Source organism: Diadema antillarum, unplaced genomic scaffold (genome assembly GCF_040938485.1).
Source record: "Diadema antillarum isolate AM-2024a unplaced genomic scaffold, OU_Dant_1.0 scf00000103, whole genome shotgun sequence".
Taxonomy (NCBI): domain Eukaryota; kingdom Metazoa; phylum Echinodermata; class Echinoidea; order Diadematoida; family Diadematidae; genus Diadema; species Diadema antillarum.
In genome coordinates, this window is record NW_027270992.1 from 1,476,964 (window position 1) to 1,549,052 (window position 72,089).

General features: G+C 40.6%; 2 protein-coding genes across 2 annotated transcripts in view; one reads left to right on the plus strand and one right to left on the minus strand.

The window, feature by feature from the left end:
- Positions 1 to 1,159: 1,159 nt before the first annotated feature.
- LOC139719002 (methyltransferase-like protein 27) lies at positions 1,160 to 16,587 on the minus strand. Its single transcript, XM_071630442.1, has 5 exons — positions 16,471 to 16,587; positions 15,501 to 15,623; positions 4,157 to 4,295; positions 2,428 to 2,520; positions 1,160 to 1,338 (listed from the first exon to the last, which is right to left on the minus strand). The coding sequence occupies exons 1-5, from the start codon at positions 16,585 to 16,587 to the stop codon at positions 1,160 to 1,162; spliced, it is 651 nt and encodes a 216-aa protein (XP_071486543.1).
- A 49,214-nt stretch (positions 16,588 to 65,801) lies between these two features.
- LOC139718936 (RAB7A-interacting MON1-CCZ1 complex subunit 1-like) overlaps positions 65,802 to 72,089 on the plus strand; it is a 17,313-nt gene continuing 11,025 nt past the window's right edge. The window contains exons 1-2 of the mRNA XM_071630383.1: positions 65,802 to 65,990; positions 69,677 to 69,728. Coding sequence (XP_071486484.1) covers positions 65,845 to 65,990; positions 69,677 to 69,728 — 198 coding nt within the window. The 5' untranslated portion in view covers positions 65,802 to 65,844. The remainder of the gene's footprint in view (positions 65,991 to 69,676; positions 69,729 to 72,089) is intronic.

Here is a 72,089-nt window from a genome sequence, read left to right on the forward strand (position 1 = left end):
GTGAATTTGGAGTGAAAATGTTCATTTTCACTCATTTTGGAGTGACCTCAAGGATCACACGAAGATTTTGGAGTGATCCCTGAGGTCACTCTAAAACGAGTGAAAATGAACATTTTTACTCCAAATTCACTCCAATTTCACTCTAAATTCACTCTTTTTTATATTCACTCCTTTAAGAGGGAATGTTTTCACTCGATTTTTTTTAGAGAGTACGATGAATGAATGAAGCGGGATCTTTTACGTGCATGAGTTGTTACTCTCTCATACACGGGACCTCCATTTTATGTCCTGTCCGAGGGACGGAGTATTTTGCCTCTTGCCAGAGGGGACGGTATGCTTACACACAACATTGCTCAGTCCAGACTCGGGTTCGAACCCGGGCCGCGTGATCGTAAGACAGACGCGCTACCGACTGAGCCAACTCACCGCCCACTTGCGACATAGCAGAGGTATATAATAAGTATACAGAAGAAGAGACAGTGAAAAATACACTTCTTATCTTGGAGTTTGTTCGGACATAATATTGTGTCTTCATTCTCTCTGTATCGGAAAAAAATCCTTACATCCGTATTCATAACATGAAATGAATAGGCCCAATAATAAGGTATTATCTATCTAGGGTAACATCTTCAGTGTTGCCCCCGCTTTACCAGAGGGTCCTGCCATTATTAATACCCGAGCGTTGCCAGGTACCCATTTACAGGATTCATACACCTTATTCGACAGTGACATAGTGGGTAAAACATCTTGTCCAAGGACATAAGCACTGGGCGGAAATCGAACTCGGGTCCTCCGATTGGGAGTCGGGAGTCTTAACTTGAATTCTGAGAGCTCTGAGTACATTGTAAAGAACATGCGAGGAACATACAGAACGACCAATCCGAATGGAATGTAAAGCTACTTAGGGGGGGGGGGGGGTTATTGACAAAAGTCGAGGGAATTTGACGTTGCACTTCAAAGTCTTCTGAGGTTATATGAATATTCCCCCATACAAAAGCAGTCATTATCTGTTATATGAGTATGTACTGCCCAAGTTCTTGCATTGAAAGAACAACAGAGAGTGCGCCATAACGATCCATTCAGAAGTTATAGAGATTTAAAACCTAACACTGTAATTAAAGACCTTGTGCGTCAACTTTAAATGGCTACATAATCTTATTTACAATACTGTTAATATCAATATGGCCCCATCGTGTCCCTGTGCATACCCGGAAACGTAGTCCACGTCCTGTGAGCATGTTTTGCTCGTCACAAGACTTTCGACAGCTTCCTTGAAATAGAACCCTTCCACCACTTCGTCCAAGAGAACCCGTCTCATTGCAATCAGGATCAAACCACCTGCAAAGTAGAATTTAGTTGAAGAATCAGTCAGACGATCATTGCATTGAGAATACACCATAATTTGCAACACATTATCATCAGCATACAAGGAATAGATAAGGAAATTTAGAAACGGACCTGACATTTTGATGTAATGAATCTATCGTCAAAAATGAATGATTCAATATTACTGAATCAGGCGTTTCACTTTTTTTTTCGGAAAATTGGAGGATGAGAATCATTGTGATATTCTCATACCAATGCAAAGGATGAAGAAATTTTATCGAAGTAATAGCAGTTAATATAGATAGTTGGATTGTAGTTCTGCATTATTACTATGAAATCAATTTGATTTGATATCAAATCAGATCAAATCAGATGAATTCATGACAGCAAACTGGGTTTTTTATTTTTCCTTTCCTTTCCTTTTCCCCTGTAAGTGCTATCAGTATATTTTTCACGACTGCTTATACTCAGCACATCAAACAGTCGGGGGGGGGGGGGAGCCCCCCCCCCCCTCGACATTTTCCACGACTATTCTTTTCTTTTTTTTTGACCACGGTGTTCGCTGACTTTTTACTTTCAAGTCTCGCACATCTTTTGGCACCATTTTCGGGCATACCGTTACGATGCTGCACGACCTGTTATACATGCCTGTCAGACCGAAAATGGCTAAAAATGTGATTTTGGGTACAAAGTCTATGCAAGTGGACTTTTCTCACCTTATTCATAAAGATATGATGATTTTCACTTTCAAAGGCTGAAATCAATTAATTTTAGCATAATTAGAAAAAATAGATAAGGACAAACTAGCGACAGCTTACTGAGTTTTACCAAAAATATGTTCAAACCGAAACCACTGAATTGTGATTACCATAAAAGGTATTTCTAATGCGAGGTTTACCAAGAGAGAGAGAGAGAGGGGGAGAGAGAGAGAGAGAGACTTTTGATTCCCAAACCCAGATTTTGCCTACCCAAGAAAATTATCATGTGGGTGTAAACGTAAATCTAAGTGTAATTATGTGTATTCAAATTAAATATTGCAACTGCACAGGGAAATTGATTAAATGAAATGAAATCTGTAATTCTGAATCATGTTATACATGCCTGGCTTCACCAGTCTCACGACGTCTTTCAGACCATTCCCATCACAGTGACCCGGAAGGAATGTTCCGCAAGAGATGGCGGCATCAAAAGAATCTGCAAGATAATCGTTATAGAGCCATTAATTGAACAATTATTATCGTCACGATGACGAAATGACCTTTTAGTGAAGAAACCATTAGCACTGTATCACTATGCGATTGAAAATAAAGATGACAAGAAATGACAAGATATACATCAGACCTGATCGAAAAGGAAAGATATATGCACTCACACACTGACTTACACAAGATGATATTAATATCTGTGTGTTTGTGTGTAGATATGTTTGTGAACATACGTTGATGCCATTACAATACTTTTTGACTAACATCATACAGGGGTTAGGGCAATTACCACGATCAGTGAGAGCGTAAGAAGCCTTTACACATAATAATCGTTCAATACGCCACTTTATTATAGTTATAAGATATAATGCATACGCACTCATACATGCAAACATATATACATATTATAAGCAAACATAATCTGATTCAAATGCAAAGGGACATTATTGTTTAGCGAACCGAGTTGCCCGAGACCGAAGAACATTTTACTGATTGAACTGGATCTCACAAGGGTTCGGTCTTTTATCTCAAAATCTTTACCTGGCACAGAGGCCGAAGGTCGAGTTGAAATGGAATTGCACGATGGTGTCCCGTGCATTTGGAGTGATACTAGCTAGAATTATAGTGTATAACAGAGCACGTACCATTTGTTATAGTAGATATAGTATATTTACAAACATAGTATATTTACAACTCTGTTTCATATAACTTATTATATTTTGGATCAAAAATGTATCCTATCCTCTAGAAACTTGATAGATTGAAAGAGCTTCACGTGATAATAGTTATTTTCAGCTATACCAGAAAGTTGACACTCCATAAAGTACTATTTGCAAAATGATGTCACAAAGCAATCTGAAATTGGGCGCATTGCACCTTTGTACCCGTCACTCTGTGTTATGTAGCATTTTTTAACAATCATTGTGATATCACAGAGCAACTCTGACATCAAGAATGGAAAGTGATATATAACTGAATTATAGTATCATGTAACATTCACAGGTTTCGTTATATTATAACGAAACCTGTGAATGTTACATGATACTATAATTCGACCAATCACAAATCTTGTTATGAATACACGCCTTACTTTTATATAACACACGCACAAACACACACACACACACACACATATATATATATATATATATATATATATATATATACATACATATATATATACATATATATATATATATAGAGAGAGAGAGAGAGAGAGAGGCAGCATAGAATTCATGCACACTCTTAAACAGAGCGGGAATGGGGTTTTAATTTGGATACTTCATATATATATATATATATGTATATATAATTATTTACTATTTTCAATATGCATGCACGCAAGCCCTGCGGTGCTGCCCCATGCTGTAATAGCCAACCTGAAGAGGAGGCGTGAAAGCTTATTAAAAATGCATAGCATTGATGTACAGCGATGTCCATTGGTGTAAACTTCAATCCTTGTGTAACTGTGTATGTAAATAGAGCATACTAATTATATGCTATATTGACAGACACAGTGACACAAGGGTTATACACTTTATATGATACCTGTACTTACTATAAAATATCGACATATTTTTGATATGTATAAAAATAATGAAACCAAGAAATGTTTCGATACTCACTGTCCTCAAGAGGAAGGGGCTGTGGACCAACGAAAGACTCGAGGAGTTCCTTGTAGACGCCCTTGGACCGAGCCACATCAAGGCTAGGCCCCGACGCGTCTACTCCCGTAAGGTTCTTGAAGCCATATTTATTGACAAGCTGTCGAGTCAGAAATTATAATTGAATTAGTCAAGTTAAGTTGTAATGAGATTAAATTTTCATTCTATCTTTGCTCTCTTAATGTACCTAGTAGTTGCGTAATGAATTTCAGTTGATTTATAATGTAGAGAGAAATCGATACAATAAATATATCCAAATTTGAAGTAAATATAATTCTATTACTCATAAATTATGAATAATCCTTACTCGTTTCTCTTTTGCATAGCAAACAAACCTTAACTTAGATTAAGAAAAAAAGAAATCCTTGTGATTATGATAAAACATGTATTATACAAAAAAGTAACAAAAAATGAAGAAACGATAGTCTTTAACCCCTGCGGATGGGGTTCGAGTTATTTTATAAAATGATTTTTACTAATCGTCTCGTTATGTTTATTTTTACATCTTGTGTAGTTGGGGGAGGGCTTGCAATGATTTCTTGTTCCCATCCATATTCAATGAGCTGTCCAATATGACACAAATGCTGGCAATCAGACCATTGAGACAACGTTTACTGACTGTAAGGACGAAAATTATATCTTCTGTTATAGTAGTCATAAAGGTTCAAAATGATCTGCCAGGGTAATCACATTCTCATATCATTCGAGGGATATCTCTAACACCTTATCACCCCACCCCATCCCCCTAACTCATAATCAGGCAGGTCAAATGTGGTGATTATGACATTACAGACAATACATCCACTATTTTTATATGAATGACAAATGATTAACTATCCAGCTTATAAACAATGACTTAGGCAAAATGTCAATTCAAGCTCCTCTTGCTCATAGGAGTGATATAAGATGGGTTTGCAATTCATTCCTCGACAGATACACTCTTTGTCCCGTCCCTTTAATACCCGCGATCACGAATCTAATACCCTTATACCCTGTAGTTTATACTTTGTAGTTGAATTCGATTTCCCAAAAACAAATCTTACCATAGCCTTTTTAGACTTTAGGAAAAAAGATTAGGGAGTGAGGTTAATTTATGTAAGTACATCTATAATAATAACTGTTTGATGGCAAAAAGGGAATATGGTGTGTTACTTTGAAGTTTATACTTTGTAGTTGAATTCAATTTCCAAAAACCGAAAACCTACATAACCTTTGAGACTTTAGGAAAAAGAATTAGGGCGAGAGGTAATTCATGTAAGTAAATGATGACTGTTTGATGGCAAAAAGGGAATATGGTGTGTTGAAATGATCACCAGTACATGCTATTGACATGATGATAGTACCATATGATATATCATGACGTCCATGACCGTCATCACAGTCACAATCTATGCGCCCAGTCAATATTTGACAGAGCGCCATGGTAGCTCTCTAGAGAATGGAAAGAAAAGGTTATCGGACAATGAACAATCGAAAAATAATAATGTGCTTTATCATTTCGAGTACTCTTCATATATATCATAATTACGTCAAGTCCCATTTATTTCTCTTTAGTAGAAAGAAGTGTAGTGATAAGTCAGGGTTCAGTCGATAGGTAAGATAGAATCCTATATAGAAACCCTACTGGAAAGAACAGTGTCTCGCAGTGTGAAACACAGAGCGAACAAATTGTGAACACAGTGTTAAATTCGAGCATTTTCACATTGGATTGTGTACACGTTCTGATACAATTTGAGCGTTTTCACATATAAGTGAACATTTCGTGAAAACGCTGTGGGACACTATGTTCTCTCCAGCAGAGAAAACAGAGAGGGGGAGAAAGAGAGGGAGGGAGAGCGAATGGAAGTTATAGGGAGTAATCAAATAAGAAAGAATGAACACGTTGTAAGCCCCAACAAGATCAACGGTAAAATGGAAAATATAGAGCAAAGATTTTATAATACTCGACAATCATAAGCAAGCTTCTGTTCGTTTATCGATCAAATAGCTTTAAACCCGAAGAGAGCGTCGACATATACATTAAAGCCAGCCAGGTTTCACAGTATTGTGACTTGAATAAATAAGGTATAGACTCTATACTCAAAACAACTGAAAGATAGGGCCTACCTGCATTTAAGATAAAATGTATGTTGACCTCTATTGATGCCTTTTGGTCTGTATACATAACTGTATCACTAAATACTTCTGAAAAAAAAAAACCATTCAAAACATTCTTACTTTTTCTGCAAGCTGGTCAGCTCCACCTCTATACACACAAAATGAAAATCCTTCAAATAATCTTTATTCATATTCTAGCTGAGACATCATCTTGTAACACTTTAACTGAACGATAGAAAAAGCTACGTGCCATAAAAGGATAGTATAGCTTTAGTCGAGACCTAACATCAGGTTTATAATTTTTTTTTTGTGTGATATAATGAGAAACCTCTCATGAAATATGAAAGAGCATGTAATTCCAAGAAGGATTCAACGTTTATTTGATGAAAATTGGTCTTGAAATGGCTGAGATATAAAAAAAAACAACACACGATCCTAATAAAATTGACAGGCCACGACTTTTGTTAATATCTCTTTGTTTTATCTTGTGTTTGGATATCTCAGTCATTTCAAACCGATTTTCATCAAATACACTTTTGATTCCTCTTATAGAATATTGCTCTTTGACATTGGTAGACTGGTTCCTAAATATCTCGCAAAACGTATACAAGCTGACTCCTCACCTCAACTAGTACTGTGCTATTGCCAACGATTCCATAAGCTAATACTATAAGCAATGAATGGCATACCTTATGGGGCATAAGGCACGGCTTAGCACGGAGTTTCGTAAAAAATAAGAAAAATGTTTAAAGATATATGTATGAAGCATATCTTTATGACATATTTAGTGATTTGGTTGTGTATAGACCAAGAAGCATTTAAACATATTGATTGCAGGGAATCTTTAAGGAGAATGGTTAAAGGGATGGTGTAGTATTGGTGGGGATGAAAATTGAGCATTTAATAACTGTTTGCAAGATACTGAAAAACCACTTATGAAATGTTACAGAGCATATCATTTTAAGAGGACTTCAAAGTGTATTTGATGAAAATCGGTTTTGAAATGGCTGAATTATCAACAAAAAAAGTAAAACAAAGAGACCCTAATAAAAGGATTTCCTGTTTTGGAAATCTCAGCCATTAAAAAAAAATCATAAAAAAAAGTTGAATCCCATCATATTTCGTATGAGGTTTCTCATTATCTCACCAAAAAGGTTAGAAACCTGAAGCCAGGTCTCAACTAAAACCATTTAGTCCAGTGGATATAGAAAAAATCATGCACTTTATGGTAAAAGCACCATACTTGGTACACATGTACATGATGCCAATACAAGTCATTTCTGATATGGAAGCCACTCTGATTCTCCCTTTGGCGGCCGTGGCGGCCATTTTTCAATATGGCCGCCATGTGATATAGCAATGCTGTGTATTTTGGAAACTATAAGTCCGATTGTCGTGATTCTTGTACCAAACTATAAGTTTTGAGGGTCAAGGATTCCAATAAAATAATTTTTGAGAGGATAAAACCATGGCAACCTACTTATTGGCGGCCATTTTGAAAAAATATGGCCACCATGCTGGATATAACATATCCTTAAAACGTATGGACAAAGGGTCATGACTCTGGTACCAACTTATATGTTTTGGGGGTCAAGGATTCTGATAAATTCAACTGTAAGTGAATATGAATCGTTTCATCCTACGTTTTGGCGGCCATTTTAATAAATATGGCTGTCATACAACAGATAATGAATATTGCATATCTTCGAACTCAAAAGATATATAATCATGATTCAAGTGTAAAAGTATAGTTTTTGGGTGAAGGTTTTCAATATAATGATGTTTTAGCAAAGTGAATAGGTTCATCACATCCTTTGTTTTGACGGCCATTTAATAAATAGCGTACGAGTGTTATGAAAGCGGGATGCCCATTGTGGATTGATTCTGGTGTAAACGTTTGTTTTAGGGGTCAACAATTACTTGTTCACTCATTTTAAGTATTCTAATGTGGAACATCTGGGCATATTTAACTTTGTAAGCATTTTGGAAAATATGCTCAACTTCCTTTATAGGATTTCTGTGTGTACAGTGTATGTGAAAAACATGATCTTCACAATTTCATGTCTGAAGTACATTTTAATCAAGATTATACATTTTCTAGAGATAGACTCTCGCTTTCTCTGGTCCCTGGACTATGGAATGAAAATCATAGTTTCCAACCAATATGGTATATCTGTTTTCTTTGGAAACATGACACTAAGTGTGAGAAAACTTCTAAAACTTCTTGGGTCACTTACATCAAATGTAAACACACTACATGTATGTCTATAAAATCCATGATTGACCAGGCTGTTCTGATACTTATAACTACACTGAATCTCATACATCAAACGATAAAGTAAATAGTGGCAGTGGGCAGGTCCTTCTGGTCCTGTACGGGTAGAGAGACGTCCCCGCCCTCCACGAGTCTCCCGCTGCCTTGCGGGCAGTTTTTTGGTTAATCAAAGGCTAGGGAGTAAACCTTATCCAAATCCGGAGCGGAACTCCTAAGGCGGTTAGGTGTTGTAGTTCATCATCTCTCCGGCAAATATAATAGGTATTATACAATACATCTTTATAGGTTTACATCTAATTGTCATTTGCAGCTCCACATGAGTCTACTAGCAAAATATAAACTACACTTTACAAGAAAAATTATGCTAATTTATGAATTTAAGGAAAACCTCAAAGAAATACAATTTTTTAGGTTCATAATTATTGGAAGATAAAACTGCAGAATAAAATATTCAGTAAATCGATCTTACTTACCGGCACTAGTAGAAATACTGAAGAAGTTCTCTAAAGCGCACCTGCATCTATATTATGCATTCACGTTCATCACCGCTCATCAATGGATGATCAGGAACAATAATTGTTTTGGATTGTCAGAGCTAATTCGATTCCTTCATATGATTTCTTATAATGTTGTGTAACTGTTTTGACAAGGGTCATACTATGAAATAATGATCAAGAACTGAAAAAAAACCTTTAGAAATCAGTAGGTCTTATAAGACTGCAATTATCATGTCTTTGTGGCTGGAAACTATGACAGTACACTAATTGTACTCTCCTGTCTATGCATCCAAAATTGGGGGGAAAGTCTTCTTTTCCATTCTCACCATTTTATTCTACCTTTGATATTCAACATAATTATCTTTAGTATTCTAGGTATGCAACAATTGTACTTATGTGATGTTCAATACCTACTTGAATAGTTAATGTGATAGAGGTATGGTCAATCAACAACAATCAATGAACAATAAAGAACTAAACGCCGCAACAACATAGGAGGTTCATTTACCAATAATAGGTGAACGATTCTTGTCAATGGGACAATACATATGGCAAGTGAGGGTGTATATATAATATATACACTACAGGTTGGCCCCTCAGAAAATGGAAACGAATATTTTTTCAAAACCAAAACGAAATTGTCCAATTTGGTTGAGTACTTTTCTTTCTAGACATGTTTTTGTTAATCATTAATTTCTTACTTTATTTTATCAAAGCTCAGCAACGGAGACTACTCAACAATTGAAGGTCTATTTTCGACAATAATCCTATTCAAACATTCCACATTGTGATGTGCGGCCTCGATTCTTTGTTAAGGGCTTTTTACACTTGTAAATTTTTGCTTAGCCCCGGACCAACGGTGGGGCTAAGGGGGGGCCTTAGCCCCACCGTTGGTACGGGACTATCCTTAGCCCACTTTCTGTTTACACTCGTTTTTGCCAAAGTGGGCTAGCCCCACCGATAGTACGGTACTATCTGGCCCTGCAAAATAGCAGGGGTTAGCACCGCAATTGCGGTGCCAAGCAAGTGAGTGTAAACAGAACGAAAAAAATAATCCTGGGCTAAGCGACGGAGACGAAGTCCGACCCTCACTGACCAATCAGAAACGAGGTAATCAAGTGCTGCCGGTGCGTGCGTGTACGTGTACAGTACACAGCGTAATTATGAATATTCATGTGGTTTGGAAAGTCCGGGGCTAAGAAATACGAGTGTAAAAAGGTCAGTTTTCTCCTTAGCCCCGGACAAGAGATAGTACGGGACTAATTGGCGAGTGTAAAAAGCTGAAAAAATTGGTACGGGACTAACGATAGTCCTGGGTCAGAGAAAGTCCGGGGTTAAGAAACACAAGTGTAAAAAGCCCTTTTGTCTCCCAAGGCAGTGGCTTTTGTTCGATGCTGAAATTTGTTGAATTGAGCTAAGAAATTTACGCTCGACCCGTCTTTACAAAAACATCTGTAGAATGAAAACTACTCAACCAAATCGAGGGATTTTGGTATCATTCTTCTTCTAGATAAATTCTCTACAACTCTATGTCATTTATTTTGGCATCAAAGTAATGCAAATGTGCAGATATTTGCGAAAACTCGCGTTTCCGTTAATTCTAGGCCACACTGTATATAATGTGTGTGTGTGTGCGTGTGTGTGTGTGTGTGTGCATACTCTATGTAGTGCAGCAGTCATATTTATCAAAATGGACATGAAAACGAAATGTGTTAGTTCTATTCATCAACAAATGCTTGTTTAAAATCATTGACCCCAATTAGTTTCAAAGACGTACAGTAAAGTTTATATTGCGGTGGCCATGTTTTAAAATGGCAGCCAAAACATAGGATGCGATGGTTGTATACACGAAAAAATGTATCCATTTAAATAAATGAATCTCAAAAACATATTTTTGTTCCAGAATCATGAAGATGCATCCATTGGTTTTAAAGATATATGAATAGAATGTAGAGCGGCAGCCACGTTTAACTGGAGGGAGGCCATATTTATTAAATGGCCGCCAAAACAAAGGATGTGATGAACCTATTCACTTTGCTAAAACATCATTATATTGAAAACCTTCACCCAAAAACTATACTTTTACACTTGAATCGGGATTATATATCTTTTGAGTTCGAAGATATACAATATTCATTATCTGTTGTATGGCAGCCATATTTATTAAAATGGCCGCCAAAACGTAGGATGAAACGATTCATATTCACTTACAGTTGAATTTATCAGAATCCTTGACCCCCAAAACATATAAGTTGGTACCAGAGTCATGACCCTTTGTCCATACGTTTTAAGGATATGTTATATCTAGCATGGTGGCCATATTTTTTCAAAATGGCCGCCAATAAGTAGGTTGCCATGGTTTTATCCTTTCAAAAAATATTCTATTGGAATCCTTGACCCTCAAAACCTATACTTTGGTACAAGAATCACGACAATCGGACTTATAGTTTCCAAAATACACAGCATTGCTATATCACATGGCGGCCATTTTGAAAAATGGCCGCCACGGCCGCCACAGGCAGAATCAGAGTGGCTTCCATATCAGAAATGACTTGTATTGGCATCATGTACATGTGTACCAAGTATGGTGCTTTTACCATAATGTGCATGATTCACCCTATATGTGGTCTATATCCGCTAGACTAATAAGCTAATACTATAAGCAATGAATGGCATATCTTATGGGGCATAAGGCACGGCTTAGCACGGAGTTTCGTAAAAAATAAGAAAAATGTTTAAAGATATATGTATGAAGCATATCTTTACGACATATTTAGTGATTTGGTTGTGTATAGACCAAGAAGCATTTAAACATATTGATTGCAGGGAATCTTTAAGGAGAATGGTTAAAGGGATGGTGTAGTATTGGTGGGGATGAAAATTGAGCATTTAATAACTGTTTGCAAGATACTGAAAAACCACTTATGAAATGTTACAGAGCATATCATTTTAAGAGGACTTCAAAGTGTATTTGATGAAAATCGGTTTTGAAATGGCTGAATTATCAACAAAAAAAAGTAAAACAAAGAGACCCTAATAAAAGGATTTCCTGTTTTGGAAATCTCAGCCATTAAAAAAAAATCATAAAAAAAAGTTGAATCCCATCATATTTCGTATGAGGTTTCTCATTATCTCACCAAAAAGGTTAGAAACCTGAAGCCAGGTCTCAACTAAAACCATTCCTTTAAAGATTTATTTACAACGGACACATCATTATTAAGATGGTTACGGAATGTCAAATTCACGAAACAAGAATATCGCTCGGAACAACAAATGCGAAATACGGAACACTGGGGATGCCATCACGTTACAACACTACTGTGTATAGGTTTCTTCACAATCATCAATGATCATATCCATTGTGAAATAATATTTTTGGTGGAGAATTCAGTAACTATATTATCCCTTTATAGCCCTAACCCTATAGCCCTAACCCTAACCCTAACCCTAACCCTACCACCTTATAAAAATCACATGACACTGGAATGATACGATGCGAACCAAAGAGAGTTTTATTCCTGTTTCAACACAAGGAAGTCGCGTTTAGTTTTTAACACAGGTGAAAAGGGAGACACCATTACATTGTCTGATTTGAAAAGAAGTATGTTTTTGTCACCAATATTAGCAATTTTTTGAGAACACAATAACTATGAAAAAAATTTCTACTCTAAGAGTCGTATTGCATTCTGACCTTTGTGCTATTTCTATCTTTCTATCTGTCTATCTGTCGATATATATATATATCCACATCTATTTATCTTAATATTATCTATCTCCATAACATAAGGCGATACGGTAGTCTTGTATTCGATTATTCTTGTATGAATACCTTCAGTGAATAATAAAGTAAAATGAAATCAGTTTGGGAGGAACCGGTATAACACAATAGTTGTTTTTTTTTTCAAAATAAATGAATAAATAAATGCATAAACATTCTTAAACCCTTCAAATATATAAAAGCAGACTTCTGTATACAACACGACTCACAATCTCAATACAATCTCGACCTTCCAGCATGGTTGGCCGCTGGGCAAGACACAGAGTATTTCAGGCCCCGCGTGAAACGCTCTGCCGACGGGGCTTTGGGTGTACGTTTTCCCTTCTTGAGTGGCAAAGAACCAATGAAAAAAGTGACGAAAGACAAGAAAGGGGAAAAATGATCATGCATATAGCGGTTAGCAAATTGAATACTAGCTGCGGTGTATTATAGCAGAATTGAAATCATCTCATGTTGTTACTTGTGTTGTCAACTGGAGACAGCTTTTATTTGCGCTCGTTCTGTCTAGCATAACTTTTTGAATAATTTAATGCACCATGGTGTATCGGGCAAACACAATTGCAGAGCCTCATTAACCTTTGTGCCATGCATGTGTTTCCTATAAGATAAGATAGTTATTTGTACTCTTCTTCTGGTTCTTGCGTAACTTACAGCTGTATTGTTGTTTCCTTTGTAAACAACTTAAATGTTCATGAAGAGTTCATTTTTTTGTTAATTATTGTCTTGCAGGAGTGGGTGTCTGACGTTCTGTATGGTCCTTATTTCTTTTCCCGAATTGTATTATGATAGCTAATTATACAACTTATGCACATGTTATAACCTTGTCTGCAGCCTTATTCAGCGATTTTTTGGTGCATGTGCCGGGTGGGTGATCTTTTCTAAAGAAATATTGCCCGCTTTTATGTTCAAAGCGAACATAAACTGTTTCATGTGTATTTAATCAGATCTACGTTCGAAATAGGGCACCTCGACTCCCGGAAAAAGTTGAATTCAGGCAATTAAGCAGAAGATTTTACATGGAAGTTAATCGTGCAATGACTTTGTTACTATCTTCCAGACAAGACAGTGTGAAGTGAAGATATAAGGAGCTAAGTGTCACGTGTAGAAGCACAACGTTATGAGCGCATTCACAATCTCACACTCTAACCCCCCCCCCCCGCCTTTAGATGGTTAAAGGGACATTCCAGACGATTTTCATAATTTCACATCATGTAGTACATAAATCGACAACTCCATATACAGATTTGTAGAATTTATTGTGGTTCTTGAAAAGAGAAACAATAGTGTGAAAAACCTTAAACAAATTACACTGAAAAAGGATGATGACATAGGAGGTTCACATATTTCAGAAATGTCGCAGTGTAATTCCATTACAATACCGATTGCTTGCAAGTTCACCTGTGTATAATCTATGCATGCCTTCGTCTTTTGTTCTGCTTCCTTGAGCCCCAACTCATGCATTCTTATGGTGACTCTGCCATGTCATCATCCTTGTTCATTGCAATTTGTTTTAAATTTTGAAAATATTCTTATTCTTCATCCCAATTATCACAAATTCTGAAACTCTGTCCTCAGTGTAACTAATTTATAGTTGTTCAAATGTAAAAATCTGAAAATCATCCGGAGGTCTCCTTTAACTGTTCAAATATCAAATAACAATCCGAAGAAGGCTGATACGGTTGCTTTATATCATAGAACTCACATGATTTACAACTGAATTCAAAACAATATTACATAATACATATCTGCTTATATGCATGACTATTATAACATACAACGCAATCTTATAGAAATAAAACCCCACTTCTCCAAATGTTATTGACGTATATGTGTGCAAACTGGTCGTCAACGATAATCAAAGTGCTAATCTGGCTTTGAATCTTGCCCAGCTCTAACATTATTAAGTGGACGAGATGAGTAATAACTCACGACTGGTCCTCAATTGGCTCAGCTAGTAATGAAATAAAAAGAAAAAGAACAAAAATGGGTACATCGTATCGCTATATCCTTTAACAGAGTGACCAATATCAAATGACGCAAGTGAAACCGTGCCGACACTGCGGAAACGACCCTGCGTATATCACTCCATGTTATTACGTTACAAAAACTTTTGTGTTTTTTTTTTCAACCATAATTCCATCTCAGGTATACACGTCACGTCTTATAAAAACACACCAAAAACATAAACAAGTGAAAAAATAAAACAACAAAAAAAATTAATAAATAAATGAATATAGATAAAAACCAAAACGGATCCAGTGAGGTCACAGAATTACATTCATGTCGTGAAAAGCCTTTAACGTTCTATGTGGCAGTACGCAGATCGGCTACATGGACATAAAACTTTCCGCTTTCTTTCTTTCTTTTCGTTCTCTTTCTCGCATCTGAACCTCTTTACTCTTCGTACATCATCTCAAGCTATTTTGTTGTTATTCATCCATCACAAGAGAAAATTTCTATTAAGTTATATGAACCAAACCAATAGATAAATCACGTTAGAAGCTGGAAATTAGGAATGACTCTTAGATGATAACTCACATAATTATGTGAGCGATGATGTAAGAGAAACAAACCGTCGTGCATACAATGACAATGAAATCAAATCTCAAAACGCATTCTTGTCATTATTAGAGACGATGTATACATGAGGACGATTACCTCTTCTCCGACAAGTCCAGTACCCGCACCAACGTCTAGTATTTTGGCATCTTTGTTGCTCAGTACCTCGTTCATCTTCTTCGCCACGAGTCTCGGTCCGAAATATTCCTGCTCCACGACTTCCTATCCCAAACAAGAAGCACAGATACCAACCATCATAGCATCACCGCAATTATTCCATCTTTTTCTTGCCTCACTGTTTCCCTTTCACTGACTACTTTTTTTCTTTTTTGCACTGCCAATACGCAGTAGATCCTCTAGGCTGGTGAAAGTACTAGTATATTGTGTAGAAACGAATAAATAGAACAATTGGCTTACGACTCTCTCCATTCTAAATCTGTAATGCTCTCCTATTCATTAACCATTTTATTATTATTATTATTATTATTATTATCATTATCATTATCATTATTATTATTATCATCATCATCATTATTATTATTATCATTATCATTATCATCATTACTATTACTATTATTTTTACTGTTATTATTATCATCATTTTTATCATTATTATTTATTCACACGTGGAAATTGTCATTTTTGCGTACCTCAGAGCGTTAACGAGAAAATTTGCGAATCTCTTCTTCCCCCGAATAAAGGACAAACATGGAATATCTGTGCCAAGGCGTCAAAACGTATCTAGGGGCGTCAATGTTGCAGAGAGAGTCTATGTGGAATATCTAATAGCATACCAACAGACTCCATAGCCATTTTCTCCTTATCTTAAAACAATAAAAATTCAAAATGGCTAAATGACAATGCGTGAAATAAAATCAAAGAGTTGAGAGCTTGCAAATACGCCGCCCGTTTAGTCTGACCGCATGCCACCCGTATCGTGATCATGATTCAGGAGCCTCTTTGCTGTCTTCAGCGAGCGTGTATTAAGGTGTGTTTTCGGCAAGTCAACTAGTCCGAAATTCGGACTATAGGTGACTTGCCCCGAGAACATGAAGTTGAAGGATGGTACCTTGTCATAGTCGCCTTTCTGGACCCAGTCATCGTAGAAAGCTTGTCGTTTCTCCAGCTCTAAATTCATATACTGCTTGTAATTATCACGGTATATATCGGCAAATTTCTCCGCCATTTCTTCGACTCCTCGGCAGATCAAAGTAGATATACCCTGGAATTAATCTGAGACCGATCGTGCGACGATACTACCTCAATCGACGCAGGTCTACAACGTATTCGTGGCTTGATCAACAATGAAGTCTTTTCTACTTGTGGTCCGGAGATGGTGGACTTTATTCTCTCACTTGTGCTGGATCCCGGGGCTGGATCATTGATTTTATTGAGCGTTATCTGTGGCGGAGACCGGTCCATGACCCTGAAATTGGAGGGTTGGGGAGGTGTTCACTATGATTTACGCCAGAGAGGCGGGGGGGGGGGGGGGGGGGGAGCTCCAACCTCCTCCTGGTGACCCAGGCCTGACGATTATGGATACCATTCCTTTGGAAAGTTACTTAACGGATATATACATGTTGTAGTATTTTATACATGTATGTACGTATGTATTTATGTATATTATGTATATCATACATGTATGTAGGTCTATTTAATGTATCCCTCATTATAATGATATCCTTTCATGCCTGTTAATGATTTTTGATGTGTCCGAATAACGTAACATTGTTAATTGGATATTGGGGATGCTGAAAACAAAATGGCAGTGGATAAAGATGTGTTATACACCATGACGACATTCATGGTATAGTGCACTTATGTATCATGAATGTCGTCATTCGTATACGATTAATCCATGCGTGTGTTTTTTGTGTTTTTGTTTGTTTGTTTGTTTGTGTGTGTGTGTTTCGTTTTGTTTCTTCTATTGACCTCAGATCATGCGAGCGACGGCATGCAGAACATTTGAACTCACTCAATGGGAGGTACACGTGCACATGATGTTTGAAGGCCCTATACAGAAGTATGATTATCATACCATGAACTCTGACACGCAGATGAGTTGAATCACACATTGAAGGTTACGGTTACTGTATCTTACACGCTAGAGATGGGAGGGGGCGTGTCGTCTTTTTGGATTTCCTATAGGCCAATGTCAATTGACTTTCAAGATAAAGCTGCTTGCATGCTACTAACCTGTGCTTGCCTGGGGTAACTAGCGTTGAAAGGACAAAGGAAACTAATGTTCACAAGTCAAAGGACATAGATAACATTTTGGTGAGCATTTTGGATGATTGCATGCAATAGATATATGGAACCTTCTGCCACGCAACGCAGGGATGCCGGCAGTAGATAAAAGCAAGGACGTTTAAGAGTTGTAGTTACAACTCTGACTAATAAATTATTCAAACAGCTGTCAGTTTTGTAGAGATGGACGAAAGATTTTAACAGGTGCATTCATTATTTGTTCTTTTGATCGGAATTTGGTGCCGCCGTCTTTCTGAGCGATGTGAAGATTCATTTTGAACTTAAAGTTATATCCATTTATTTTGCTATTTTATCAAATGAAATGAAATTTTACCTAATGATAAAACATTTTATATACAATTCAACCCCGTACAGAAAAGGTATGTGCAAAAGTGTCAATCTGAGCTGTATGTTTAGAAAATGTGTGAAACTCTGCCCTCTTCGAGGCCAATTTTATCACTTTTCCAGTTACTTCCGACAAATAAAACTGATATGGAATAATTTTCGAGTATTATTTTTAGATTGGCTAATGTTCAGACATGCCTAGTCGAATAATTTTGATTTTTTTAAAAAAAAGAGATTGTATAGTTTTGTTTGGGATGGTTCTTCAGGTTTCCAACTTTTATGTGAGATCATGAGAAAACTTCTTATGAATAATATGAAAAAAAAGTATAATACTTCTATAAGAGGAAAGTTTATTTGATGAAAATTAGTTTTAAAAGGGCTGAGATATTCAACACAAATAAAAAATGGGATTCGCCATTTTTTAGGATCGCTTTGTTTTACTTTGTTTTTGGATATCTCAGCCATTTCAAAACCGATTTTCATCATATCAACGTTAAATTCCTCTACGAATTTATGCTCTTTGATATTTCATATGTGGTTTCTAGCTGAATTCCCATCTCAACCAATGTCAACGAAAACTATAAAATCCCTTTAAGAATTTGATCGATTTTTGCTCAATTTCTGTTCGCGCATGCCGATGTCTTTTCCACTACAAGTGTATATACCACTTATCTTAGATAAGGCGAAAAATTATTAATGCCATATTGTATTATTTTTTTTATTAATTCTAGATTAAGATTATAACATAGACAATCAGTTGAGGTATATTAGAACGGAATGCATCCTAAAGGAGTGAAATTAGCAAGTAGCTTATGTATTCATCCCAGTTCGAATGAGCAGTGTAGACCAGATGCAATTTGAAAGCAATCTTGATAAGGTTTTTCAGGAAAACAAAGAGGGGACACTCGACATAATTATCGTTAGTGGCGATTTTGATATTTGGATTTAAACATTGATTTAGATTATATGTTAACGATAAAGCACAGTTTCAATTTTCATTTGATAGACGTTCTCATCAACACACAGAGGATTTAAAATTGCTGGATATTTGGAAAGAAAAGAATGGTCTGCATGCGGTTACAATTAATTTTCGACAAGCCAGCAAAATTATGGTAAGTCGTCTACAGGGCGGTGAGTTGGCTCAGTCGGTAGCGCGTCTGCCTCACGATCACGCGGCCCGGGTTCGAACCCGAGTCTGGACTGAGCAATGTTGTGTGTAAGCATACCGTCCCCTCTAGCAAGAGGCAAAACACTCTGTCCCTCGGATAGGACATAAAATGGAGGTCCCGTGTAAGAGAGAGTAACAACTCATGCACGTAAAAGAACCCGCTTCATTCATTCATCGCAAAGAGCAGGGTGTTTAACCCGGTTAAGTGGTCCCACCTGACATCCAACTGGACCCCATGGAAGACCAGCTTATCATAGCTGAATATGGGCTATTCAGCCATCTTCACAGATGGAAAATGAACAAACAAACAGGAATTGGTTATCAGTGAAAAGAAGTGGAAATAGCTGTGGAATGAGATATCATTCAATCATTATAGCCCCAGACAATTTCGCCGTTCAACTGAAGTTATACAAAGTGTATAATGAGTCTGTTATTTCTGTTAAAAAAAAGAATAAAGAGTTTTACCGCATAGATATCAAATAATAGTTTATGTGGAGATACAGTCTGTAACAAGTACACTCATAAAACAAATGAAGGATATCAGTCTGAAAACGATAAAATAATTTAATTTAATGTTTTTGTTGTATATTTTTCTAATTGCGATCAAAATTTGAAAAAGAAAAAGTTTCGAATTGAAGGAAATTGAATAGAATGCAGTTTGTATAGTAAACAAAATTTAGCCTGTAAAAATGCATAGTTGAAAGCGCTTTTTGTGAAGGAATGTCTTCAATTAAAATCTATGTTTTTTTTTTCTTTTTTACTCAAATTGAGGAAATAATGAGAGATACTTTATGGAATGTAATAAAAGAAAGACAAATATTAGGAAATTAGTGATAGAGGATCAAAAAAAAATCGGAGAGACATTAGGAAGAGACATATATTACTTTGTATTACTTAATATGGAAATAAAATCATTTTGGATTTGAATTTGAAAAGGAAAGTCCGTTACATGCACAAGAAATTGGTAGATTTGATACTGATGCCTCCTTTTAGAGGATTCACCAAAATCATCTGCAGATTTCGTGAAGATGTGGGAGGGAAAGATAACGGTATTATAAGGGAATATGTCTGCAGCGTTAACTATATAACTTGGTTCACATAGCACATGCATGTTATATTGCATACGATGGTTATTTCATTTTGCTGTACTTGTATTATGGTATATTACGTCACGATATACGTATGTAATCATGAGGGAGATTTATGATATGTTTCAAAATCTTTCCTATAATCCGTTCACGGAAATTGTTATATGATATGATTTACTTATATTACTGCATAGTGTTATGTTATTTCATTTTCTCCTCAGAAAAGAGTACTTGTATTGTTCATTTGTTGGTTTGTGTCGTTTTCCATCTAAGAAGTTGGCTGTATATTAGTAGCCCATATTCGCTGCACTAGCCGTGCTAGCTGGTCTTCCATACACGGGGTCCAGTTGGATGTAAGGCGGGACCATTTCACCCGGTTAAACACCCTGCTCTTTGCGATGAATGAATGAAATGAGATCTCCACGTGCATGAGTTGTGACTCTCTCACACACGGGAGGGAAGGTGCCTGGCAATTTGTTTCATTTATCCAAGGAGGTATTTCCTCCTTACATGGTTTGTCCAGAGTTTACTCTATAATCGTGTCTCTGCATTTCCCATTATGCTGAACTTTTCTATCCAATTTTACAGGTCAGAAAAACACATTGATGATTTGAGATAAATACAATTATTTCTCCACCATTTACAGAAGACAATGGGGGCAATGACACACACGTGTTAGTTTTCGAAGATAAACGATTATGAACAGTAGAGGTCGAAAACCTCAGTGCTATCAGGGCGGTGGGAAGATTCCCACCTCCCCTCTATGAAGTGAACCCTATATCGTTTGACAGAAATATCAAGCATGCATGAATACGTGATGATTTACTAAAAATCATGTAGTCAGTTTTCCCAATGTTTAGAGAAAACTGAGATGTTTGCGTGCAAGATCCGAGATTTAACAAAATGATCGTTTCGTTTATTACATTTGAAATTGCATTGGGAATTCAATGTGGGAAGAACAAATTTGAATTATCTGCAAAGCAAACAAAGAATCTTGGATGAGTTATGAGTGTTACAAAATATGAGAGGACCGAGGGAGCCTTATTGGACACCGCAAGAAATCGGTTTAGAACGGTAGTCATTCATAGACACAGATACTTACAAATAGTTTCCTATATTTGTTTTAATAATCTGTCGACCATAAGGCCCACCCCAAAATCCATAATGATTTAACGTATAAAGTAAAACAAAACTCTATACCACCTACATGAGAAACACCATCTATACAGCTATACCTTTTGAATGCTGATGAGCAAGACTTGAGTTGTGTGCTATTTTTTCTTTCTTTCTAAATTCAAACTGGCAATCAGATTATGAAACAACTTTCATAATATTATCTTGCAACAAAACTTTTTTATGATTGATTACAAGTATCGATTTGTTTCACATTTCATTACAAGTTGATCAAACGGAATCTTAAAAGGCCTCATTCACTAATCCGTATCCGTCGGGCATTAACTTTGTGCACTTGCTCAGTGCAAGTACCACATACTATAGTAAGCCATTATTGTGCGTATCTATCATGAAAAGATAGTAATTAGCTCTTAATCTACTCTCTAAAAAAAATCGAGTGAAAATATTCACTCTTAAAAGAGTATATACAAAAAAGAGTGACTTAGAGTGAGATTGGAGAGAATTTTGAGTGAAAATGTTCATTTTCACTCATTTTGAAGTGACCTCAGGGATCACTCGAAGATTTTGGAGTGATCCTTGAGGTCACTCTAAAACGAGTGAAAATGAACGTTTTCACTCAAAATTCACTCCAATTTCACTCTAAATTCACTCTTTTTTTTATTCATTCTATTAAGAGTGAATATTTTCACTCGATTTTTCTTAGAGAGGTATACACCTATATACCTATATTTACCTGTATATAATTTCGTGTATCTTTCCCAACATAATTATGGAGACACACAAATTTCTATGGAACAGTTGAAATCTTTGTATAACTGGCAACTTAGCTGAGTTTTTTCATCTCACATAAAAAAAAAAGATGATGATAATGTCGTGGGTTTGAAATCTATATCAAGAAGGCAAAGTCGGCGTGAATCGTCACTCGAGTGGATTTTTTGTTGTTGCATTAAACCAAACTTTCATGTAAATTCTTAAAGTCAGTTAGCTTTCAGACATTTTACTCAATGTATAAACGGAATCTAACTTTTCCTTTAAATAGGCTCTATTTTGGGGCAGAAACATAGACTGAGCAAGAGTGAGCTATCTGTCTTGTGAGCTATCTGTCTCATACCAGTCCTTTGTAAAGTATTGACATGGTCATATATGTGTATACTCCTGCAGATCTGTTCCGCCTGTTATATTCTGAAAAGATTAAAATGCTTAACACATTTATTAATTTTCTGTTGGCACGCCTCTCTCGCAAGCAGTATACGAATATCTTCAACACATCTTCTTTCCTTTTATATCGGGGGTATAACCCACTACATTTATGATTAGAGTTGCGAAATATTTTATACACCATGCCAGTTCGGAGTTAGCTCATGTCCACATTGGTACGAATGACCTTTCTTTTTTGTCAGTTGGTTAGGGGCACTTCACTCGTTTTCAGAGCGACATAATGCATAAGCTTTACGTAACAATTTATGGGATTCATCAATCCCGTTCAAACAAAGAATAAACTTGCGTAGACCAGATGAGCAGAATGATCTGTCAATTCACACTTGAGAAAGCATCCATTTCATTATTTTGCATTGGATGTATTGACAATCTCTTTCTATTGATATTGCCAAATACCACTTTTGCTGTCAGGTGGATGTGCTGGCAAGCGGCATTTATAAGGATTACATGAATGATCATATACATGACAGATGCTTATCTCAGTAAATTTAAAAACCAACATGCCTGTTGGTCCGAATGACCTTGTTTCTGCTCATGCGCAAAGTGGAACTCCGAACTGGCTTATTGCAAATGCAGTATACTGATTTTGCTGGGTGTTTTTTTTTTTCTGTACATACATTGCATTTGTACTCAAATACCAAACTGCCACATCGCCAGTTAAGGCCGTGTCACACCATTCCGGGCAAGCTACGCGGGCTTGTGGCGAGGAGGTAGTTTCCAGCACGTAGAAGATTTTCAGCGGGCGAACAAGAATGTTTGCAATTTTCATTCATGCCTTGTCATATCGTACGGGGGAACTTCTGCGGCTTGACTTGCGGGGAAACAAATTTACTCCTCGGAGCTCTGCGCAGTTGGGCCGCACCTGACAGTATCTAGCGCGTAGTTGCCCGGAGCATGACCAAAATTTTTTCCGGGTGAGTCGCGGGAATGCCCGTAGAGGTCCACGCAGAACGCCAGTAGGAGACCCTCAGCGGCAGTACTTCCCAGGCAATTCCCACGCAGGTACTTCGCAGTCCCGTATGCAGCCAAGATGGCTTACTTCGTTTCATCGGGTGATCGCGTTCGGGTCGGGTGGTCGCGATACACGACCTTTCGTAGATTATATGCCCTGATATACGAAAGGTCGGGTGGAGCATTTGAGAATTAGACCCCTATTTTTTACGAAGTATCGGGTACAGCTTACCCGAATTTTCGAGAAAAAGCCAGTGCAAATTTACGAACGTTCGCGTGTTTTATCTCCGAATACGCGATTGTATTCCTATGTTTTTACACTGAAAAAATTATCACAAGCGTTTGTATACAAGGCTAGCAGCACATAATGCTCGCCGTGCATAACTATGGCAAAGCGATACGCTCGCGTGCGATAAAGTGATCATGCAGGTTTCAATGGACGACCATTCATATTGTACAGTATGTGCGGCGAAAGTTCTAGTCGTCTCGACTCGTGGATTACAACGATCTGGTCCTTCCTTTTATATCTGAACATCTTGACAACAATAGCCGGGTTCACACGTACAAATTAGCGGGATGACGATCGCGATGCTCATCCCGAGTTTTTTTGCGAGCGTCCACACGTACCAAATTAGCGGGATAGCGATCGCGATCGGTATCCCGCTAATTTGGCGAGCGTCCACACGTACCGAATTATCCCGCTAATTGCCGATAGAGATAACAGCAAAGCCTGCAAACTGGGTCACATCGCGCCCTTCTCTATCACTGCCTGCGCGCACTTACCTTTGTCCATTGTCTTTTACGCGTCGGTGGTGTGGTTCGCGCGCTGTTGTTGTTGTACTCCAAAGAGGTGAAGGACCTCTTCGGAGAGGCCTTGCTGTTGTGATGTGCGCATTGCATGATGGGATGTAAAAACTCGAGATTCTAATCCCGACCGTTCACACGTACCAGCGCGGGGCCAATTATCCCGCTAATTGACGAACCAGCGCAAGATTTCTTGGGATTAGCATCGCGATGCTTATCCCGCTAATTTTCGGGTTTTTTCTGTCCACACGTGCAAAAAACTCGGGATGACGATCGCGATGCAAATCTCGAGATTTGTATCCCGCTAATTGGTGTACGTGTGAACCCGGCTATTGTTATCGGCATTATCGTGGTTTCTGTCTCCACTCATTTCTTCACTGCTGGTGACAGCTAGCTCATACCACCTCCATGGACTTTATTGGGCTGAGTCGTCATATCGGTCCCCTCTAAGTGCGTGTGTCTTTACCATGTGCAAAGTCTATGGAGGTTGACAGCAGTCACCGGCTGCACTATGACGAAATACAAATTATGAACACTTGTACGTGTAACTGAATGGCGGTGAATGGAGTGGGGACCTATTTCAGGATAAATGTCCTTTATTGTACAAAACCACATAGTATCGATATGGAGACATTCTTTTACATCACTGCGAATTAAAACTTTAGTTGTTTGACTGAAAAGATGGAATTCTTTTCAGATATGATCAGAATCTGGTTACCGGTGCATGAAATAGGCCTAATCCCTTCAAAATTTGATAAGATTGTGAAACCTTTTTAATCCCTTTCTGAAATATTTTTCAAAACTGATCAGTTAGTTTGGTTGGTCAAAGTAGACTCACACAGAACTCTGATTAATTGGTTCAGTTCCAGAGCTACCAAGTCTCACGCATTCTGCGTGAGACTCAAGCATTTAGGGTCTGTCTCACGATCTCACGCATGGCACCCATTTTTCTCACGCATCAGATGAAGTCTGCAATTTGGGCCAAAAATAAGGAGCATAGCTCAAAGGATTAAAGTGATAGTTGCAATTGAAGGCATATTTCCTTTTTGTCTTTCAAAATTAGTAAGAAATAGTCACTGAAGTATGCACCAGATCGCTTCATTAAATGCTAATAATTTAAAAAAGCTCCCTACCATGGGAGGGGCGACACCCTCCTCGTTCGCGCGCGCATGCGCGCGAGCGCCGAAACGTCGAGTCATGAAAATCTCACTCATAAAAGTTTTTTGAACTTGGCATCTCTGCAGTTCATGTTCTCTGCTTTACCATGCAATTCTATGTTTTGTCGACCCTAAAGACTGTGCAAAATGCAAACTTTGGGATTGAATGAGCATAGATTCTGTGTACCGTCGTGATTTTGTTGCAAACATTTTAACATAATTAATAATTTAGCCATGTCCATGACGATCTGGTTGCCATAAGCGAGGGTATACACTGACAACCATGTCTGTAGGTTTTTTGCGTGTTTTACTGTTCCATCGGGCCTAATAGAGGATATTTTCGGAAGTTTAAATACAATGTATTCATATATCTCCATCCTGTAATGTTATTGTTTTTATTTAGCCATAAAATTATGTTTCTGAGGATATTTTATTCTCTTTTATTTGTTATTGCCATTTTTGTGCTATTTTGTGGCCTGTTTGATGTCTTTTGCTTTGATTTATTCACTGGTTTCGCCGTCCCTGATTCACCCGATACTTGAATGACACTTTTTTACGTATCGTCGCGTTAAACGATCAGCCTTATGTCAAGGATTATCTGTATTAAATTGTGATTATTTTACCCATCCTTACCCGACCCTTCGTAGATTAGGGCACCTAATCTACGAAATGTCGGGTAAGCGACCACCCGACGCGAACGCGAACACCCGAAGGAACGAAGTAAGCCAGTCAGGCTTATGAAATTCTGTGAGATTTCAGCCATTCCATTAGAGGAATTCCTTCACTGTGTTGTCAGCCCCCACGCGACTGGTACAAAGGTCACACAGTATACTCGCAAGTATAACGCGTCCAGCAAGTAAGACACATGCGCTGACTCGCACAAATCCTTTTCCGCCCTCAGGAATGTCCGGTATGCTAGAAAATCCCTACACGTAACAAGCCCGAGTAGCTTGCCCGGAAAGGTGTGACAGGGCCTAAACACGGTTGCGGGTAAAAAAATATGCGTGCGCACCTCCGGGCGACTATACTTTTGAGATACATGCTAGGTACTGTCATGTGCGGATCATCTACGGGGACCTCTGGGTAGTCAAAATTGTTCTTTGCAAGTCGCACGCAAGGCTGGTGTGACATGGCCTTTATAAAAGGACTTATTGACTCCCAGTGACTGCCAGCTGGAAATCACTCAAATTGTTATTACAGAGAGTGCGGCTTACATATACTACTACACTGTAAAAACATCGGTGTTAGATTTAACACCATAGGTGTTAAATCTAACATCGATCAAGCTTCAATAGAGGACCACACCCACAGGTGTAGAAAATGTATTGTGACGGTGTTAAAAAGTGTTCCCCTGGCACTTCGTGGTGTTAATTTGACACTGTGGCTGGTGATATTTTTGACACTGCGCTAGATTTTATTCAATAATGACACCGCATGGTGTTGATTTGACATTGGTGGTGTTAATTTCAATGGTATAACACCCGTCCAGCTTCAATAGGAGACCGCACCAACTGGTGTTACTGTGGTGTAAATGTGTTTACACATTTTTTTCAAAAATCAAGTACTTTATCGGAAAATTCTTTATCGTCTCGTTGAAGTTCAAAATTAACAAGAAGTGCAGTAACTAAGAAACTATTCAAAAAACAATTTTGTACAAATGTATTTTGAAATGACATCCGGAGGTGTTAATCTAACACCATGAATGAGCACCGGAAATTTAACACCAGCTCAGTGTTTCATATTTAACACCGGACTTTTCGCAGTGTATACATCACTGCCCTGTGGAATTCCATAGTTGGATTAGGAAAGCATTGAAAATGAGATTCGTTCCTTCATTTGTTGATCGTTGACACTATTAACTGTTGGACTGTTGTACCAGGGAGGTGGTCTCTTCCCACCTACCTGGTTGAATATCGGTGGCTGAGACAGGTTCTGTATAATTCTCGAGGGTGGGTGGCATGTATCACCGTATTTAGGCCTACTTAATCAGGGAGGGGCATGGGGTCTTCCATACTTTCTGGAGTAACGGATGTTATTCAAATTCAAATTTCAACTTCAAACTTTATTTTCACTTTCTATCGACAGAGTGTACAAAGAAATCTGACATGCATGTCTTTGAGAATATACATAGCCAGCCAGGGATAACAAAATGTTCATGTCTACATGATCAGTACAGAAAAGAGACATACAATCCTATTTATACACTCTGCTAAAAAGTGGAGATAGCCACTCAAAAGACTATGCATGTCTCATTTGGGTACCTCTGAGGGATTTGGGAAAGGGGGTGAAAAGCTTACAACGAGTGTATATACAAGAGTGCCTTCCTTTGGAAGGTAATAACATTTTGTTGGAGATGAAGATCTTGTCGGGTGGCTGTATGCTACTGTATAATAGATTGTGTAGGGCCTATAGAATTTATATTTGTGTGAATGAATGTATAATGTAGCCTATCAGTATTTTGTACATATATATATATATATATATATATATATATATATATTGTGGCGGCCCCCTCTTACTTCTACTCTGTCATCAACGTCGTTGTTCTCCTCGTTCATCATTATTGGAGGATCGGAAGTGTAGCTTATACCATCTTTGGCTAGTGTTGTATCATGTTCTATCTTGTGTTGTCGTTTGTCAGGATTCATCATGTGATCAGGCCGAGTGTAAGATTATTAAGTCCCGAGCGGAAAGACTTTAACTAATCTTTGAAGCTAATTCACGCAATATGACAGGGGGCACTATCCACCAAATGAATAAGTTCGTTTCGATCAAAGTATATGATCTTGATGCATAGAGGTACTTCGCTACTCAGTACTTATAAATAGAAAATTTAAATGAGAACTTACCTGTTTGAAATTTAAATTGTATTTTATGAGGAAGGCGAAGGAAGAGACTACGATGCATAAAGAGTAATTAATAATAGGAGAGCCCGCACGCGCGTCCAGCAATATTAGTAGCTCCGAAAAATGTGAATACCAATACCAGCAGTCATCCTACTGCTATTGAGAACTACCTGAGATTATGAAGAAGGGTGGGAGAGGAGGGACTGTAGTCTCTTCCTTCGCCTTCCTCATAAAATACAATTTAAATTTCAAACAGGTAAGTTCTCATTTAAATTTTCTATTTTATTTCGGAAGTCTCGAAAGAGACTACGATGCATAAAGAGTAATTAATAATAGGAGACTTTGAAGCTGGTAGTCACATTTTTTGGCCACACAGAAACTGTGCCAATGACCATAATTACCACAAGGGGTACAATGTATGGCTTTACCTTTTACGATAATACTGCATGGCTGAAACCCCTATTCTCATTCCTGAGGGGTTTCGCGTAATATGTTTGAAATGTCTTCTCGTTACTCCAGCCTGCCTGTGCCAAAATCTCATGTACAGGCAGATCTTTCCTCTGGGCAGCAGACGCTGAGGCTGCTCTCGTGGAGTGTGCCGAGAACATGCTGGTGTCAATCCCAGCTTCTGTCATAACTGTCTTAATCCATCGTGACAAAGTTTGGGTAGAAACCCTGTGATACGGTTTACAAAAACTTATTAACAGATACTTTTGGTCCTTCCTAATGATCTGAGTCCTTCTCAGATACTCTCGAAGGTATCGTACAATGCAAACTCGTCTGTCTGGAGGGTACGCTCTTAGGCTAACGACTTGGCCTGTATTACCAGGTCTGTGGTGCTTTAACAAGTCATCAATGACGAAATTGACAGAGTTGTCTTTGAATGTCATCTTGTCTATTCTCAAAGCATTCAATGTCTGCACCCGCTGTGCTGAGAGAAGCGCTAATAACATTGTCACTTTCAACGTTAGCTCTTTCAAACCCAATTCGCCTGCAGGTGATTTCCTCCTCAGATAGTTGAGGACAGTTCTAACGTCCCACACCTCCGTGTAGCGTGGTCTGGGGGGTCGTAAGTGAAAGACTCCCTTCACAAATCTAGTTATTAGAGGATGAGTGCTTATGGAAAACGAACTGTCTGTGAGTGTCAGAAAAGAAGCCAGTGCACTTCTAGCAGAGTTTATAGTACCGTAGCTGGCTCCCTTATGGAACAAGTCGGAAAGAAATTCTAGTGCCCATTCCGATGAGGTCTGGAGATAGTTAATGTTGTTGGCAGTGCAGAAAACTTTCCATTTGCTGATGAAGCTATGATATTGCTGTCGTGTAGATTTCCTCCAAGAAGCTACGATGACCTTGACGGTCCCTGCACTCAATCCCTGCGACCTGAAGGGTTGGCTGAAAGCCTGCAACAGAGCAAATCCAAATGTTTGTGTAAGGGGTGGGGCATAAAAGACACAGGTTGAACAAGAAGTTGTGCATGTCTACATAGGACAAGTGGTTTTTCAGTCAGCATGTCCTGAAGTGCTGGGAACCATGATTGTGTAGGCCAGTTTGGTACTATTAACAACCCTGTGGCTTTATCTGCCCTTATCTTTTGCAGACATTTAGGGATAAGGCAGAAGGGAGGGAAAGCATAGAACCATAATGGACCCCAATCCACTGTAAATGCATCTACATTCTCTGCCGAAGGATCAGGCTGCCAAGTGATATACCTGGGTAGCTGTGCATTAAGTCTGGAAGCGAAAAGATCGATTTCAGGGAGGCCGAAATGTTCTACCACTTCAGTAAATTGGGCTTTGTTAAGCATCCACTCTGTTCGATCATTAAACTTCCTTGACATGAAGTCTGCTGTAATATTGAGCCGTCCTGGCAAGTAGGCGGCTGTGATCCAAATCTGTCTTTCAATACACCATTCCCAAATATCATGTGCCAAATTGTTGCATTCCTGGGATCTGAAGCCCCCCATATTGTTGATATATGAGACTGCAGTTGTATTATCTATTCTAATGAGAACATGAACATTTCTCAGGTTAGAGCAAAAGGACTTCAATGCCAATCCTGCTGCAAGGGTTTCTAGATAATTTATCTCATTGTTAACAGCCTTCTCTCTTTCCACTTCATTCCATCGTCCCCCTATGTTTGTGCACATGTCTGTTGCTCCCCAACCAGACCCACTCGCATCAGTGCGCAATTCTATTGTATGCCTGGGTCTGTCGATAGGATTAGAGGTGTACTGTATGTGATCAATCCACCACTTAAGTTCCTGTTTGGCTCTACTAGACAAGCTCATTTTCCTATCAAAATGACCTTTATTGGCCTTCAATGCCAAAATCTTCTCTTTTTCCAAGATTTTGTAGTAGAGGGGCCCATATTGGGCTGCAGGAAAGGTAGCAATCAGTTTCCCTATTACTCTAGCCACTTCTCGGATAGAGGATTCTGTGGCATGCAACAGACTTGTGCACTCAGCAGTGATATCTTCCTTCTTAGATTCAGGAAGAGTAACTGTCATGTTCACAGAATTAAGGACAAATCCCAAAAAGGTGATTTCTTTAGTGGGTTTTAACACTGATTTAGTCTGATGGACAAGAAACCCCAAGTCTTCAAGGAGATCAGTCGTAGCATCGACTGCTCTTTGAGTGCTAGCCTCACTCTTCCCAATAATGATAGTATCATCAAGGTATCCCACTACCATGTGACCTGCTCTTCTCAGATGAGCAAAAACTGGTTTGAGAAGCTTTGTGAACAAACGCGGTGCTGTACTAAGCCCGTTTGGCAGTGCGCAATATTGCCAAAGTTTGCCCTGCCACACAAATCGCAGGTATTTCCTATCCTGCGGATCAACTGGTACTGAATAGTAAGCATCCTGAAGGTCGACTGAGGCTAGCAAGCAATCTGGTGTAATAAATTGCGTTGCTGTATGGATGGAATCCATTTTGAAATGCTGATAGACTAGGCTTTTGTTCAACTCTGAGAGGTCAAGAATGACCCGAAGGCTGCCATTCTTCTTAGGGCGGGTAAAAATGTTCGAGATGAACTCCCCCACTTCATGTGAACAAGGTTCAATAACATTCTTGGCTGCCAGTGAATCAATTTCAGCTTGGATATTGGCCAAATCTTCATTCTTTACTTTGAACTGAACCAAAGGATTAACCCTTTCAGGTGGAAAACATTCAGGCTTGAATTCAAGTTTATAGCCATTCACAGCTTGTAGTACTGTGGGATCTGAAGTTAACTTCTCCCAATTACATGCATGAAGCCTCAGTCGACCTCCAACTGGATGGTCATTTACACATGAAGTGGTAGGTCTAGATTCTATAGATCTAGTAAATTGAGGAGTAGATCTAGAATACCGTTCTTCTAGATAAGGTAGAAATGCATCATGGTCAGTTACTGACATGTCAAATGAGCAATATGTTGAATCTATATCTCCTACCTCTTCAGAGGCGGGCTGTTGGGTTACTTGTTGTGGGGAGTCTTGCTTCTGGCCTGTGGATGAGCTCTGCTCTGTGGCCGTTGCTGTGGGGGAGGTCGCGACTTCCCCTGGTAGCGCTGGTCTAAAAAAGGACGATTTGCCGTTCCATGCACGAAGCGTGAGGCTGCAGCGCTACGCGAGCCCGTCCAGCCCGCATCGCGAGCCTGCCGGCGAGCTCCGCTGTTGAAGGGCCGTCTGTACGGATGGAAAGAGCCGCTCGGACGAGAAGTATGTTTCTGCTGGGTCCTCATGACCCCAGCAGAGGCCTTATGTTGTTCTTTTAGATCTTTCATCTGTCTTGTGAGATCATCACCAAACAACAGCTGCGTGACTGGTGTAGAAGGCTTACAGAGATGCACGTATTCCGAGTTGATGTCCGGCTTAATCAGCTCCTTCCGCACGCAATTCAGTTCAAAGTGCGCATTACTCAATAGAGCAAGTGCGTCTTGCTGAGACTCGGAGATATCTCGCGCGTCGAGAGAGCGAAGAAGAGCCCCAATACCGCGAGTCAGACATTTCTGCACTCTCTGTAGTTTCAAATCACGATTACGCGTGACGGACTGCAAGTGTTCCCAAATGGGAGCGTTCACTTTAGGTGTATCGAGGTGGGGGCAGTTGCTCGGTGGGGGGTATTTTTCAACCGTTTCCTCAATGGCTTTATCTTCTAGTTTGTTGCCAATAAAGTAGTTCACCGATTTTGCGATTTCCTCGTCAACTGCCTCCCCAATCCCGAGAGGGATAGCATACTTGGCTGCCAACTGTGGTAGCTGTGCAGCAGGGGGAACCTCTTCCACCCCTTCGTCAAAATCGAACGGTCCATCACGCTCTGCGTCTTCAGACGTAGACGTATCGAAATCGTCCCCAACAAAATGGCGGACGTTAGTAGGCAAGCGGGAAAATTCCTCCGCTGTAGATTTCGATGTAGACGCGCCTGTATGTACCACAGCAGCACGGCTAGTGGTTTTATCATGCGATTGGGGAAGGTGTTTCACCACTTCGGCGAGGAGATTTTCAAGTTTGTCTAGACGAGAACTAACGTCCCCGGAGGTAGACGCCCGATCCTCGGAAGGGGCTTTTGATACCGTATGAGGAGCTTTTTTGGGAATTTTCTTCATCGTCTTCTTCCCTGAATCTTGAGCCTTTCCGATGCTCACATTCTTCTGTACGTGCGCCGTACCGGCATCGCCGGAGGGAGGCGCTGGTGGTGGTAACTCTGACTTCGTGGCACAGACCTCCTGTCCACGTGTAGCACGTAAAGCGAAGGATGGATCGTGCTGCTCTTTCGAGCTCATATTTATCGAACCACCGTAACGTTTAGGCTCGAAAGATGCGTCAAAACACTTCTCAGTAGGTTCCGGATGACCGGCGAAGCAAAATTTCTCGCGAGAAGGAAAATTCCGGCGATGAATTTATGGAAAAATTTCAAACCGCGGAGCTATGCAGGAGAACCTCCTGTCGGCTGGAACGAACGCGAACGTATTGCTGGACGCGCATGCGGGCTCTCCTATTATTAATTACTCTTTATGCATCGTAGTCTCTTTCGAGACTTCCGAAATAAAATTGGACTGTGTTATCTAAGTGTATACTTCAACGAAAGTGATTTATACTAGTTCGAATTGAATTAGTATAAATCCAATAACAAACTTGAGTATGGGACACAAAAATAATCATTCAAGGTTTGTGACTAAGATTTCAGTTTCAACACAAAAACAAAAATGTACACTTTATTCACAGAATATACAACATATGTAATGCGCCACTGTTACAAATCAAACTTATAGCTTTATATAAGCCCGGAAATTTATAATTGATATAATATTAGCCCAGAGGAATTATTGAGTAAACTTGATAGAGTTTCTAAGAGAAGCCGAACTTAGCCAAGAAAATGGATACACTAAATGGCGAAATCTTTATAAGTGTCTATTGGGGGAAAGTTCTGGCATCTAATATTTATGGAGTGGACTTCAGAGTTTTATCCGGCGTCTCGTGCAGTGGCGTATCTAGGGAAAACGGCGCCCGGGGCAAGCGCGAAAATTGCGCCCCTAATTTCTGAAAAAGAGTAGTGTTCAACCCCAACCCCATCCCAGTAGGGACTTTAAGCAAAGTCCACATGATATGCTTTTCAAGCCCTTAAAAGGGGTCTTTTGAGGGTGATTTAAATGTAATGAATTTTGATAAATTTTGGCGAGCGAGCGCAGCGAGCGAGCCAAAAACTTTTGTATTTCAGCTGACAAAACACGGAATTCTTGTCATTTTTTGCTTATCAAATCTTACAATTCTAATCAAGATAGTGACGGCCTTATAGATTACGATTTATCTATACCAACAAACTGAGTACTTTAAAATATATTCTAAATCAGGGGGGCATTTCATGAAGCATTTTGTCCGACAACTTGTCGGACAAAATTTGCTTTCAGCCAATCAGAAGCAAGGATTTCAGTAGCTTTTAACAGTTTGTCAGACGAAATATCTGACAAATTGCTTCATGAAATGCCCCCCATGTACTCGCGAGTGAGCCGAAATTTGTATATTTCCGCGTCATCATCACGTTTTGTTCTTATCTGCTTTTTGTTTTGATAAATTTTGGCGAGCGATTGGCGAGCGAGCGCAGCGAGCGAGCCGAAAAGTTTTGTATTTCAGCTTTTTGCTTATGAAATCTTACAATTCTAGTCAAGATATAGCGACGGCCTTATAGATAACGATTTTTACCAACAAACTGAAGCCTTGAAAAAATACTCTAAATTAGTACGAGCGAGTGAGCCGAAATTTGTATATTTCCGCGTCATAATCACGTTTTGTTCTTATCTCCTTTTTGTTTTGATAAATTTTGGCGAGCGAGCGCAGCGAGCGAGCCGAAAATTTTTGTATTTCAGCTTACAAAACATGGAACTCTTGTCATTTTTTGCTTATCAAATCTTACAATTCTAATCAAGATATAGTTGCGGCCTTATAGATAACGATTTTTACCAACAAACTGAGGACTTGAAGAAATACTCTAAATTAGTAGGAGCGAGTGAGCTGAAATTTGTATATTTCCACGTCATCATTACGTTTTGTTCTTATATTGTTTAATTTTTTTGGCGCCCCCCCCCCCGTATGTTCGAAACCGTTGGCGCCTTCTTTTGATCCAATTGGCGATCGCTTCAGAACGAAAGAAATTGCAGCCGCTGCTCCGAGAAACATTTTGCCTGCTAAATATAAAATAACATGTGTGAACACAATAGACATTGTCATTTTGTACGCGTCATCATCACATTTTGTTCTTACCTTCTTCTTCTATATAAAATTTAGAGAGCGAGCGCAGCGAGCGAGCCGAAATTGTTGCATTTCAGCTTACATAACATGGAATTCTTGTCCGAGTCATCATTATGTTTTGTTTTTATCTTTTTTTGATTTGGTTTTCTGCCCCACCCCCCACCCCCCAACCATTCTTCCTTCCCCCCCCCCCTTTCCGGTGAGTTTCTTCTTCTTCTTCTTCTTCTTCTTCTTCTTTTCTTTTTTCTTTCTTTTTTTCTTATTTTTTTCTCTTCTTTTTTCTTCTTCTTCGTTTTTTTTTTTGCGCCCCCAAGGAGTGGCGCCCGGGGCACGTGCCCCCCTTGCCCCCCCCCCCTAGATACGCCACTGGTCTCGTGTAGCATTCCGGCGTCTATTCATCGGAGCATTCCGGCGTCTAATATCTGTAAGTTCCTATAGTACCACGTCTTCTTGGATTTTTCCGACGTCTAAGTCCGAGGAGTTATAACATCTTCTATTAGGGACCATTCATCTGGCAAAGTATGGGGGGGGGGGTTAACTCTTAGCTATTTTCATAGTTTCCCATCTTAGTCATCTTAGTCATCTAAGAGCGTACATTGGTATTGGTCTTCCACGTCTCTAGAGAGTTCTTCTAGTTCCGGCGTCTCTCCCCCGCTCTGCTGAGCTGCCTAAAATTTTACGGTATTTATACACCTTATGCGGACGTTGGCGAGAGCACTCCTACGCGGACGCGGAGTCCGTACGTACTACGCGTAGAATTGGCAGTGCGAACTAAAATGTGTTTCTTTGACTACCAAAACTTCCTTAATATTAAAAACCGGAATAGCCTATAATGCTACACATACATCAAAGGGAAGAGAAAAACATTCTTTCTCAGATTATTACTATAATTATTCCAAAAATCTTCAAATTCAAACTTGTAAGGCCAAAAACGAGGAAATTTCCCCGAACCTCACTACCGTACAATGCACGTCAATACATGCCTCCAATACATAGCTATACACGGGCTTACAACCGATCCATCATAACATGTCTTAAAGGACAAGTTCACCTTCATAAACATAAGGATTGAGAGAATGTAGCAATATTAGTAGAACACATCATTGAAAGTTTGAGGAAAATCGGACAATCCGTTCAAAAGTTATGAATTTTTGAAGTTTTTGTGCAGTAACCGCTGGATGAGAAGACTACTGCAGTGTGTGAATAATTTAGATGTCACATGCGTACAACAATATAAGGAAAATATAAAGAGAATTTCACAAAATTTCATCTTATGAAAAAAGTTCACATTCCCCCGACTCGTTACCGACAAATGTTATGGGTAATATCATTCCCCCTGCCTTTAGAAAGAGCCAAGTCAAGTGTTCTTTTATTATGTGAAAAAAGTGAAAATATGTTGAATTTTCTTTATATTTTCTTTATACTGTTGTACGCATATGACTCACAAGCTGTAGTAGTCTCCTCATCCAGCGGTTCCAACACAAAAATTTTAAAAATTCATAACTTTTGCATCGATTGTCCAATTTTCCTCAAACTTTCACTGATGTGTTCTACTAACATTGTTGCATTCTCTCAATCCTTATGTTTATGAAGGTGAACTTGTCCTTTAATTCATAAAATTGAAATATCTGTACGTTAATCCAATCAAAAACTTCCGTGGAATTATCATTTATGTCGGTAACCAGATACTTCCCTCAGTGTATAAGATTAAATTTAAACAATAATATGAGTTTTAATATACTAGGTTTTGGATACGGAGTCAACCTCTGCTTTCATGCATAAAACTCCGCACTGTACAGTCTACGCGCACTGTCCGCTATAGGACGCGCGTAATGTGTAATGCGTAAACGACTACTACGTAAACTCTGTCATTTCAAGGTTACTTCCGAAGGAGAAACACGTACTTTTCTAGCGGCTCCGTTATTCTAAGGAAATGTCAAACCGTTAAACACATGGATCTATCATGAAGGGAATTTCCTGATAATACCTCACAACGAAGTTTCCAACTCTATAACAATAATTATCAAAGTTATCGACGTGAAATCTAATGGAGCCTATAAAAGTCTATTCATCAACAATGACAACAACTGGATACAGTGACTATAGTTGTCTATAGTGTCAACACTGGTAAGTGATACCTAACGATAATCGCTAAGTTTCAGAGAATATTTCAAGTAAGACACAATAATGATAAATCGATCAATGTCATCTATTGTTGTAATAATAGATGCCACTATACCTTGTCTGAAGTAGTGTTATGCTTCCTGGATCGCCAAGGCAAATTGAAGTTCTTTGACACTGACGTATACACTCTAGTAGCTAAACGTAGTAAGGTTGGAGATAAGTATTGTTGTGTTATGTGAGCGCACTACATTTATCACAAGTGTACGCATATTCCATGTATTCTATATTTGAGTGATACGGTCAGAGCAGCAGTCATTACATGACGCTAGTTTGTGATAGTGGATTAAAGTTGTTCATTTTATCGTTAAACAACTATGTCCTCTGTTCATCATTGAATCCGGTCCACTATTACAACATGGTGGCAGCGGTGGGGACACGGATTTATGCCAAATCAGCACGGAACTAGGGAAATTCATCATGAGTGGCTTGTGCTGAAACCGCCCGAGAGGACACTGCGCACAACACGTCTACGTCTACTGCAGATACGTGCATGGACTAGCTGAACGACTCGTCTTGTGAGTAACACTGTGCGTGAATAAACCGATTATTTTATCATCCATGCTGCTCATCAACGAATAACGATACGAATACATATCATCGGATTGATGAACGCTTTGCAGAGCATTCTATATTCGTTTCTACATCGTAAGATATAGCTGTGTAGCTCGTACAAAATGTTGTCAGAACATTTTCGTCGCACGAATCGCTGACATTCGCCACATTGGACAGTTGCAGTTCTGTAGTAAACAAGCATTATCGACGCGCACTGTATCCAAGTACGCGCAATACCCGAGCGTTTCAACTAGGAACTTCCATTGTTGACGTAACAATAGACCAAGTTCGCATTACCTGAGCGCACCGTATCCATTGACATCCATTGTTGACATAACAATAGAAGACGCAGATAGACGCGTATTATCCTGGACTGGCCAGAAATGTGTTTATCTTATCGGCATAGCAACGTGTATTGCGACATCATTGCTTCTACCGGGACCATCACTCAGCGGAAGGATATTTCTGACAGAGCATACGCAGTTTTCCGTTAATCGCAGTTCATCTACCCTGCAAGCTACAACGTAGCGAGGACGGACAATCAAGACACGGCACGACTGATATCAACATTGAATCCATGCAACCAGATAAAAGAAATGAGAATGAGTACAATTCATTAAACTATCTCAGACATTTGAACACTTGCGTGTGGGCAATTACATACATTCGTTATGTGTGCACATGAATGTTTAGACATACAATTGTATTCCATCTGTGTATTACTGTGGTAATCTTGACATCTAGACATGTTTCGATGTATTTTGGAGAGTGTATATCATTGATACATGTATATCAGTAGTGATTTTGTGTCACATATTTCTGTGTTTGCAAACTATTATTGATTTGTTTACTTTGTAAACTATATCTGTAACCATTCAGCCGTAAGTTTGCACAGTGTGACGTTGATATCAAGCATTGTATCATTTGTATCTCCAACTCAATCTAAATCAAAACGCACGATGGCAAAGTATCCAGAAATGAATTGGAATAGTGCTGATGTGCCGGAAGAATTCAAGTTATTCAAACAACGCATGGAGTTATGCTTCCAAGACAACGATGTCCAAGACCCAAAGAAGCAAGCAATCAAAATTGCAGTAGGAAATGAAGGTTTGCGTAGAATTAACGCATCCGGTTTATCCAGTGAGGATCAAGAAAAACCTGCAATGTTGTGGTCTACTCTTGAAGGTCAGCTGAAAGTCAAGCTAAATTTTCGCATCCACCCCTAACAAAAAAGTCCTGTGGTACTCCCTGTGGTACTTGTCGGTACCACACAATGTACCACACACTTGTAATGTTACCACAGGAACTGTGTGGTACTGTACCACAGGCTTGTAGGGTACTCCCTGTAGTACTTGTCAGTACCACACAATGTACCACATAAATAAATGTTACCACAGGAACTGTGTGGTACTGTTTTACAGGCTCATGTGGTACTCCCTGTGGTACTGGTTGGTACCACACAATGTACCACACAAATATATGTTAACACAGGAACTGTGTGGTACTGTGTCACAGGCTCGTGTGGTACTCTGGGATGTACCACAGGGCAGTACCACAGGACATTACCACAGGAAAGTACCACAGGACAGTACCACAAGACAGTATACACACAAATTGTCCTGTGGTATTTTGGGACGTATACCACACGACAGTACCACAGCAGTAGAACAGGAAAGTACCACAGGATAGTACCACAGGACAGTACCACACGACTTGTTCTGTGGTATTTTAGGACGAACCACAGGACAGTACCACAGGGCAGTTCCACAGGACAGTACCACAGGAAAGTACCACAGGATAGTACGACAGGACAGTACCACAGGAATTGTCCTGTGGTATTTTGGGACATACCACAGGACAGTACCACAGGACAGTACCACAGGATAGTACCACAGGACAGTACCTCACGACTTCTCCTGTGGTATTCTGGGACGTACCACAGGACAGTACCACAGGGCAGTACCACAGGACAGTACCACAGAGCAGTACGACAGGACAGTACCACAGGAAAGTACCACAGGATAGTACCACAGGACAGTACCACATGACTTGTCCTGTGGTATTTTGGGACGTACCACAGAGCAGTACCACAGGAAAGTACCACAGGATAGTACCACAGGACAGTACCACACGACTTGTCCTGTGGTATTTTGGGACGTACCACAGGACAGTACCGCAGGGCAGTACCACAGGATAGTACCACAGGACAGTACCACACGACCTGTCCTGTGGTATTTTGGGACATACCACAGGACAGTACCACAGGAAATGTCCTGTGGTATTTTGGGACGTACCACAGGACAGTACCACAGGACAGTACCACAGGATATTACCACAGGACAGTATCTCACGACTTGTCCTGTGGTATTTTGGGACGTACCACTGGACAGTACCACAGGGCAGTACCACAGGACAGTACCACAGGAAAGTACCACAGGATAGTACCACAGGACAGTACCACACGACTTGTCCTGTGGTATTTTGGGACGTACCACAGGGCAGTACCACAGGACAGTACCACAGGATAGTACCACAGGACAGTACCACACGACTTGTCCTGTGGTATTTTGGGACATACCACAGGACAGTACCACAGGAATTTTCCTGTGGTATTTTGGGACGTACCACAGGACAGTACCACAGGGCAGTACCACAGGACAGTACCACAGGATAGTACCACAGGACAGTACCACACGACTTGTCCTGTGGTATTTTGGGACGTACCACAGGACAGTACGATACGAATTGTCCAGTGGAGTTTTGGGACGTACCACAGGACAGTACGACAGGAATTCCTGTGGTAATTTTCGATGTATACCACAGGAGAGTACCACAGGAACTGTCCAAAATCCCACAGGAAAATCATAATATGGTGCTATTCCACACAGAAGTACCACACAGCAAATTAAATTCGTAAGTACCACAGAAAAATGCTACAGGATATTCTTTTTTTTTTCTTAACATTTTATACCAGAGGACTATCACATCAGGAGAATATCAAACAGCAGTACCACACAGGAGTACCACACAGGAAAATTGTAAGGCAGAATCTACTGAAATTTATTATAAAAATACAAACAGAAAAGCACATATTAATATTCTTCAATTAATTGATAGATGAGTTATGCTGTGAATTATAGCAATTGATTTGCCATTACTTATCCCGTCCTATACTCCTACAGTATTACCTATTTAGTGAAAGTGCTGATGTAAAGCATGAGAAATTTCATAAGGACTTCTGTGGTACGGCACTCCTGTGGTACTCCTGTGGTACTCCTGTGGTACTCCTGTGGTACTCCTGTGGTACAAATTTTTACATAGCTCATGAATATTCATAAAAAGCACTCTAGATTTTAGAAAATACATATATGACTTAAAAAGTCAAAGAATTAATAATGGAACTTACTTTGAACTTTATGAAAGATTGTCTAATTATGTATTCCCAATATCATAGATATTGTTATGAAAGTGTAATTTCATATCTTGATAATAAAGTATAATCGAGTTAGTAACCATGCCTTAATGCTTTACGGATAGACGGCCATATATATATGTACTGATACAGTTGATGGCTACCTAGGAATAGAATATGACTATATAGATCTATTATAGGACTACATTGGCACTTGGCCATTAGACTCTCGTTTGAGGTTATATGTTAGGAGTAGGACAGGTTATTAAGTAGGGCCATGTTTGTCCTGAAATCCATCACTCACCTATCAGGAATATTCCTTGATATGTGGCTAAAATTCTCCCAGATTTTTTTTTTTCGATCTATCCCGTGTGGTACTCTCCTGTGGTACCATGGAAATGCTGTGTGGTACTGCCCTGTGGTAATGCTGCGTGGTAATGATCGACCTGTGGTACTGTCCTGTGGTAATGTCCCAAAATACCACAGGACAGTTCCTGTGGTACTGTTCTGTGGTACTAGTCCTGTGGTACTGCCCTGTGGTACGTCCCAAAATACCACAGGATTTCCTGTGGTACTGCCCTGTGGTACGTCCCAAAATACCACAGGACTTCCTGTGGTACTGTCCTGTGGTACTGTTCTGTGGTACCGGTCCTGTGGTACTTTCCTGTGGTACTGCCCTGTGGTACGTCCCAAAATACCACAGGAATTCCTGTGGTACTGTCCTGTGGTATGTCCCAAAATACCACAGGACAATTCCTGTGGTGCTGTCCTGTGGTACTGTCCTGTGGTACTGTCCTGTGGTACTGTCCTGTGGTACCGTCCTGTGGTAATTACCACAGGAGTACCACAGGACTTTTTCGTAAGGGACAGACTGGAGCTGATGCGATATCGTCAACACGCAAATGAAACTATCGACGAATTTGTAAATAGATGCCGGAGTAAAGCCAAAGAGTGTGACTTTACCGAAAATGAGCTCTCAGAACGCGTGACAGAGCTAGTCATTGCGTCTACACCTATCGAGGCGTTCCAGAAAGATCTTCTAGACCAACCCAAAGGCTACAAGATAGCAAACCTCCTTGATGAAGGCAGGAAATACGAAGCCATAGCCGTAGGCAAACAGTGTCTTCGTTCGATCGACTCCTCCGCAAGCAACGTAGATGCTCTATCACATAACCAAGATAGACGCAAGAAGTGTGGTAACTGTAATTTGAATCATCCACCACGCAAGTGTCCAGCCTACAGAGACATTTGCAAAGCATGTGGTTCCAAAGGACACTGGGCTAAATGCTGCAGAAAGACAAAACACGGAAAAGTGCTTCGAGGACGAAGTCCAAGCAGAGGACGCCAAGGTGGTAACCGCAGTTTTTCACCACGAAGACAGAAGACACCCACCAGGCAGCCAACCAAACAAAAGGTAGCCGAATTCTCCAAAGAGCCAAAAGGAGAAACCCAGGAAGATTTTGAGGAATTTAACACTATCGTACTGGGAAACGACCTAGACGCATCTATCGATTCTGTGCATCAGAAAGAAGCATTCGTGAAGATTGGAATTATCTGTCCCAGCAAACGTGGACAACACATCTTACATGCAAAGGTCGATACCGGAGCGAGTGGAAATACACTCCCTCTACGGACAATCAAGGCCATGTATGGAAGCAGGTGGCAAGCAGTTGTACACCCGACTTCAGCACGTCTTACTGCATACAACGGTTCCCCGATACATTGTTTGGGCACCCTTCAGATCACGTGCAAGTACAAAGACTCCGAGTGGAGAGATCAACTTTTCTACGTGGTCGATGTCTCAGGACCAGTGATAATTGGACTACCTATGTGCAGTGAGTTACACGTGGTAACAATCCATGAGATGCACCCTCAGAGTCGTAGTCCAACTGACAGACCGTCTCCGTTGAAATCTGTCAAGGACCTGCAAGTGCTCTATCCGCAACAGTTTGATCGTATTGGTAACTTTCGTGGAGAAGCAACACTACATGTCAAAGAAGGAGCTGTCCCTACCATTGATGCTCCAAGAAAGTGCAGCGTCCACATCAAAGACAAACTCAAGGCTGAGCTTGACTCAATGGAGAAGCAAGGCATCATCAGACAAATCGACCATCACACCGACTGGTGTAGTTCGATTACTACAGTTCTCAAGAAAGATGGATCCTTGAGAGTATGCCTAGATCCCAGGAGATTAAACCAGAATCTCAAACGATGTCCCCACAAGATTCCGACTCTTGAAGAGGTCAACCCAGCTTTCTCCGGAGCAAAGTATTTCTCTAAGCTCGACGCGAAATCCGGATATTGGTCTGTTCACCTATCCAAAGAATCGCAGGAGCTGACAACTTTTCGTACTCCATTTGGCAGATACTGCTACACACGCCTACCATTCGGACTTTCTGTCAGCCAAGACTTGTTCCAGCAACACATGGACCGTATCGTTGGTCAAGTAGATGGATGCATCTGTATCGCTGATGATATTGCAGTTGTTGGACGTACCGAGGCAGAGCATGACAAAAACCTCCACAGACTGATGGAAGTTGCCCAAAGAGAAGGACTTGTCTTCAACAGTAAGAAGTGTATCATCAAAACTTACAGCATCAACTTCTTCGGCTCTGTATATACCAGAGATGGCATCCGCCCTGATCCACAGAAGATTGAAGACATTCATGCCATGCCAACACCTCAAGACAAAGAAGATCTACAGAAGTGCCTTGGTCTTCTTAACTATCTCGCTCCACACATCGCCAACTTCTCTGAAAAGGCATCACCCTTTTACGTGAACTACTGAAGAGAGATGTGCCATTCACATGGCAAGACGATCATCAACATGCCTTCAACGAACTCAAGAAAGCGATCTCTGCAGAATCTTGTTTGCATTACTATGATCCAAGGAAGACAACGATCCTAGAAGTCGACGCATCATCAAAAGGCCTAGGAGCTTGTTTGATGCAAGAAGGCAAACCTGTCGCATTTGCTTCAAAGTCTCTCTCATCGTCACAAGCTAACTACTCCAACATAGAGAGAGAAACGCTAGCCCTCGTGTTTGGAATACAACGTTTCCACACATACCTGTTCGGAAACCAGTTCACTGTCCAAACTGATCACAAACCCTTAGAGATGATCACCAGAAAGCCACTGAGATGTGCGCCACCACGTTTGCAGAGACTTCTCATCAAAATTCAAGGCTATGACTATGATGTCAAGTACAAGCCAGGCAAATCGATGATCATATCAGATGCTTTGAGCAGAATGCCTAATCCAAGAAAGAATCAAGACGTTCCCCTTGATGTCAATGTGGAAGAGATCTGTGAGGAAATCGACATATCACAGATTGACCTTATCTTCTTTGGGCAAAAGAAGAGAAATGAGCTGCAACAAGAGACGTCGAGAGATCCGACCTTGCGAGCTCTGTGGCAAATCGTCACGAATGGTTGGCCAGATACAATCAAGGAAGTACCTAGAGAGGTCAGAACATTTTGGCCATACCGCGATGAAATCGGAGTATCAGATGGTGTACTTTTCAAAGGCAATCAAGTCATCATTCCCACAGACCTCAGACAAGACATCCTGAATCAACTTCATCAGGGTCATCAAGGTATTGAACGTACCCGCAGACTAGCAAGGGAAACCGTGTATTGGCCGAACATCAATAAAGACATTGAGCAAATCTCAAAGAATTGCTACGCCTGCCAAGAAAATCAGGTCAAGCAACAAAGAGAACCCTTGCAACCTCACGACATACCAACTTCGCCGTGGACGAAGCTTGGAACTGACTTGTTTACTTTCAACAAGGAAAAATACCTGTTGGTGACCGACTACCATTCAAAGTATCCAATCGTTCGCAAGTTGACGGATACATCCAGTGCGGCAGTCGCAAACATACTGAGTGGTATCTTCAGTCTTTTCGGACCACCAGCAACTCTGATATCAGACAATGGTCCACAATTCGTTGGAAGACCATTCCAAGAGATGTGTGAGAAATGGTAAATTGATCACATTACATCGTCTCCGCGATATCCAAGATCCAACGGACTCGCTGAACGCATGGTACAAACTGTGAAAGGAATCATGACCAAGTGTACCAGAACTGGACAAGACATCCAGACAGCACTACTACATTTTCGTGCCACACCAATCGACTCCAACCTACCATCACCTGCTGAATTACTCTTTGGAAGACCAATCAGGACAACACTTCCAAGTCACCACCTGACCAGACAATCGTCTACGCCTGATTTGTTGTTTCAGAGACAGGAGAACATGAAACACAATCACGACTTGCATGGAGGTAGAGATTTACCACCTCTGCACGTTGGACAGAAAGTGAGAGTTCTGAATCCCAAAGACAACACTTGGCTTCCTGCCGAAGTGAGCAAAGTACGTCAGGAACCAAGATCCTACGAAGTAGCAACTCCCAACGGTAGCATCTTGAGGAGAAGTAGATCTCACCTGAGAGAGATGCCAACCGGAACGAAGCCAATAGTTTCAAAACGGGTTCACTTCGAAGACGACGACAGGAGTGAGGAAAGGAGACAACATCCAGACAGAAGACAAAGACAATCTGATAGGAAATCAGTCTCTACCCGTTACATAACGCGATATGGACGTGAAGTCAGACCCCCATCGCGGTACCAAGAGTAATGCAGTGCTGGAAGATAAACTAGCAGCATTGTCAGTGTAAATAATATATTCATTCATTATGTTTAGTGTAGATTTATTTACAGCACATTTGTGTAACCAAGTGATACACATCATTTTATTTCACAAGACAATATTTGAAATTTAAGTCAGGAACCATAACAACTACGACATATGCTACATTTATCAAAATGTTTGTTGCATGCTATATCTGTGTATAACTGTTAATCACATTTATGCATTGAAACTATGATGTAGCTGTTCACTAATTTCACATACAAAAGTTCATCTCAACTGAATGTTAAAAAAAAACAAACATACAAGTATATATAAATCATTTCCTGTGTTGATGATAATCTGAGTACACACTCAAATGCTAAATCATTATGTTTCTATTACATACATATGTACATTCCGTATGAATATAATTATTTCTGTTTCATATTATTAAAGATATCACGAAAATATACGTGATATTATTTGTAAATATGCTGGTGTACGTTAAACTGCACGCATTTTGTGATAATAAGTTTGAATAATGTTATCGTTTTATTCGTTTTATCGTTCGATACCAGATATGTCGAGATTTGTTCAGTATATATGAGAAATGTAAAAACTTATACTGATAAAAAGAATTTCTGGTACATTGCATTTGTGAGACCAGCTGTTTCAAGTAGAATAGATTTCATTTGCCTGCCTGATTGTAATTCAACGTATCTATGCAAATCTCAAACAAACTTCTTACATTTTTCAGCATTTTGTGTCAGAGATTCACATTTATAATACTTGGAAGATCATTGTGAATGTTTCCATATGTACAAGTGCAGTTTAAAAATATTCGTCATTGTATCTTTTCAGAAGGAGGGGGATGTTGTGTTATGTGAGCGCACTACATTTATCACAAGTGTACGCATATTCCATGTATTCTATATTTGAGTGATACGGTCAGAGCAGCAGTCATTACATGACGCTAGTTTGTGATAGTGGATTAAAGTTGTTCATTTTATCGTTAAACAACTATGTCCTCTGTTCATCATTGAATCCGGTCCACTATTACAACAAGTATAAGTATGAGCAGTTAAGCAGACGATAAGGAAATATAAGGAGGTAAAATTTACGTCATAATAGATTCCAAGAGAAGCTAGTCTCCCTCCCTAACCTATTGTACCATAGGGTGGTTACACAGCCTCCCTCCCCACGAAATGCGTCCTCGCATTTTACAATAAATGTTAGCGGATCCCATGAAATAAAAATACATCTTGGGAATGCTCAATTTGAAATGCTCAATCCAGCATGCTTGACCGGAACTTGAAAAACGTATCATTAACCGAAAGATTCAATTCTGGCAATTAGAAAATTCTACCGTTGTCTCATTTCACTGTATCCATCCAAAGAACGTATGTATATGTAATTAGTCTTCATCATCATGAACAAGTCAACACCGTCAATCATCTCGTAATCATCACAATCACCTTATATTTACATTTGCATCGTGAAATGTGACAACTAAATCATCTTCTAATAAGCCAAATGCCCAATCCTGGAGGACATATTTTATTGAAATCATTTAAACTTTAGAAGATGAGCGATTCCACAAGATTCCCACTAATCCCCTGTACAAGTACAATCCCTATATACATATTTACATCAGTGGCGTTACAATTCTCAAAGATAAAGATCAGAAAGAGAAAGAGGAGAAAGAGGAGAAGGAGAAAACATGTCATAATATCATATCATTCGCGCAGATTCTACTGCTCACTGTGGTGATACGTGTGTCTCGTGTAAACGACACCCTTCTCCGGCAAGTGGACCGTCTCCACGACGTATGTACCGGCACGACCATGGGTAGACCCTAGGGCAAAAGACTGGGTAGAAGATGAGTGGGAATGAAGCGCTTCGTGGCATTCATCAAAGACGAGCCTGGTCTCGTTGTCTGTCTGAGTCTCTGCCTCCGTTGTGTTGAATTCTGTTTGTGTTGACTCATCGACATCATCTTCTAGTTCAGTCCAGTCGTCCTCGTGGAGGCTTATGGACGTGGCTGTCTCTTCTTCAGGCGGGACATCTCGGTTGGTCGTAGGGGTAGAGACTGCCTCTTCCGAGGGGTTGTTTTCCGGTGAAGGCACGGGTGTGGGTGATGCAAGCCTCCTGGCCTTGCAGGACGGCACTAGTGGCCTTGTGGGCTTCCTTGCCGTCAGATCCGGTGTAGACATCTTCCTCTTGATTTCAGATGGTCGCCTTGTTAGTACTTCCAAGCGTCTCCGAGGGGGAATGACCTTAGTCAGAGGTGCCCTCTCTTGCTTGTGACTAGAACTCTCGTGTGCTTTCACCATTTCGATGATCGTCGATACATAATTGCAGTAACGACATCGGTAGGCAGGGGGCCTCCGGCTGATTGTCATTAGTTTGCGCTCGAAGCGGCCCATCTGACAAAAAAAAAAGCAAAACATTAAACATATACTTCTTTTAATGAAATATCCAAACTTATTCCACTATTTCCTCCTAAGAATCATTCCCCGATTCTCCAGAAATAGTTGGGAGGGTTCCTTTTTCTCTTAGGGTAGCGCCCTGAACCAGAATCTGTAAGAACCCCTTGTTCTTTTTCTTTAGTTTGTACTTCTGTTTCTGATGAACTTGGTTGATCTGGCGCTTCCCTCGACAGAGCTGTGTTTGCCACTTCATCATTCTGGGTTACATTGGACCATTCATCCGGTGTAGCTCCTTCGTATGGCTTCAGTCTGTCAAAATGTACAATCTTCGGTTTAGATCGTGGTGTAGCTTGAATCCTGTATGTGACGTCTGACAGTTTGTTCATAATTCTGAAAGGTCCGTCCCATCCAAAGGATAACTTCGGACTTACTCCTTTCCTCCTAAGATCATTTTTCAACCACACGAAACATTCTGGTTCATATGACAACCCAGCTGTCTTTTTGTCGTAATTCCGCTTCTGTCGTCTGAGATTCCGTGTGCTGTGTGCCATCACTCTTGAGTAGATATTCTCCATTCTACATCTTAGTCCTTTGACGTAATCTGTCTCCTCATCGTAGTTAGGCGATTCAAGAAAGAGATCCGGGGGATGAACTACTTCTCTGCCGAACATCATCATGTTTGGGCTTTCTTTCGTTGTCTCGTGCTCCGTACTTCGATAGGCTGCTGTTGCAAAGGGGATATGCCTGTCCCAGTCGCGCTGGTGCTTTTCAGGCTCCAGCATTGTGACTAACATGTTCAACAAGGTTCTGTTGAAGCTTTCGACCATTCCATCAGACTTGGGATTAAATGGCGTGGTTCTTGTCTTCCTTATTCCTAACAGCTTGCAAACTTCCTTGAACAACTTGGATTCGAACTGCCTTCCTTGGTCAGTGTGTATCTCCTTTGGGATTCCGTATCGACAGATGAACTCTTCGACTAGTATCCGTGCAACTGTTCTTGCAGTTTCATCAGGCATTGCATATGCTTCGACAAATTTGGTGTAGTAGTCTCCTATGACTAACACGTATCTATTTCCTTCATCAGTTTCTGGAAGCGGTCCGAGAATATCAAGCGCGATTCGCTCCATTGCGCTTCCACTAAGCCTTTGCTGAAGGGGTGCTCTTCTCTTCTTACTTGGGCCTTTGCGTCGGGCACATGCCGAGCATTTCCGTATGAACGACCTCACGTCGGCCTTCATCCCTACCCAGTAGTATCTCCGCTGAACACTTTTCAACGTCTTCGTTGTTCCTAAGTGAGCAGCTAAGGAACCTGCGTGCAATTCAGTCAGGACTCCTTCTATTTTCTCTTTCGGCAACACCAGTCGCCACCGCACTTCCCTTCCATCTTCGGACTCCCATTTTCGATAGAGAATTCCTTGTCGAATCTCCAATTGCTCCCAATGTTCAAGTAACACTTTACTCTTGAAGGACCATGAGGAGGCTTCTTCCTTAGTTGGTCGAGTATTCTTCTCTACAGCTTCAAGTACCGGTCTAATGTTCGGATCTTCTAGTTGGGCTCGTCTCACTTCAATCTTCTCGGTGTCATTTGTCATCTGAATGACACGAGTGTGACTTGTGTGTCCTTCATCTAACACACATTCAGATTCTCTTCCACATTGGCGACAGGGCTTCCTTGACAGGGTATCTGCGTTCCCATGACTCCTGCCAGCGCGGTGGACTATCTCAATGTCGTATGCAGCGATTACCTCGAGCCATCGTGCAAGTTGACCTTCTGGTTGTTTGAAATTTGTGAGCCAACGTAATGCTCCGTGATCTGTTCGAACTCTGACGTGTCTTCCATAGAGATACTGCTTGAAGTGTTTGAGGTATGTGACTACAGCGAGAAGTTCTCTTCGAGTTACACAGTAATTTCGTTCTGCCTTGCCCAGAACTTTGCTACCGTACGCAATGACTCTTTCTTTTCCGTCTTGTACTTGGGAAAGAACTCCACCTATTCCTTCCTTGCTGGCATCCGTATCCAGGATGAACTCTCCTTCGGGACTAGGGTATGCCAAGATGGGTGCAGTTATCAATCTTCGTTTAAGTTCATCAAAAGCGGCCTGGCAGACAGGACTCCATACGAACTGTCCGGCACGACCCTTCTCTGTCAGTTGATGAAGAGGCTTGGCGATACTTGCAAAGCCTTCTACGAAGCGTCTATAGTAAGATGCAAGACCTAAGAAACTTCTAACTTCTGTCACAGTCTTTGGTGTTGGCCAAGATCTAACAGCTTCAATCTTCTCTTCTTGAGTTGAAACTCCTTCGTTTGACACTACATGCCCTAGGTAGGCTACTTGAGTCTTGAAAAGGTGGCATTTCCTTGGTTTCAACTTCAAGTTTGCTTGTCGTAGCCGGTGAAATACTTGTCGCAGTCGGTTGATTTCTTCTGGTACAGACTTTCCAAAGATAATCAAATCGTCTAAGTACACTAGCAGTGTTTCCCAATGAAGTCCAGCGAGTACTTTGTCCATGAGTCTCTCAAAAGTCGCTGGGGCATTGCAGAGACCAAAAGGCATTACATTCCAAGCGTACAATCCACCATCATACCATAGGGTGGTTACACAGCCTCCCTCCCCACGAAATGCGTCCTCGCATTTTACAATAAATGTTAGCGGATCCCATGAAATAAAAATACATCTTGGGAATGCTCAATTTGAAATGCTCAATCCAGCATGCTTGACCGGAACTTGAAAAACGTATCATTAACCGAAAGATTCAATTCTGGCAATTAGAAAATTCTACCGTTGTCTCATTTCACTGTATCCATCCAAAGAACGTATGTATATGTAATTAGTCTTCATCATCATGAACAAGTCAACACCGTCAATCATCTCGTAATCATCACAATCACCTTATATTTACATTTGCATCGTGAAATGTGACAACTAAATCATCTTCTAATAAGCCAAATGCCCAATCCTGGAGGACATATTTTATTGAAATCATTTAAACTTTAGAAGATGAGCGATTCCACAAGATTCCCACTAATCCCCTGTACAAGTACAATCCCTATATACATATTTACATCAGTGGCGTTACAATTCTCAAAGATAAAGATCAGAAAGAGAAAGAGGAGAAAGAGGAGAAGGAGAAAACATGTCATAATATCATATCATTCGCGCAGATTCTACTGCTCACTGTGGTGATACGTGTGTCTCGTGTAAACGACACCCTTCTCCGGCAAGTGGACCGTCTCCACGACGTATGTACCGGCACGACCATGGGTAGACCCTAGGGCAAAAGACTGGGTAGAAGATGAGTGGGAATGAAGCGCTTCGTGGCATTCATCAAAGACGAGCCTGGTCTCGTTGTCTGTCTGAGTCTCTGCCTCCGTTGTGTTGAATTCTGTTTGTGTTGACTCATCGACATCATCTTCTAGTTCAGTCCAGTCGTCCTCGTGGAGGCTTATGGACGTGGCTGTCTCTTCTTCAGGCGGGACATCTCGGTTGGTCGTAGGGGTAGAGACTGCCTCTTCCGAGGGGTTGTTTTCCGGTGAAGGCACGGGTGTGGGTGATGCAAGCCTCCTGGCCTTGCAGGACGGCACTAGTGGCCTTGTGGGCTTCCTTGCCGTCAGATCCGGTGTAGACATCTTCCTCTTGATTTCAGATGGTCGCCTTGTTAGTACTTCCAAGCGTCTCCGAGGGGGAATGACCTTAGTCAGAGGTGCCCTCTCTTGCTTGTGACTAGAACTCTCGTGTGCTTTCACCATTTCGATGATCGTCGATACATAATTGCAGTAACGACATCGGTAGGCAGGGGGCCTCCGGCTGATTGTCATTAGTTTGCGCTCGAAGCGGCCCATCTGACAAAAAAAAAAGCAAAACATTAAACATATACTTCTTTTAATGAAATATCCAAACTTATTCCACTATTTCCTCCTAAGAATCATTCCCCGATTCTCCAGAAATAGTTGGGAGGGTTCCTTTTTCTCTTAGGGTAGCGCCCTGAACCAGAATCTGTAAGAACCCCTTGTTCTTTTTCTTTAGTTTGTACTTCTGTTTCTGATGAACTTGGTTGATCTGGCGCTTCCCTCGACAGAGCTGTGTTTGCCACTTCATCATTCTGGGTTACATTGGACCATTCATCCGGTGTAGCTCCTTCGTATGGCTTCAGTCTGTCAAAATGTACAATCTTCGGTTTAGATCGTGGTGTAGCTTGAATCCTGTATGTGACGTCTGACAGTTTGTTCATAATTCTGAAAGGTCCGTCCCATCCAAAGGATAACTTCGGACTTACTCCTTTCCTCCTAAGATCATTTTTCAACCACACGAAACATTCTGGTTCATATGACAACCCAGCTGTCTTTTTGTCGTAATTCCGCTTCTGTCGTCTGAGATTCCGTGTGCTGTGTGCCATCACTCTTGAGTAGATATTCTCCATTCTACATCTTAGTCCTTTGACGTAATCTGTCTCCTCATCGTAGTTAGGCGATTCAAGAAAGAGATCCGGGGGATGAACTACTTCTCTGCCGAACATCATCATGTTTGGGCTTTCTTTCGTTGTCTCGTGCTCCGTACTTCGATAGGCTGCTGTTGCAAAGGGGATATGCCTGTCCCAGTCGCGCTGGTGCTTTTCAGGCTCCAGCATTGTGACTAACATGTTCAACAAGGTTCTGTTGAAGCTTTCGACCATTCCATCAGACTTGGGATTAAATGGCGTGGTTCTTGTCTTCCTTATTCCTAACAGCTTGCAAACTTCCTTGAACAACTTGGATTCGAACTGCCTTCCTTGGTCAGTGTGTATCTCCTTTGGGATTCCGTATCGACAGATGAACTCTTCGACTAGTATCCGTGCAACTGTTCTTGCAGTTTCATCAGGCATTGCATATGCTTCGACAAATTTGGTGTAGTAGTCTCCTATGACTAACACGTATCTATTTCCTTCATCAGTTTCTGGAAGCGGTCCGAGAATATCAAGCGCGATTCGCTCCATTGCGCTTCCACTAAGCCTTTGCTGAAGGGGTGCTCTTCTCTTCTTACTTGGGCCTTTGCGTCGGGCACATGCCGAGCATTTCCGTATGAACGACCTCACGTCGGCCTTCATCCCTACCCAGTAGTATCTCCGCTGAACACTTTTCAACGTCTTCGTTGTTCCTAAGTGAGCAGCTAAGGAACCTGCGTGCAATTCAGTCAGGACTCCTTCTATTTTCTCTTTCGGCAACACCAGTCGCCACCGCACTTCCCTTCCATCTTCGGACTCCCATTTTCGATAGAGAATTCCTTGTCGAATCTCCAATTGCTCCCAATGTTCAAGTAACACTTTACTCTTGAAGGACCATGAGGAGGCTTCTTCCTTAGTTGGTCGAGTATTCTTCTCTACAGCTTCAAGTACCGGTCTAATGTTCGGATCTTCTAGTTGGGCTCGTCTCACTTCAATCTTCTCGGTGTCATTTGTCATCTGAATGACACGAGTGTGACTTGTGTGTCCTTCATCTAACACACATTCAGATTCTCTTCCACATTGGCGACAGGGCTTCCTTGACAGGGTATCTGCGTTCCCATGACTCCTGCCAGCGCGGTGGACTATCTCAATGTCGTATGCAGCGATTACCTCGAGCCATCGTGCAAGTTGACCTTCTGGTTGTTTGAAATTTGTGAGCCAACGTAATGCTCCGTGATCTGTTCGAACTCTGACGTGTCTTCCATAGAGATACTGCTTGAAGTGTTTGAGGTATGTGACTACAGCGAGAAGTTCTCTTCGAGTTACACAGTAATTTCGTTCTGCCTTGCCCAGAACTTTGCTACCGTACGCAATGACTCTTTCTTTTCCGTCTTGTACTTGGGAAAGAACTCCACCTATTCCTTCCTTGCTGGCATCCGTATCCAGGATGAACTCTCCTTCGGGACTAGGGTATGCCAAGATGGGTGCAGTTATCAATCTTCGTTTAAGTTCATCAAAAGCGGCCTGGCAGACAGGACTCCATACGAACTGTCCGGCACGACCCTTCTCTGTCAGTTGATGAAGAGGCTTGGCGATACTTGCAAAGCCTTCTACGAAGCGTCTATAGTAAGATGCAAGACCTAAGAAACTTCTAACTTCTGTCACAGTCTTTGGTGTTGGCCAAGATCTAACAGCTTCAATCTTCTCTTCTTGAGTTGAAACTCCTTCGTTTGACACTACATGCCCTAGGTAGGCTACTTGAGTCTTGAAAAGGTGGCATTTCCTTGGTTTCAACTTCAAGTTTGCTTGTCGTAGCCGGTGAAATACTTGTCGCAGTCGGTTGATTTCTTCTGGTACAGACTTTCCAAAGATAATCAAATCGTCTAAGTACACTAGCAGTGTTTCCCAATGAAGTCCAGCGAGTACTTTGTCCATGAGTCTCTCAAAAGTCGCTGGGGCATTGCAGAGACCAAAAGGCATTACATTCCAAGCGTACAATCCACCATCTGCTAAGAATGCTGACTTTGCCTTTGCATCTTCGTCTAGTCCTACTTGCCAGTATCCACTAGCCAAGTCTAGTGTTGAAAACCACTTTGCTCCAGAAAGTGCATCTAGAGTTTCGTCAATTCGAGGCAGGGGATAGGCATCTTTAACTGTAGTTGCGTTGAGCCGTCTGTAATCGACACAGAATCTCTGAGTTCCATCTTTCTTCTTTACGAGTACAATATTCGCAGCCCATGGACTGTCAGTTGGTTCTATGAGACCCTTTTGAAGAAGTTCGTTGACTTGATTCTTGATTTCTTCCCTTTGCCCGAAAGGGTGTTTGCGTGGTCGTTGCTTGATTGGTCGTTGTGTTCCTGTGTCAATCTTGTGTTGTACCAGATTAGTCCTTCCAATATCGTCGTCTGTACTGGAGAATACATCTTGAAACTCTGCGAGTAGTTTCGCTACGTCATGGTGATACTGGTCTGGTATGTCTTCTGTAGGTCCTACTCCTTTTCAGTAAGTCCATCAAGTGGCTGGGAATTTCTATGTTTTTGAGTGCCATGTACTTCGGATCCTCATTTACATCTTCTTTGTGTACGATTGTCATTGAAGCGATCTTAGTATCCTTCTGAACAACTTTGTTTGAGCTTGACGGATTAAATACCCTTACAGGTACTACTTCCCCTGTTTTGATGAGTGTTCCGGCCACTAGTAGACCCTTCTTCTCAAGTTGTGTCCCTGACTCTATCAATCCTAATGCGTTGGGCTTGGTTCCTTCATTCACTGTTCCAAGTATGATGGCTTCATGACCAGCTGGGATCGTGGTAGTTTCTGAGGCACTAACGCGGCAGACTAACTTTTCTCCTTCTTCCGTTTTACATTCTACTTTACCCCATTTCGTGGTGAGTTCAAAGGTTTCTAAGTCTATTTTTGCTCCCATTTTCGTTAAGGTTTCTAGGCCAAGGATTCCATCTCCACTGACGTCAGCTACTATCACAGTGGTAAACCCTTTATTTGGTCCAATTGTCATCTCGAGTGTCACATCTCCATCAAAATGCAAGGATGATCCATCAGCTAAGTGTGCTCTTCCTTCTCTGTGCCTAAGTTGAGGTCTTACTTCTTTATCAATCTCATAATAAACTCTTCTTGTTATGTAAGAATCGGAGGCACCAGTATCTACTAAGAACTTGTATTCCTTCCCATGAATTCTAACTGGTACGTAGAGGCCTTCTACCACTTGGATTTATGCTTGGAGTACATGTTCTCTCAGGGTATTTAGGGGACTTTCTTGGTTGGGTCTTCTGTAATTTTGGGCGCTTGGCCGCACCATGACCCGTTGGGGCGACCACTGGTCGTTTGACCGGTAGTTGCGTCTTCTCTCATCTTCCTGCTTCTTCCGACAATTTCTCGCAAAGTGGCCTGGTTGGTCGCAGTAGAAACATCTCTGTGTTCTGTCATCTTCCCTCTTCCTACTTCTTCTCTCATACTCTGTCATGTCTGGAGGTTGTGCCGAAGACTTGGAGGAGCATGGTCTTTTCACTTCTGAGTTCTTCTCTATGAAACTTTCCATGGCACGTCCTACGGCCTTCTGAACCTCGTCTCTGATAGTCTTCTCTACATCCGAGTCGGAGTTTATTACTCTGTTATACGAAGTTTTCTTCCAGCCACTTCGTTCGGTTTCCGTCTGTATGAATGTCTCAGTTGTGATTGCTGCTTGAATCATCTCGTCAAGACTTGTAGGTTTGGCATGAAATATGCCCATACGGATTTCGGGACTTCGGATGGCATCTGTGAAATGAATTCTAGACAATCTATCGAGTCCTTCAGAATCAAAGTTTGAGTAGGCCTTAGTTGTGAGCTCTCTGATATGTCGTCCCAATTCTTGGAGTGATTCATTTGGTCGTCGCTTGCGATTTCTAAGTTCCAGTAGGTAACTTTCCGCCTGCTTTGCTGAGGAGAAACGGAAGGACAACTTCTTCTTCATTTCTTCAAAGTCCCATCTAGTTCCTCTCTGTTCTTCTAGAAGTCGGAGAGCTGGTCCTCTCAGACTTGCTGCCAGATATTTTGCTGCTTCTTCGTCTTTCCATTTGTTGATTTCGCAACAAGATTCGAAGTGTGAAGAGTAGTCTTTCCAATCGGTGCTGCCATCATATTTGTCCGGCATTATTGATGGACGAATGTTGCTTTCTCTCATCTTCATCTGATGGGCGAATCTAAGATCAACTTCTGTCAGTGGTTGTCTTATTTCCTGATGATTTGGTAGATTGGTTGTTGGGGCGTGAACTTCATGATCGTCTTCCTTTATCTCTTCTTCTTCTTCCTCCAAGTGTTGTTCTTCATTCTTCACTATTGTTCCTCTGTGAAAGTTGAGTTCCACTTCGCTATCTCCCGAAGAATTTGACATCTCTTCAGTGGTTGAGTCTGAACCGGCTCGTTTTTTGGACTTGCGTCTTCTAGACTTCTTCGTTAGGGTCATCGCCATTTGTTCCATGAGCTGGGCTAGTTGAGCCAAAATGCGTGTTTGCAAGCCATGTTTCTTCTTTTTCTTCTTTGAATCTTGGGATTTCAATGTTTCTTCTGAGGAGGAGTCATTTAAGTCACTTTCGTCTGTAGCCTCTTCTACCTCTGATGACATCATCCCACTCCTGACACCAAACTTGTGGCGGCCCCCTCTTGCTTCTACTCTGTCATCAACGTCGTTGTTCTCCTCGTTCATCATTATTGGAGGATCGGAAGTGTAGTTTATACCATCTTTGGCTAGTGTTGTATCATGTTCTATCTTGTGTTGTCGTTTGTCAGGATTCATCATGTGATCAGGCCGAGTGTAAGATTATTAAGTCCCGAGCGGAAAGACTTTAACTAATCTTTGAAGCTAATTCACGCAATATGACAGGGGGCACTATCCACCAAATGAATAAGTTCGTTTCGATCAAAGTATATGATCTTGATGCATAGAGGTACTTCGCTACTCAGTACTTATAAATTGGACTGTGTTATCTAAGTGTATACTTCAACGAAAGTGATTTATACTAGTTCGAATTGAATTAGTATAAATCCAATAACAAACTTGAGTATGGGACACAAAAATAATCATTCAAGGTTTGTGACTAAGATTTCAGTTTCAACACAAAAACAAAAATGTACACTTTATTCACAGAATATACAACATATGTAATGCGCCACTGTTACAAATCAAACTTATAGCTTTATATAAGCCCGGAAATTTATAATTGATATAATATTAGCCCAGAGGAATTATTGAGTAAACTTGATGGAGTTTCTAAGAGAAGCCGAACTTAGCCAAGAAAATGGATACACTAAATGGCGAAATCTTTATAAGTGTCTATTGGGGGAAAGTTCTGGCATCTAATATTTATGGAGTGGACTTCAGAGTTTTATCCGGCGTCTCGTGTAGCATTCCGGCGTCTATTCATCGGAGCATTCCGGCGTCTAATATCTGTAAGTTCCTATAGTACCACGTCTTCTTGGATTTTTCCGACGTCTAAGTCCGAGGAGTTATAACATCTTCTATTAGGGACCATTCATCTGGCAAAGTATGGGGGGGGGGGGGGGGTTAACTCTTAGCTATTTTCATAGTTTCCCATCTTAGTCATCTTAGTCATCTAAGAGCGTACATTGGTATTGGTCTTCCACGTCTCTAGAGAGTTCTTCTAGTTCCGGCGTCTCTCCCCCGCTCTGCTGAGCTGCCTAAAATTTTACGGTATTTATACACCTTATGCGGACGTTGGCGAGAGTACTCCTACGCGGACGCGGAGTCCGTACGTACTACGCGTAGAATTGGCAGTGCGAACTAAAATGTGTTTCTTTGACTACCAAAACTTCCTTAATATTAAAAACCGGAATAGCCTATAATGCTACACATACATCAAAGGGAAGAGAAAAACATTCTTTCTCAGATTATTACTATAATTATTCCAAAAAATCTTCAAATTCAAACTTGTAAGGCCAAAAACGAGGAAATTTCCCCGAACCTCACTACCGTACAATGCACGTCAATACATGCCTCCAATACATAGCTATAGAGTTCTACACGGGCTTACAACCGATCCATCATAACATGTCTTAATTCATAAAATTGAAATATCTGTACGTTAATCCAATCAAAAACTTCCGTGGAATTATCATTTATGTCGGTAACCAGATACTTCCCTCAGTGTATAAGATTAAATTTAAACAATAATATGAGTTTTAATATACTAGGTTTTGGATACGGAGTCAACCTCTGCTTTCATGCATAAAACTCCGCACTGTACAGTCTACGCGCACTGTCCGCTATAGGACGCGCGTAATGTGTAATGCGTAAACGACTACTACGTAAACTCTGTCATTTCAAGGTTACTTCCGAAGGAGAAACACGTACTTTTCTAGCGGCTCCGTTATTCTAAGGAAATGTCAAACCGTTAAACACATGGATCTATCATGAAGGGAATTTCCTGATAATACCTCACAACGAAGTTTCCAACTCTATAACAATAATTATCAAAGTTATCGACGTGAAATCTAATGGAGCCTATAAAAGTCTATTCATCAACAATGACAACAACTGGATACAGTGACTATAGTTGTCTATAGTGTCAACACTGGTAAGTGATACCTAACGATAATCGCTAAGTTTCAGAGAATATTTCAAGTAAGACACAATAATGATAAATCGATCAATGTCATCTATTGTTGTAATAATAGATGCCACTATACCTTGTCTGAAGTAGTGTTATGCTTCCTGGATCGCCAAGGCAAATTGAAGTTCTTTGACACTGACGTATACACTCTAGTAGCTAGTAAACGTAGTAAGGTTGGAGATAAGTATAAGTATGAGGAGTTAAGCAGACGATAAGGAAATATAAGGAGGTAAATTTATTTACGTCATAATAGATTCCAAGAGAAGCTAGTCTCCCTCCCTAACCTATTGTACCATAGGGTGGTTACAATATATATATAAATTATATACGTATATGTCCTATACGTACGTGTATATAAATATGTGTGTAGATATGTGTGTATGAAAATGATATGCATGTTTGTGTGAGTACAATGACACGTATATCAATCTATTCATGCGTAATATATCCCTAAGTAGTGACATCCTGTCTGGTGATTGGTCATGTGACCATATGTAACATGGCGAGGATGTTCATGATGTTCAAAACAAAATGCAAGAAGAGAAAGATGTGCTATATTTATACACCCTCCTCCTCCTCCTCCTTCTTCTTCTTCTATAATCTTCAAAGGGCTATAAAATGCAGCCTATCACGAAGATGAATACAACTTGTGTGCACAAGATGTGATTTTGAGGTGGGTCATTAAGAGCTCCTTGAACTGCTCAGGTGAGACTGCACAAACTACAGAGCTTGGAAGTTTGTTCCACTCAGGTATGGATCTCTGGGCAAATGCAAATTTGTCGATGTTGCCCCTGGGGCGGTATGTTTGGAAGCACATGTCGTGATTTTTCCTGGTTTTAGACGAGTTGATTGTGAAAAATGTATCTGGATTATTGCAACAGAGTCGTTCATGATTCTGTACACCATAGTTAGTCTGCTCACAGTACGTCGTGAAGGCTGGGCCATTTCAACTTATTAATCATACTGCAATGGTCACACTGCTCGTTCTTCTATAATCAGCTGATGACAAAGCGAGCTGCCTGGCGTTGAATCCTTTCCAGTTTTTGAATGTCCGAGGCCATTTATGTGGATCCCAGACACTACAGCAATATTCTAAATGGGGTCGTACAAGGGACTTATAAATAAGCTGCCTCCCTGAATGACTGAGGGAAGAACCTTGTGTTGCGCCGGATGAAACCAAGCTGTTGATTAGCTTTCATGGATATTGCTGAGATATGTGATGACCACTTGAAGTCATTAGATAACGTGACACCAAGATTTAACAGACTCACACTTTTGAAGAGCAGTGTTATGGATGTAATAGCTGCAATTCATTGTGGATCGGGAGGGGCAAAACCTCACTACGAAACACTTGCTGGGGTTGAATGACATCAGCCAGGTGTTTTCCCACTGCTGCAGTGCATCAAGATCTTTCTGTATAGCATCCGGGAGTCTGTGCTACTGCTGACTTCCCGGTATAACATGCAGTCATCTGCGAAAAGTCTGGTTGTGGATGAGGTTACTTCAGGCAAGTCATTTATGTAGAGAAGGAAAAGTGTAGGGCCCAAAACAGTAGGGGAGAGCGGGGTGAGTTGGGACGCGGGTCAAGTGGGACACGTTCTCTGAATCAAAAACTGTTCAACCAATCAGCGATTGGCTTATATCTACAATAAGCCCCTAGCAACCATACATCACACTAAGAAAGCCATGCAGCTCGGCAAATTCTAAGTATGTATAAATTGCTATTGAAAATTTTCCCCAAAATATGACATTTTTTTGAAATCAGGCTAATTAACCTGTTGTCTTTGTATTCATGATTTCAAGGACACAATTGAAGCTGGTGGTGAGCCTTATTGATATGCAACTAATATAACTTGTTTTTGACAAATGCCTGCGTGGTTACTGAGCAGTCGTACATATTCATGTATATGCCATGTGAGGGACAGTTGGGACAACGTGTCCCATTTGTCCCTAATAATAGCATTACATGTAAAACAGTTCAGATTTTCAAACATGTTGTTCAAACTTGTTTTGTTAAAATAAAGATCATTTTAAAGCATGTTTGACTGTTTTCATTACCAATGTTTCATTACGCCTTCCAACTTTGGCATTTCCGACATTTCTATAGGATGTCACACTTTACAAACACCGTCCCATTTCTCCCTTGCCGTTGTCCCACTTGACCCACGGGTGGGTCAACTTCTCCCCCAAAATAAGGTTTTTTCTTTTTATTAACTGCAGAAAATTGAAAACAGTGCCACCCCCAGTTTATAGCTCTTTATGTTACCTACCATATGAACCTTCATGCAAGCCCGAAAGGAAGTGTAATCATCTCTTCTATAAAAAGATATAAGAAGAAAATCGGCGAACTTGAAATAATGTCCCACTTCTCCCCGCTCTCCCCTACCCTGGGGAACACCTGAGGTGACGGAAGAAGCCCTGGATGTGGGCTTATACATTATACACGATCGATTTTTTTACTGCATTCTCTTGTGAACTGCTATTTTCCAGAGTTACAATTAATAACCATATTGCTTACTTGTTTATTTATGTAAAAACAACGTTGACATGATCATGATTGTCATTATCCATATTTTGTTGAAAGTTATGTGATTCAAAATTCCTTAAAATGTTATGTACTCATGTAAGCGTTATGTATATTGCTTTGAATTACTTAATGTGGAAATAAAATCACTTGATTTGAATAGTGTGTGATATTGCTATCGGTATCGGCCTCATAGACCACACTGTAAATCGGGTCCTCTTACAATAGTACACTGAATATCTGTCTTGGAGTTTGTAAAAATTAAACATTATCAATTGTACTATCAGATTTTTTAATATTAAAAAGAAAAATGTTTGTTTTATGTGTGTATTTTATGTTTCTGTTGGAAATGGAAATATAATTGAATAAATGAATGAATGAATATGCAGTCAAATTTTAGTCAATTTGCATATGCACAGTGTATAGATTTTGCGTGCCCAGAATCACTGTTTTGAAACACTGTTTTGAAACACTGGTTCAAATCACAGTTTCGCCAGGAGAGCGTTTATCAGATTTTTTTTCTCCGAGCGTGTTGGGGCTCTCGCTCAGACTGTACCATTGCGCAACTCACTCTGCGCTGCAGTTTTTCCTCGGCAAAAGGTCAAACAGGGTGCGCGCAAGGCATTGTGACGTCACATAAACAGTGTTTGAGATCGCGGTTGCGTTTATAAGATTTTTCTTCTTCTTGCTTATATGAGGCAGCAGCAGCTAAGTAATGTCCCTCAATTGTTGTAGCCAAGTTACAGTCTGTGGAGTAGGGTGTGTCAGGTCCATGTTGTCAGGAGGGCGGAGATCAGGGCACTCACTCAAGATGTGTTAAGCAGTCTGTTCTGGTGCAAGCTGTTTAACCACACTGGCAAGCTGCTGACGGGCGTGGCAAGCTGCTGACGGGCGTAGGGCTACGCCCGTCAGCAGCTTGCCAGTGTGGTGCACCAGAACAGACTGCTTAACACATCTTGAGTGATTGCCCTGATCTCCGCCCTCCTGACAACATGGACCTGACACACCCTACTCCACAGACTGTAACTTGGCTACAACAATTGAGGGACATTACTTAGCTGCTGCTGCCTGCTCCCCCAACGATGCATGGCTGCATTGAAACGCCCAACTCCCGTTCGAATCCGATTTAGAGACACCCACTCACTCCTTGGGAGGTTTACTCCTGGAGGGACAGATGTATTGGGCGTGACAACGAGTTGGGCAGGTCGTTGGGTGTCTTCCCAGCTTGTTCTCCATGTCTGGCAAATGTTGAAGTCTGATCCTCTCAGCGTTGCTGCATGGCGGGAGAAAGGGCGGCGAGACTTCAGTCGCTGTTGCCGCTGATCGACCCAGAGTTATAAACAGAGCCCTCAACTACGGTACGTCGTGGAGGAGGTCGTCCGGGTTGCTGGAGGCCTTGGTTACCAGCCTATGTGTGTGATGTTCTCGGCGCATGGGGGCAGGAGCGATGCCTTAGAGAACAGGTAGGAATTCTGTTGGTGTAGGCCGGAGACATCCTGTTATTAATCTCATGGTGTCATTCAGAACTGAGTCAAGTTTCTTGGTGTGAGTGCTCCTACACCACGCAGGGGAGGTGTATTCCGCGGCACTGTATACCAGTGCTAGCGCACTAGTGCGGAGAGTGGTTGCACTGGCACCCCATTTTGAGCCTGCAAGTCGGTGAAGGAGGTTGTTCCTTGAAGACACTTTTGCACTTACGGCCTTGAGTTGTTCCTTGTAGGTCAGCTGCCTATCCAACTTCACTCCAAGGTAGGTTGGTGTAGCATTGTATGGAAGAGGTGTTCCATCAAGAATGACACTGAGTTGCCGATTAGCCTCCTTGGTGTTCAGGTGGAAGGCTGTTACCGTTGTCTTGGACATGCTAATCTTGAGTCTCCAGATCCTGAAGTACTTCGCGATTTGCGACATATCTGCAGTGAGGGTATTCTCTACATTTGACCAGGCCCTGTCAGAGTGAAGAAGGGCAAGGTCATCTGCATAGCCATACTGTCGTGAGGTTGTGAAGGGGATGTCACTGATGTATATGTTGAAGAGCAAGGGGGATAGTACAGAGCCTTGAGGAACTCCATCCCGCAGTTGGCGTGGTCTGCTGGACTGTCCATCACTAGTCTTCAGAACAAACCTCCTGTTGGCTAGAATGTTGCAGAGGAACCTCACCATGTGGCGATCAGGGATTGTCTTTAATAATTTCAGAGTCAGCCCCTGGTGCCACACAGTGTCGTAGGCTGCAGTGAGGTCGACAAAGATGGCGCCAGCTTTGTGATTCTTCTCAAAGCTGTCTTCGATGTCATTGGTCAGCTTGACAATTTGGTGGACTGTACTCCGACCATGGCTGAAGCCCGCTTGTTCATCTGGTAATTGTGGGTCAACCACAGGTTCTATCCTCGCCAGAAGGAGACGTTCCAGAAGCTTGTAAGGGACACAGAGAAGGGAGATTGGTCTGTAGCTCTTGGGGTCATCAACTGGTTTGTTTGGTTTTGGGAGAGCAATTACAGTGGCTTTTCTCCATATCTTAGGGATGACTTGGTTGGTGAAACAGCAAGAATAGAAATCTGTTAACCACTTCTGACATTTGACCCCGCAATGAATAATGAATTCCGGTGGGATGTTGTCCGGACCTTGGGCCTTTCCACTCCTAAGTAGGGCTAAAGCATTAGCTAACTCCTCCTGAGAGAAGGGGATTTTTGAAACACTGTTTCTACAGAAACACTGTTTGTAAACGCGTTTACAAACAGTGTTTCAAAACAGTGTTTCAAATCACGGTTAGCGTTTATAAGATTTTTTTTTTCTTGCTAGAAACACTGTTTGGCCATAAACAGTGTTTCAAAACACTGTTTCTGGCCAAAAGGTAAATTGTACCACACTCTGGTTGCAGTATAGGTATTACATGATACATTTCTACATTATGTACCTTGCATAGGAAAATTGTGTGCACTTACAGCACCTTTTTTTTTTTGAATTCTTGCTTAATTGTACCTGTAATTTTCACAATCATTGATGATCTTTTATTCATGTTCATGATTAAAGGGGAAGGCTAGTAACTGATCAGTGGGAATCAGTGGAAATGCTGGGAGATGATTGTTCCAATCCTTATGGGATTCATTCAAGAGTACATTATCATATCTGTTGTTGTGTGAAATCTATTTGCTTCAGAATGGTCTCATATTCAAGTATTGTGCAGTTTAATGTTTCCAGGTAAGCGTCCCTGGTCAGTGACGGGGCATTAATCTGCCCATTACTTGAATATGAGACCGTTCTGAAGCAAATGATTTTCACACAACAGTAGATATATAATGTACTCTTAAATGAATCCCACAAGGATTGGAACAATCATCCCCCAGCATTCGCACTGATTCCCATTGATCAGGTACTAGCCTTCCCCTTTAAGTGTTAATTCAATAAAACATAAAAAAGACAGAGCGCCCTAGCTATCAGTCGTTTGTGTATATACATGTGTGTTGTACATATTTTGGTTTGTTTGATGTTTGGTTCTATCGGAATATGCAATGTCGCGTTAAGAGGACTATATCGAATAGTGAGAAAGATATTTTTGGAGAGGACGAGGAGAAGAAGAAAAAGAAGGAGAAGAAGAAGAAGAAGAAGGGAAAGAAGTATATGAAGAAGAAGAAGAACGAGAAGAACAAGAACAAGAACAAATAAAAGAGGACTTAGAGGTAAAAGAAAAAGAAGAAGAAGATGATGACGATGATGGTAGCTATGAAAGGCCTCTATCTCCGCTCTCATCCGCCGATTCGAATCTTCATCTAAAAAGGTTTTACTGAGTACTTTAGCGCACGAAATGGATGCACGTATCCGCGTGTATGCTCCCTCTGTAGACACGTAAACCAATCTCAACCTTGTTGCTGTGGTCGTGCGTGGCGCGGTGGTGATGAAGGATGTGTACAGAATGAATTGTATTACAGCAGCAGCAGTTAGGTTGACGTTGACAAAGTCCGGAAGTAGCCAGAAATCCAAACAAAATGTCTTCACTAGACGTCTCAGAGCTGGTTGCGGCTTTTGTGTCGATTTCAGAATTGTGCCAGGATATGTGCAGACGGTATCCGAAGGACCAAATGGTTGTCTTGAAGGCGAGGGCGGTTGCAGAGAAGTATATGTCTGATTTGCAGTAAGTTTACAGCGAGTCAGCACGCTGCGCTGTTCGCAAGCTTGCCCCTGTCATCGGCCTTACATCGCACTCGTGAACCCCAGCGGCCGCCGGCTTCTTCCGCTGGTATTGGTGTTGGAGCGGGCGTTAAACTCGCGAGCTCCCTCCATTACTCATACGCGGCGAATCGTTTCACTGCCCTCCGACAGTGTGCATAATGCGTTCGCGTCCCTGCATATTATTAAAATCAAAATTCATTCCGAGATATCATGTTCAATTCCTGATAAAACCTATAATCCAACGTCGATCATACTTTGTGAGAAAAAAAAAAAAAAAAAAAAAACAGCAGTGAGCTGAGGCTTGCACTGCACTGTCCACTGAGTCCTTGTACCCGGCCCTGAGAACAAAGGTCAAGTCAAGACTAAGTAAAGAGGAGCAAAAAGAAGAGGAATAGCCGTAGGACCTACCTCGAAGCACACAATTGACAAAGCACTGAATACTCTCTCTACACTTGTTTTTGTTTCTGTTTGTGATATACTAAGTACTATACTAGAAACAGCTATGAATTTGTGTCGGTTAGATGTGATACATACCAAACAGGGTTAAAAAATGAAATGTTTACCACTACAAGTTTACTATCTAGTTGTCTTAGGCCGCGTTTATAAGATTTTGCCTGCCCAGAATCACTGTTTTGAAACACTGTTTTGAAACACTGTTTCAAATCACAGTTTCGTCAGGAGAGCGTTTATAAGATTTTTTCTCCGAGCATGTTGGGGCTCTCGCTCAGACTGTGCCATTGCGCAACTCACTCTGCGCAGTTTTTCCTCGGCAAAAGGTCAAACAGGGTGCGCGCAAGGCATTGTGACGTCACATAAACGGCATAATCGTGATATAGTCCCCACCGCTGCGTGTCCGTACTAAATACAACCCTACCTAACCCTATACCCTAACCCTAGTCCGCGTGTGCACGTGCATTGCGGTGGGGCCTATGGTGGGGACTATATCACGATTATGCCACATAAACAGTGTTTTGAGTTCGCGGTTGCGTTTATAAGATTTTTGAAACACTGTTTCTACAGAAACACTGTTTGTAAATGCACTATTTTGTGCGTTTACAAACAGTGTTTCAAAACAGTGTTTCAAATCACGGTTAGCGTTTATACGATTTTTTTCGAGCTAGAAACACTGTTTGGCCATAAACAGTGTTTCAAAATACTAGTTCTGGCCAAAAGAAAAATCTTATAAACGCACCCTCAGTCTAACGTTAGAATGTACTGGCCTAGTGTAGTGTGCTTACGTTGACTGCCCAAGCTGCTTTTATCTTCCAGTCGTTAAAATGTAAGCATCCAGGGACCATGGCCAGCCCAGAATAAAAAATTGGAGCATTTTGTAGGTTGTGTATCGACAATTCCAGATTACCATTGTTCTACAATATACGATGAAATAATATCCTACCTTGCCCCTTGTACCCATCGTTATGCAGAATCAAATAATAGTACCTGGTAAAACAATTGTATGTTCCTTGTTGTTAGGTTCTAGCAGGTACAATGTTATCAACAGATCTATACAAATCTGTGCGGGGGGAAAATAAAAAATCAACCAAATATCACCATTTGAGAATTAAAGTAGAGCCAGAAGAACTGACAATGGGGAGACTGGGTCATTATTTCTTTTCCAATTCGATTTTATGTCAGTATGGTTGTTCCTCTGACAGTTTGCATAATGCGTTTGCGTCCCTATTTGTAGGCCACCTGCTCGGACCTTCTTTATTGAGAAATTGAAAAAAGAAAGAAAAAAAAAGAGGGAATTCTATCTAGACCGCCGTCAAAATTTTAGGTTTTGTTGTATGGAATAGTAGATTCCCAAAGATTGTTTGGAAAGTGTTTTGAAATGTATGTCTGGTTTTTTTTTTTTTAAGCAACAGCATAGTTATGTTTGTCTTGTTTGTTTGTTTTTTTCATTATAAATTCTAAGTTAAAAACTTTGATAAGACTATCACATGTTAGCTTACGTGTCTGCTTTTGTGTTCTGTGTCCTTTGTGTGTATATGTGTGTGTGTGTGTGTGGGGGGGGGGTATTGTATGAAAGAGTATATGATGTTAAAAGTATCTACCCTTTTTTAAACTCCTTGTTCCTCTTGGTAAGAAAATAATGTTTAATAGAGATAGTGACATGCAACTTTGTACAAAATGTAGCTATCGACTCAGTTGAAATCAGAGTGAAATGAGACAGTAAGTAATATGATTTCTATGTGGGCCTATACAGATAGAGCAGTGAATGAAAAGAAGTATTAATAATACTTCTTTTGATTCATCTTTCTGTGTAGGAGGCCCACCCATGCTTTTGGCAAAATAATGTAAACTTTGGACCATGATTTGGAGTTTGATTTTTTGCATTCTAGCATGGTGACAACTCGTCCTGAAAAAGAAGTACTTCAATTATTGTCCGAATATCAATGTGTTTGCAGTGAGATCGGGGAGGTCACTAGCTTTGACAGGAGTGCATATTAAATCACTAACCATAGGATGATCTTTTGTGATAATGTTATGCTAGTACTTGATTATGCGTACATAGGCTCAGTTGCATGCTGTGAAGATGCATCAAGTGCTTTTGGTTGTTGTCTTTTGAATCCCTGCTGGTTTGCACATGTATGGAAACTGACTGCAAATTGCAATACAATTACTTCATCTTTTTTTAATTCATCTTGCTGTACCGTCAGTCAGTGAACCTGTAGGATAGGCCAAACTCTTCTTAAACCCTCTGTGGTTGCAAAATCATAAGACGAAAGTGTATCATTAGTGTGTCTCAAAACACTATACAAGTAAACGAGCGTGAAACTGGGCTTTCTAAAGCCTGAAGAACATACAGTTGCAGATCCAGGCAGGGGGCGCAGGCGGGGGGCGCACGCCCCCCCCCCCCCCTATATTTTTTTGTTGGAACAAAAGAAAAAAATGGGGGGCACCTGTGCTCCCCTTTTATTCTATAAAGGCGCCCCCCTTTTGTATGAAATTCCTGGATCCACCCCTGGTATAGTTGAGTGTTGTTTTCATTACAGGGGTTTTGTTTTGTTTTGCTTTCTTGTCCCATTTGCTTTTTTGAGCACCACTTGTATTTCTTGCACTTCTGGGTAAATTCTAACTGGAATGCCCAACCCTTCCAAATACATACATTTATGTATGACAGACCTTGACAGGTTTACAATTCTTAGCAAACATTGTGTGGCTAATGTGTAACACTGTTTACTAAGAAATATTACTTTAGCCTCATTACTTTTTATTAGGAACACAAAGGAGAGGTAAATTATAAAGACTGTATCTGCCTGTACTGTACAAGCTGTTATTTTTGTATTAAGTGTTGCACATTTTGCAAATCACTGGTGGACTGTTGGACCACAAATTTAACAACACATGAAAAGGCTGCCATGCCCTAGGGTAATAGAAGCACTTACAACAGCTGTGGTGTCATCTCGCAAAAACAGCATCTTGTGAAAATGTCTGTGACCTCCTCATTCTTGAAATTATAGATGCAAAAAATAAAGCTTATTTACAGTGTAGTGTTGTCGTTGGTATCAGTGGCATTTTCATGCTTGTGTGTGTGTGTGTGTGTGTGTGTGTGTGTGTACATGCATCTTTGTTGTTTGTCTCGATGGAATACACTGCAAATGGCTACATTTCACCACAATCACTGTTTTCTTTTTGTCTTGACAGGACCCCTGACACAGACAAAATTGTCAGAAAGGCGTTGAAGGATTTCACACAGGTATGCCGAAATTAATCTTTATTGTATCCTATATATACCTGGTAACGCTCACCCCACCCCCTCCCCCCCCCCCCCCCCCGAAAAAAAAGAGAAAAAAATGTAAGCAAAGCAATAAAAAAAGACACAAGTGTGAAGCGGTCTCTGAAAAGCCTTGAAATCTATAATTCTTAGTATATGAGATGCTCATGTGAGAATGTGACTGTGTGTTCTTCAGTGTTTGACTAGCCTGTTGATGAGATATCCATAAGCTTGACACATAGGCAGCCAGTGTGGTTTGGTGTGTATGAAACCGTGCTCGATCCATCCTGTATTCATGGTGTAGCACTCAGTTTCACATCGAGTTTTCTCTCTCAGTTTCTCCTGCCCTACATGCACGTTACCTCACGAAAGCAGTGTCTATACCAAATACAGGGGGGGTGTTTCATCAACATTTGTCAGCGCTGACAACTTGAATCACCATAGTAACAGTCAGTGACCAGAGCATCTCAGCCAATCAATACTAAGGATTTTGCTGAAATTGGTCAGCACCGACAGTTGTCGGCGCTGACAAGCATTGATGAAACACCCCCCAGATCACAGGTATTCTTGACTAGATGTTTCTCTCAACAACAACAACAACAACATCGTCATCATCAATAACAACAACAACAAAAGATAATTGCCATCTAGCTGGAAATGAATGACATAAAAAAAAATCGCAACATACATAGTTCAGACATAATAAAGTACATAAACAAGAAAAAAAAATTGGGTAAGCATCATATAGTTCATGGAGCATTTTATACATGTAAGAACTTATTGAGAATAAGTACAAATATATGTACCACATACAATGTATAAATGGCAATATGGAAGGGACACTAGAATAATAAAAATGGAAGAAGGATAGCAACAGGTGACATGTTTTAACATGTTTTTGACACACACTGGGTGTATTTTCAAGTAGCTTACCATATTATCAAACATATATATATGCAGTTTTATGCAGGGTAATATATATGTGATACGCAAGTACTCGTATTATTTAAATTTGTTTTGTATCTTTTTGTGTGAGTTGTCAGCTACCATGCAGTCTACATGGCAGAACAGGTGCCATCTTGCTTTAATTTGAGAACAGCTGTCTCACTGGTATAATGGAATTAATTTTTTATAGTGTTTGATGTACCTGTCATCTCAAGAGTGCAGCAAGCTCTATTTAACGATATTAAAGGGATGTTAACCTGTTAAGGACCAGCTGGTTTTGCTGTGATGCGTGTTTCCCGTAGACATCTTCCCAAGTAAACTCAGGACTGGTCTTCAATGGGTTAAAGGTGATTATTAATTTGTTTAAAAAATTCAACAGGATGAAGGGTTGTGAAAAGTGTATACATGCTTGTGTGTGTGTTTGTGTGTTGTGATGCATACAAGTTGAAGCTCATTAACTTGTCAGCTACTTCTGTGCCTGCAGTGTGTGATCATAGATGCTAATGGTTGCAATATATATATCAATAAAATTGATAATTGATATGTAAGTGTTCTTGTGCCAGACGCACCAAATCCTTGTGTATTGGTTGACCCATGTGCAAAACTGCTTGTCTAGTGAAAAACAATTACTTGTTCTTTTAAAAGTACTTTTCACTTTCCTATTTTAACAAGATAAATTGACAGATGATGATTCTTGAGGCATTAAAAAGCATACATATGACACACTTATAACTTTAAACAGAAATTGAAACTGCAATGTAAAGAGCATAGTTTTGATGATTTTGGATATGATTAGCAATGATGATGACTGTATGGAAAACAATAACAGTAGTAGTGTATTACAGCTGTGTACAACTATACAACTGTACAAGACCCCTTATAATGCATTTAGATACAACACCTATTTAGAATGTAGCTATCCGATTGGTCGATTGCCCATCACGTGACATTTAGTGAAAAGTTCCACTGCACGCTCTGGCTGTCAGCAGTGCAATTTTGTTTGAGCAAAATGTTCCATTGCACGGACCTCTGATGTCACAAACAAACATGTGCTGCAGGCACTCAACAATTACAAGCGCGCTTACAAGCGTGTACTTTTGTTACTCATTTTGTAAACATTCGCATATATGTACATGTACGTACATGGTGACTGCGACTGTGAGGCTACTCATTCGTCTGACACAGAAAATGGTTGCCATTTCTGTGCTAAATTCAAGAATCTGTGAGTACCAAATCTGTTGATGTTCGAGGTGTTGTATAAAACAAATAGTGTATGGTCTTTACTCGTGCAATGGAACCAGATTTCGCACTCGGTGAAAGATGAGGCGCCTCTATCTTTCACCTCGTGCGAAATCTGGTACCATCGCACTCGCACCATTCACTATGGATTTGTATGAT

Bases quoted from the DNA above. Each gene is read 5' to 3' on its own strand.
- LOC139719002 (XM_071630442.1), bottom strand. From the start codon at position 16,587: ATGGCGGAGAAATTTGCCGATATATACCGTGATAATTACAAGCAGTAT. The intron at 4,296-15,500 runs GTAATCGTCCTC...CTGACTCGACAG, and splicing joins CTGGACTTGTCGGAGAAGAG to CTTGTCAATAAATATGGCTT. The intron at 1,339-2,427 runs GCATGTATAACA...TCTACTTTGCAG, and splicing joins CGTGAGACTGGTGAAGCCAG to GTGGTTTGATCCTGATTGCA.